At 38.9% G+C, this 54,975-nt stretch overlaps 1 protein-coding gene across 13 annotated transcripts; it reads right to left on the minus strand.

The window, feature by feature from the left end:
• Positions 1 to 4,736: 4,736 nt before the first annotated feature.
• MFSD8 (major facilitator superfamily domain containing 8) lies at positions 4,737 to 53,265 on the minus strand. 13 transcript variants are annotated; one of them, XR_008502078.2, is made up of 13 exons: positions 50,651 to 51,433; positions 44,495 to 44,586; positions 36,785 to 36,828; positions 30,772 to 31,012; positions 29,039 to 29,152; positions 26,843 to 26,987; positions 25,768 to 25,823; positions 19,938 to 20,046; positions 17,639 to 17,773; positions 8,779 to 8,882; positions 8,443 to 8,690; positions 8,038 to 8,118; positions 4,737 to 6,263 (listed from the first exon to the last, which is right to left on the minus strand). XR_008502078.2 is itself a non-coding variant. In XM_054485075.2 (12 exons), exons 2-12 carry the CDS (start codon positions 44,511 to 44,513, stop codon positions 7,550 to 7,552), a joined length of 1,422 nt encoding a protein of 473 aa, XP_054341050.1. In that variant the 5' UTR covers positions 44,514 to 44,586; positions 51,476 to 53,265; the 3' UTR covers positions 4,737 to 7,549. The 13 variants fall into 13 exon arrangements, 12 of the variants coding, with proteins under 12 accessions (XP_054341050.1, XP_063520183.1, XP_054341045.1 ...); XM_054485075.2 differs by lacking the exons at positions 8,038 to 8,118; positions 50,651 to 51,433 and adding an exon at positions 51,476 to 53,265 and having other exon boundaries at positions 4,737 to 7,756; XM_063664113.1 differs by having other exon boundaries at positions 4,737 to 8,118.
• Between the last annotated feature and the right edge of the window lie 1,710 nt (positions 53,266 to 54,975).

The raw sequence follows: 54,975 nt of genomic DNA on the forward strand, positions 1-54,975 counted from the left end.
ATTTGGTCTTCATGCCTAAAATTGTTTTTAAAATTTCTTCTTTCCTGAGCTCTCCCAGCAATATTTTCATATCTTCCTATTGTCTGTCTCATTTCTGCTTCCTTTTCTTTTGTTTTGGTTTTTTGAGACAATCTTGCTTTGTTGCCCAGGATGGAGTGCGATGGCACAATCTCAACTCACTGCAACCTCTGCCTCCCAAGTTCAAGCAATTCTCCTGCCTCAGCTTCCAGAGTAGCTGGGATTACAGGCGCGCACCACCATGCCTGGCTAATTTTTGTATTTTTATTAGAGACGGGGTTTTGCCATGTTGGCCAGGCTGGTCTCAAACTCCTGACTTCAAAGTGCTGGGATTACAGGCGTGAGCTCCCCCCACCTGGCCACATTTGTTTTCTAATTGTGATTTTCACCATTTGTCAAGTTTCCATTACCTAATCATTTATTTTAGCTCATTTAAAATGACATTCCGTTCTTATCTTTTAAAAATTCTTATTTTTCATTTGTTTTAGAGACAAGGTCTGCCTCTGTCACCCAGGCTAGAGTGCACTGGCATAATCACAGTTCATTACAGCCTTGAACCCCTGGGCTCAAGCAATTCTCCCACCTCAGCCTCCAGAGTAGTTAAGAATACAGATGTGTGTCCACAATGCCTGGCTAATTTTAAAAAAAGAAAAAAAAATTTTTGTAGAGACAGCATCTTGCCGTGTTGCTCAAGCTCACCCATCTACCCCTCTAACTTCATGAGATTCGCTTGTTTTTTTTTTAGCTGATATTTATCTTTCTGTGCTTGCCTTATTTCACCTAACATGATGACCCTCAGTTCCATCCATGTTGCTGCAAATGACAGGATTTCATTCTTTTTTAATGGTTGTATATATACATTTCCTCCCTCCCTCCCTCCCTTCCTTTCTTCCTCCCTCCCTCCCTCTCTCCCTCTCCTTTCCTTCCTTCTTTCCTTCCTCCCTCCCTCCCTCTCTCCCTCTCCTTTCCTTCCTTCTTTCCTTCCTCCCTCCCTCCCTCCCCATATTTTTTCTCTCTCTTTCTTTCCTTCCTCCCTCCCTCCCCATATTTTCTCTCTTTCTCTCTTTTCTTTTCTATTTTGACAGGGTCTTGCTGTGTCACCCAGGCTGGAGTGCAATGGCACAATCTCAGCTTACTGCAGCCTCAACCTCTCAAGCTCAAACAATCCTTTCACCTCAGCCTCCTGAGTAGGTGGGTTACAGGCATGTGCCGCCATGCCCATAAGACATCATATAATTTCTATATAAAAATTTCAGTATGTATCTTTAACGAATAAGAATTGTTTAAAAGCACAATATTATCACACACCTCTAAATTAATAATTCTTTAACATCATATAATATTTAGCCCAGCTTCAAATTTTTCCAATTGCTTCAGAAATATCTTTTTTACATTTGGTTTGTTTGAAATAGCATCCAAAAAATCTATATAATGCATTTGATTTATATGTCTCAAGTTTCTTTTCATCTGAATCCTGTCTTCTCAACCTTTCCATGTCCTTCCCCCTGCCCCCCATTTTTAAAGTAACTGGATCATTTGTCCTATAAAATATATCACCTTGGGCCTGGTGCAGTGGCTCACACCTGTAATCCCAGCACTATGGGAGGCCCAGGCAGGCGGATCACCTGAGGTCAGGAGTTCGAGACCAGCCTGACCAACATGGTGAAACCCCCATCTCCACTAAAAATACAAACAAAAATAGCTGGGCATGGTGGTGGGCACCTGTAATCCCAGCTACTTAGGAGGCTGAGGCAGGAGCACCATTTGAACCCAGGAGTCGGAGGTTGCAGTGAGCTAAGATCGCACCACTGCACTCCAGCCTGGGTGACAGAGCAAGACTCTGTCTCAAAAAATAGATATATATTATATATTATGTAATATATAATATATTACGTAATATATATTATATATTACATAATATATAGTATGTTATATATTATATATTTTATATAATATATAGTTATGTTTTATATTATAATATATATTTTATATAATATATAATATATATTTTATATAATATATACTATATTTTATATAGTATAAAAATATATATTATATATTATATATAATATTTTTTATATATATATCACCTTGTGGATCGTAATTACTTCCTGGAGGTGACATTTAACATGTTTTTTTATCCTCTATATATCCTAAAACTTGTAGTTTATATGTACAGGCTTGGTTAGATTTTGGTTCGATATTTTGGGCAGGACACTTTCACAGATAGTGCTGTGTACTTCCTGCTCTATCAAATCAAGAGGCACATAATGCTAATCCCACTTTTAATGATGTAAACAGTGCTCAGTGTGTCCAAGGGTTGTCAGCCTCAAACATCCTTAGAAAGTTCCTCATTAATCTTTCACCTAATAGTTTAAGCGTCCATTGATGAGTGTTGCTCATTATTTTATTTCACTAGAGGTTGCTAAATAGAGATTTTTCCATTATCCCCTCTGTATTTATTAGCCTGGATTCTTCTACAGAAAATAACTTTCCTTCAATATTTGTTTACCCTGATGTTTAGGTACAGGAGAGGCAGAATAGATGCTTCATTCTTTATTTTCTGGGTTTTGTTGTTGTTGTTGTTCAGACGGAGTCTCACTCTGTTGCCTAGACTGGAGTGCAGTGGTACGATCTCAACTCACTGCAACCTCTGCTTCCCGGGTTCAAGCGATTCTCCTGCCTCAGCCTCCTGAGCAGCTGGGACTACAGGCACACGCCATCACTCCCGGCTAATTTTTTGTATTTTTAGTAGAGACAGGGTTTCACCATGTTGGCCAGGCTGGTCTCGAACTCCTGACCTCAAGTGATCCTCCTGCCTCAGCCTCCCAAAGTGCTGGGATTACAGGTGTGAGCCTCAGCTATTTTCTGGTTTTCAGAATAAAGAGTGAACGCTCTAGAAGCCTCCAAATGTGACCAACAAGTTTCTTATTTTTAATATCATTTTGAACTCATGGATTTTCACAGATTTATTTAAATTAACAACAGATATTATTCTTCTTTATGCATTAATTACCCCATTTTTTGGCCTACTGGCCACTTTGAGTCCTTTGTCCTTTTGGCAAGATTTCAGTAGTCTTTGATAACTTTCTGGCTTTCTGGCACAATAAATGTCTCCAGCTCTCCTTGCCCCAGACCTGAAACTAGCCATGTCTACAAGATGCCCAGGATTCTTTTAAGAGAACATGTTACCTTAAATACCTTCTCACTTTTTATTTTTTTGAGAGAGAGTCTCACTCTGTTGCCCAGGCTGGAGTGCTGTGGTGTGATCTTGGCTCACTGCAACTTCTGCCTCCCTCTGCCTCAGCCTGCAGAGTATCTGGGATTACAGGTGCCCACCACCACGCTGGGCTAATATTTGTATTTTTAGTAGAGTCAGGGTTTCACCATGTTGGCCAGGCTGGTCTCGAACTCCTTACCTCATGTGTTCCACCTGCCTCAGCCTCCCAAAGTGCTGGGATTACTGACATGAGCCCCATGCCCAGCCACTTTTCTTAAATAAAGTCAAAAATACCTAATATGGAACAGTACCATGCTTTTTAACATTGGTATATCACAAATAAATACTTGTTAAACTTGCAGATGGTAAACTGATCCCTTCAGAGCTTGGAGGTGATTGACAGGGCCTGCATTGGCTAAAGAAGCTGGGTACAAATAGTTTCATCCATTTCCACAATGGGGCATATAATATTTCCTATGAGTGCAATGATGTGGAAACAGCTGGGAGGGGTAGTGGGGATATATTTTTAGTCAGCAAACCTTTCTTTGGTGGAATCTCCTTTTCATCCAGTTATGTCTGTTTAGACCATGTAATTGGGACGAGCTCCACAGGGTTCTTCCCCTCCTCCCTCCCACACTGCATTTCCAGAATGGATGCGTGATCTATGTCTGGGTTAGTAGAGGAGTCTATCCTCATGTGGTCAATTCAGGAATGTGTACATGAGCTAAACTTGGCTACTTCATGTTTTTTCTGGTACTACTACCCAAGCCATTTTTCTCTAGAATTGTGAGCTACAAGGATGTTGTGTGCCTAGGGCTGCCAGTGGTCCTCTTCGTACAACATGGACAGCATCTGAAAATAAAGTCAAGCAGAGACATGTAGAACCCAAAGAAAAGGGTCCTGATGACATTTGGACTCTAGCTCCAACCATGCCTACATAGAACTCTTAAACTCTTAGTTGCACAAGAAGTCTTAATACTTGGGGCCTACAAGGCCTTGCATTGTCCCTTTATAGACTGAGCTAAAATTAGGCTTCTTCTCAACCACTATACTCCACCCACCTTGGACCTATTTTTAGTTCTGTGAAAGCTCCAAGATCTTCCCACCTCCAGGGCTTTGTACACACTGCCTTCTGCCTGAAAAGTACCTGTCCCACTCTTCACCAATCCAAATTGTTCTCTTCCACCAGGTCTTAGCTTATCATTTCTTCTGGAGAAACATGCCTGACTCTCCTGTTCAGGTCAAGTTCCCTGTTAATCATATTCACCCTCATAGCTTCTATGCTTCTCTCTCATCACCCTTCCCTCAATCAAAATCATCTGTGAAATCATCTTGTGAATATCTGACTTTCTTGCTGGTACATAAGCCTCACGAAGGTCAGAGCTCTGTGTGTTTTGTTTACCGCACAATCCCCCAAATGACATTGTAATTGGCACATAGTGGGTACCCCCTCAAATATGTACTGAAAGACAACTGAATAAAGTTTTAAAGCTTAAGGTACATATGCAAAATAATCTTGTTTATTAGAAAATGAACGTTCACAATGTAAAGTAGAAATTAAATTACAAATAAGTCTTCAATAGTCAAAAATGGTGCCCAGAATTTCTTCTCAAAATAAGTTAATCTATTCTTAAACAGATGCAGATAAGTAGTTTATCCTTGTCAAAACAAAAAATTAACAGATTTCACTTTATGTAAGAGATAAGTTTTATACGAACAAGAAGAATTTTTAAATGTAAAGCTGAACAAGATAGAATGGAGATGCTTTGTGAAGTTATAAATCCCTTCAAAATATGAAAATCATCCTTTCAAGTTTAAATTTGTTTTCAAAAACATATTTTCTCTTCTTAAATAAGTACTACTGTTAACAATATATCATACCTTAAAATCTCCTGTTGTCATTTTCTCTTTATACGCAACTTGGCCTACTCAAGAAGACATCAACAGAGTGATTTTTTTTCCTCAAACTTTACCTCCTTGCTCTTTTCCCAATCCCATGTTACTTCCTTTCGCCTTCTTTTGTGCCAAGATGAGCAAGGTATAATCCTCCAAAGAAGAAAATGGTCCAAAGAAAATGCTCCCAATAAAAAGGAAAGTAAGTCATTTATGCAAGGTTATCTAAATTTTAATCAATATTATAAACCTTTGAAAGCTGGGAAACTTTTCTGTTATATTCTTGCTGGAAACAGGCTATTATGCTAAGACAAAAGCTCCAGTCAGTGGGCTTATGTTGCCCAAATATTTCTGCTAATAGGAGTCACTGGTATAGTTAAGTTACCCTACGATTAGTAATTAATTGAAACTGCAACTTTCTGGGATATTTTCCTCACTATGAAAAATCAAGTGGTTAAGACTGTGGACTTTAAGGATAGACTGTTACTTAGACAAGTAACTTTTCTGTGCCTCCATTCTTTCATCTGTAAAATTGGAATAATAATAGTATTTTCATTCCATAAGACTGCTGTAAGAATTAAATTGTATGTTACACATTACCCGGAATGTGGAAAGCACTCCACAAATTTTGCTCTTATCATTTTCATCATTACCATTATTCTTGTTATTTTTGTCATGCACACTATGCAAACCAAGGGTAGAGTTTACTCTTCAAGATTAGAAGTGGCCCAAAAAATGTAAGACAGAGAAAGCAGCTGCACAATAGCAGGTAAGAGGGATCCCAGACTTGACTAAATAGCCAGAAACCTGGCTACAGTTCTGAGAAATCTATGGAAGCAGTCTTGCTATGGGCGGCAGAGGAGAGTGAAAACAGTCTTCAAAATTTAATCGTAGAATAATTCTATCAAATTAAGCCCTTTATTAGAGCTGAAAAAATTGAGTTTAAGAGCACAGCAAGTTTAGCATAAAGTGCAGATTATACAGTTTTAAATTTTTGTTTTTATTTTATTTTTTGTAGAGACAGGGTCTCACTTTGTTTCCCAGGCTGGTCTTGAATTCCTGGCCTCAAGCAATCCTCCTGCCTTGGCCTTCCAAAGTGCTGGGATTACAGGCGTGAGACACTGCACCCAACCTATAAAGTGCAGATTATATAGTGTTTATTCTCAGATTTGAAAATATTTCTAACTTAAAGTAGAAAACATTTGGAAAAGTGTTTAGAAATATTTTTGCATTTTCTGTAACAGTGCTTATCAATACACACAGTTATCTACTAGTTCCTTTTATCAGCGCTCAACTTATGTAGAGGTAGAAGTTAAACATACAGTGTTATTTAGCCAACTTCAGGTAAACTCAGTAAATTGTTAGATTAAAGCCATTTTGCCTCAAATACTTATTAGCCTGACTAGGTTGGGGCTGTCAGGGATCATCCAAATTAAAAATCCAACTAAAATTCTGCAGCTCTAAACAGCTATGCAGACATAGATTGAAAACTGTTGTGTTCCTCCCCGCCACTACTGAGAGATGGGAAAAATTAAAGTAAATTAATTAATGTTTTACTAATTAAAGTAAATGTTGTTCTCCAGTTTAAGGGGGTTGAAAAATAGCAATAATTTTAAGAAACCATTTACTGTTTTGTATATATATACAATAACACATATCTGGATTATGTTTCTAATGCAAATTATTGGCATTTGAAAGAAAGTAGGTATCCCCATTAGGCTAATAGGCAGTGAAGTATCTTGATCTCTTAATCCTCTGTATTGCTCAAATATTAGCATTATTCATACTCATTTATTAATGTAGGGGTTACTTAGTGAAACCCTGAACTAAAATAAGGCAGAGGTGCAGTACTAGAAGAAAGACTCATAGAAGGCAAGGTAGGATGTTAGGCATGCTAAACAGAAAATATAAGTGTTATATAATTTTTATTTCATAAGTGAACTTGATAATAGAAAATGCTTTTTTTAATAAATAAAAAGTAGGTGTCTGATTAAAAATATCTCTACTTGGGTAGAGGTATTTAAAATTCTATAATTTTATTCTGCTATGGCTAATTTTTACAGAACCCTCTTTCTGGTTCCACTGTATATTATTTTAATGACACTTCTGCAGTTGGTATTAAGCATACAACTTCACATTTATTCATCATTGTCCATTCACTCATTAGTTCATGCAACCACAAAAAGGTATTATAAGAATAATATTTCATTTCTGAGGTAAGGAAATTATGATCTAGTATGTTTTTATATAACCTACTATTCACAATGACATGTAAAATTCTCTCTGTTGTTCTTGTTCTTCAAAATCTGCAGTATCTGTAGTCTGATTCTTGGAAGCTGGCTCACCGCAATTGTCTAGCAGAGCTTTAGACCAGAAAGTGCCACACAGCAAGTAGTTTCCATCACAGTCTTAACTAGTTTATTCCTGAATCCTCCCATATCTTACAGAAAGAGCAATGAGTCTTTTGTAAACCACTCCCAGGAGGGTGATGGTGAGCACTATTATTCCACACACCAGGCTGAATGCCCATCGTGGTCCCCAGTGAGCATACACTTGGCTGATGAACATAGGCCCAAGAATCCGGGCTCCACTTCCAGATGCTGTTAACCAGCCCATGTATACACCCTGTTGGGGGTGAAATGGAGGACAAGCAGATTGATATTGGGGTTTAGTTATTTAAAAGCAAAGAAATGGTATTACCAAACTACAGCAAACTTACAAGAATCGTTTCTGCATCTTTTACTTTTAAATTAAACATAAAATGCCTCCTATAAATATAGCATTTGATATTAAGTCAGATTAAGAAAAATAAAAGGAGTGTAAAGGGAAAAACTTAATGTCTGCCGAAGCCCTGGGAATAATAAAATTGATTAAAATACCTTTTAAAGCTAACATTTATTTTGTACCTGCTACATGCCAGTCACTGAGGTAGGTGCTTTACATACATCATTTGTAATGTTCACAAGTTTCGATGACAGGTGTTATGCCTGTTTGACAAAGGTAGAAGCTGCAACTCAGAAAGTTCAAGTAACTTGTTCAAGAGGTTTGAAGCCATATTTGGCTGACTCCACTTTGCCACTTTACACTCTACCACAATGCCACTCCTACAACTTCTGTATCCAAAACTATAACCCACATAACCTACCCAAGAATGAACTTTATAGAAGTTGTGGGATTTTTAAAAATTTTAAATGCTGAATATGATAAAAATCCCTCAAATCAGTCTGTGTAAAAATAGAGAATGGCAGCAAAAAATGTGAGTGCTTACAAGTATATTTTCTATAATTGCAATGTCAGGGTACCTGGCTTACCTGAGGTTTTGGTCCTAGAATTTTTGAATACAGAGTATAGGACATAAGATTGCAGGCTGGATAGCCTAATCCCATTAGCACAACTGATGTAAGGAACTGGGCCAGATGAATCACCGGGGTGTAGAGGCACCAGGCTTGTTCAATCGAGCAACCAGTTGGTCTTTCATTGTCATCCTCCATTGGAGACTTCCAAAGACCAATAATAATTTCCCCAAATGTGGTATTAGGGACTGAATTATTGTGCAAATCTGTAAAAACAAAACCATTGCAGTGCATTACTTGTTGATTTTAGATAAATAACAGAGGTTAACATTATAGAATTACGTATGGCTATACCTTCCCACTGTATTTTGGGAAGCTGATTTCCCCAAGGTAACAAGATAAAGAAGCCAACCCATACAACGATGAGTCCTCCCAGTAGAATAGCACGCTCGCCAATCCTGTTAAAGAACAGAAACTCTGTAATTTTAAAATGAAACATTATAACATAGCTTCATTACTTTCATAATTTTAAAAACTAAAAATAATATCTTGTACTTTTAGTGATATATCCATTAAAAAGAATGCTAAATATAATTTTCCACTAAAAATAACCAGGACTCCTGAAAAATGGCTGACTTAAGGTCTGGGACACAAAAAGTAGATGAGCTCAGATCTTTCACAGCAAAAAGCACAGAAGTTATCAGTGACTACTAGGTCATGAGTCTTTTTGACTCAGCCAATTTGAAGAAGCTGGCCAAAAATGTGACAATGTGAGTACCAAAACAGAATAATAATGGCAATGGATTGAAACACACAAAAAGTATTATCATCTGTGGCCTGGTGTAGTGGCTCACGCCTATAACCCCAGTACTTTGGGAGGCCAAAGCGGGAGGACTGCTTGATGCCAGAAGTTCAAAACCAGCCTGGGCAACATAGCAAGACCCCATCTCTACAAAAAATTTAAAAAATTAGCCGGGATGGTATTTAGTGCCCGTAGTTCTAGCTGCTTAGGAGGTTGAGGCAGGAGGATTACTTGAGCCCAGGAGGTCAAGGCTGCAGTGAGCTGTGATGGCACCACTGCACTCCAGACTGGGTGACAGAGCAAGACCCTGTCTCCAAAAAAAAAAAAAAAAGTGTTATAATCTATGAATTCATAATATATTAAAATAAAGTACTCTTTTGTCAGTTTTTGAGGATGTTAGGGAAACAAAAGAAAATAATCAAGCCTTTATCCTGCCTTTCCTATACAACTGTAGCTCAGGTTAACCAAATAGTTGGTGAGGGAAAGATTCTCTTTATGGTAAGTATTCTAGCAAATAAAGGAATGATAGAATTAAAATACCAGAATTTTGCAATGATTCATTAATGAATTAATGCATCTATGGAATAATCAGCGGCTACTTACATGTTAAGAAGAGATTAAAAAAACATTATATTTCTTCTGATATAAGCACATATCCCCACCTATAAAGTATTCTTGCCAAAAAATTGAACCCAAATTTCATCAAGCTTCTAGATGCAAGTACTAGTTTTTAAGAAATACAGCAATCTTGTCATCTGCAAACAGACAATTTGACTTCCTCATTTCCTAATTGAATACCCTTTATTTCTTTCTCTTGCCTGACTGCCCTGGCCAGAACTTCCAATACTATGTTGAATAGGGGAGGTGAGAGAGGGCATCCTTGTCTTGTGCCAGTTTTCAAAAGGAATGCTTCCAGTTTTTGCCCATTCAGTATGATACTGCCTGTGGGTCTGTCATAAATAGCTCTTATTATTTTGAGATACGTTCCATCAATATCAGTTTATTGAGTGTTGTTAGCATGAAGGAGTGTTGAATTTTATCAAAGGCCTTTTCTGCATCATTGAGATAATCGTGGTTTTTGTCACTGGTTCTGTTTATGAGATGGATTACATTTATTGATTTGTGTATGTTGAACCAGCCTTGCATCAGGGATGAAGCAGATTTAATCGTGGTGGATAAGCTTTTTGATGTGCTGCTGAATTCAGTTTGCCAGTATTTTATTTTTTTATTTTATTATTATTATTATTTTTTGAGATGGAGTCTCGCTCTGTCACCCAGGCTGGTATGCAGTGGCGTGAACTTGGCTCACTGCAAACTCCGCCTCCCAGGTTCATGCCATTCTCCTGCCTCAGCCTCCCAAGTAGCTGGGACTACAGGTGCCTGCCACCACGCCTGGCTAATTTTTTTGTATTTTTAGTAGAGATGGGGTTTCACTGTGTTAGCCAGGATGGTCTCGATCTCCTGACCTCGTGATCCACCCAACTTCAGCCTCACAAAGTGCTGGGATTATAGGCGTGAGCCACCGCACCTGGCCTGGGTTTGCCAGTATTTTATTGAGGATTTTCGCATCGATGTTCATCAGGGATATTGGCCTTAAATTTTCTTTTTTGTGTGTGTCTCTGCCAGGTTTTGGTATCAGGATGATGCTGGCCTCATAAAATGAGTTAGGGAGGAGTCCCTCTTCTTCTATTGTTTGGCATAGTTTCAGAAGGAATGGAGTTTCAGAAGGAATGGAAACTTTGTAACTCTGGTAGAATTTGGCTGTGAATCCATCTGGTCCTGGGCTTTTTTTGGTTGGTAGGCTATTAATTACTGCCTCAATCTCAGAACTTATTATTGGTCAATTCAGGGATTCGACTTCTTCCTGGTTTAGTCTTGGGAGGGTGTATGTGTCCAGGAATTTATCCATGTCTTCTAGATTTTCTATTTTATTTGCGTAGAGTTGTTTATAGTATTAGAGAATACTATGGTATTCTCTGACAGTAGTTTGTATTTCTGTGGGACCAGTGGTGCCCAAAATCTCCTTAAGCTGATAAGCAACCTCAGCAAAGTCTCAGGATAAAAAATCAATGTGCAAAAATCACAAGCATTCCTATACACTAATAACAGACAAACAGAGAGCCAAATCAAGAGTGAACTGCCATTCGCAATTGCTACAAAGAGAATAAAATATCTAGGAATACAACTTACAAGGGATGTGAAGGACCTCTTCAAGGAGAACTACAAACCACTGCTCAAGGACATAAGAGAGGACACAAACAAATGGAAAAATATTCCATGCTCTTGGACAGTAAGAATCAATATTGTGAAAATGGCCATATGTCCAAAGTAACTTATGGATTCAATGCTATCCCCATCAAGCTACCATTGACTTTCTTCACAGAATTAGAAAAAAACTACTTTAAATTTCATATGGAACCAAAACAGAGCCTATATAGCCAAAACAATCCTAAGCAAAAAGAACAAAGCTGGAGACATCACAATACCTGACTTCAAACTACACTACAAGGCTACAGTAACCAAAACAGCATGGTTCTTGTACCAAAACAGATATACAGACCAAAGGAACAGAATAGAGGCCTGAGAAATAACGCCACACATCCACAACCATCTGATCTTTGACAAACCTGACAAAAACAAGCAATAGGGAAAGGATTCCCTATTTAATAAATGGTGTTGGGAAAACTGGCTTGCCATAAGCAGAAAACTGAAACTGGGCCCCTTCTTTATACCTTATACAAAAATTAACTCAAGATAGATCAAAGACATAAACATAAGACCTAAAACCATAAAAACCCTAGAAGAAAACCTAGGCAATACCATTCAGGATATAGGCATGGGCAAAGACTTCATGACTAAAACACCAAAAGCAATGGCAACAAAAACCAAAATTGGTAAATGGGATCTAATTAAACTAAAGAGCTTCTGCACAGCAAAAGAAACTATCATCAGAGTGAACAAGCAACCTACAGAATGGGAGAAAATTTCTGCAATCTATCCATCTGACAAAGGGCTAATATCCATAATCTACAAGGAACTTAAACAAATTTACAAGAAAAAAACAACCCCATCAAAAAGTCGGCAAAGGATATGAACAGATGCTTCTCAAAAGAAGACATTTATGCAGCCAACAAACATGAAAAAAAGCTCATCATCACTGGTCATTAGAGAAATGTATATCAAAATCACAATGAGATACCATCTCACACCAGTTAGAGTGGCAATCATTAAAAAGTCAGGAAACAACAGATGCTGGAGAGGATGTGGAGAAATAGGAACACCTTTACACTGTTGGTGGGAGTGTAAATTAGTTCAACCATTGTGGAAGACAGTGTGGCGATTCCTCAAGGATCTAGAACCAAAAATACCATTTGACCCAGCAATCCCATTACTGGGTATATACCCAAAGGATTATAAATCATTCTACTATAAAGACACATGCACATGTATGTTTATTGCAGCACTATTCACAATAGTAAAGACTTGGAACCAACCCAAATGCCCATCAATGACAGACTGGATAAAGAAAATGTAGCACATATACACCATGGAAAACTATGCAGCCATAAAAAAGGATGAGTTCATGTCTTTTGCAGGAACATGGATGAAGCTGGAAACCATCATTCTCAGCAAACTAACACAGGAACAGAAAAACAAAAGCCACATGTTCTCACTCATAAGTGGCAGTTGAACAATGAGAATACATGGACACAGGGAGGGGAACATCACACACAGGGGCCCACTGAGGGGGTGGGGGGCTAGAGGAGGGATAGCATTAGGAGAAATACCTAATGTAGATGATGGGTTGATGGGTGCAGCAAACCACCATGGTACATTTATACCTATGTAACAAACCTGCACATTCTGCACATGTATTCCAGAACTCAAAGTATAATAAAGGCTGGGTGTGGTGGCTCACACCTGTAATCCCAGTACTTTGGGAGGCCGAGGAGGACGGATCATTTGAGGTCAGGAGATCAAGACCATCCAGGCCAACATGGTGAAACCTTGTCTCTACTAAAAATACAAAAATTAGCTGGGTGGGGTGGCACACACCTGTAATCCCAGCTACTCAGACTCGGGAAGCTGAGGCAGGAGAATGGCTTGAACCCGGGAGGTGGAGGTTGTGGTGAGCCAAGATCGCGCCATTGCACTCCCGCCTGGGCAACAAGACGAAACTCCATCTCAAAAAAAAAAAGTATAACAAAAAAAAAGAAAAATATAGCAGAAAGGAAAATGTCTTCAAAACACCAGTGATGCAATCACTAAGATCCAAAATGTGGGAAACTATAGCGCAAAAATCCTGGTTTCTTCAATTTGTAAGAGGAAAAGAGAAAAAAAACAGAGATGGGGAAGAAACTTATTGATTAAAAGAGACTTAAGAAACTTAAGAGCCTGAGTCTAGTGAACATACTGAAAAACAAATACAACAAAACAAAGCCAAAAAACACTTGAGACAGTGGAGAAAATTTGAATGTTACCTGAATATGTGATTATATTAATAAATTACTTTTTTGGATGAGATAATATCATTAACTTTAGAGACACATACTGAAATATTTATGGAAGATATGAAATGATGCCTAGGATCAGCTTCAAAATAATCCAGGTACAGGGGAAAGAGAGTGTGGAATAGCTAGAGGTAGAGATGGAACAGGATTGTCTAAGTGCTTATAATTGTTGAAGCTGGGTAATGGATATTGGAGATTCAGTATATGATGCTCTCTAGACTTTGGTATATGTTGGAAATTCTGCATAACAGTAAAACATAAAAACAAAACCAAAGTCTTCCAAAATACATGCATAAAAACTAAACAACCAACCAACCAACAAAAACCCAATGACTTCCATCGCCCTCAGAATACCAACAGGCTTCACATCTTTCTAACCTAATTTATCATTTGCCTTTTCCCTCACTCTGTTCTTGTCAAACCAGCCTTTCTGCTTGTTCCTTAAACACACAAAGCTCAGCCTTCCCGAGGAAGAGAGTTCCAGGCCATTGCATGGCTCTTTGCTGACTTCACTAAGGTCTCAGCTTAAATGTAACTTCCTCATATATACCTTCCTTGAGCAGTGTATCAAATACAACATTTCCCCACTTCCCAGCCCTGCCCTTGTCACTCCTTATTCTTTTCTCTTCTATTCTTCTTTGTAGTACTTACCACTATCTGACTTCACATTTGTGTTTGCTGGCTTTCCCCCTACTGGAATACACGTGCTTTGAGGGGATGGTATTGGACATTCTATAAGAATGTGTATCAGCAGCACTGCTCTACTTCTGTAGCAAGATGTAATGTACTTCCTATTAACTTTGAATATAAATATATGTCTATCTTATATCTTGATCCCTCTACTTGGCTCCATAAGGACAAGAATTCTCATAGTACCCCCATAGCACTGAACCTGATACACTGATTTAACATTTGTTGATTAATTTCAGAACCTTATTAAAGTACATACAGTCTCTGACTTATGAGTGTCCAACTTAGAATTGTTCAGCTTTACAACAGTAGGAAAGTGATACTCATTCAGTAGAAACCACACTTCAAATTTTGAATTTTGGTATTTTTCCAGACTAGTGATCTGTGGTATGATACTGCTTCATGATGCTGGACAGCAGCAGACAGCCACAGCTCCTAATCAGCCACATGATCACAAAGGTAAACATCCAATACTATAATCTACAGTATACTGTATTTGGCAAATTACATGAGATATCCAACACTTTATTATAAAATACGCTTTGTGTTAGATGATTTAGCCAAACTGAAAACTAATGTGAGTGTTGGAGCGTGTTTAAAGTAGGCTAAGCTAAGCTACAATGCTCCGTAGGTTAGGTGTATTAAATGTTTTTTTTGTTTCTCGCTTTTTTGAGATGGAATTTCACTCTTGTCATCGAGGCTGGAATGCAATGGCTCACTGCAACCTCCACCTCCTGGGTTCAAGCGATTCTTGTGCCTCCACCTGTGGAGCAGCTGTGATTACAGGCACTGGCCACCACACCCAGCTAAGTTTTGTATATTTAGCTATGACAGGGTTTCACCACGTTGGCCAGACTGGTCTCGAACTCCTGACCCCAAATGATCCAGCTGCCTTGGCCTCCCAAAATGCTGGGATTACAGGCATGAGCCACTGCACTGGGCCCTCAAAATGATTCTTTTAAACAGTGAATAGACATTCTCAAAAGAAGACATACAAAAGACCACTAGGTATATAAACCATCTTCGACATCACTAATCATCAGAGAAAAAAAACCACAATTAGGTATTCTCTCAACCCAATTAAAATGGCCTTAATCAAAAAGAGGGAATAATGGATGCTGGCGAGGATGTAGAGAAAGGGGAACCCTTGTATACTGTTGGTGGGAATGTAAATTAGTAAAACCACTATGGAAAACAGTACAAAAGTTCCTCAAAAAAACTTAAAATGGAACTGCCATATGAACCAGCAATCCCATTACTAGGTATATATCTAAAAGAAATGAAATCAATATATCAAAGACACATCTGCACTCCCATGTTCATTTCAACACTATTCACAATAGTCAAAATATGAAACCAACCTAAGTGCCCATCAATGGATGAATGGATAAATGTGGTGTATATATATACAAGGGAATATTATTCAGCCATTAAAACCATGAAATCCCATCATTTGGGGTAACATAGATGGAATTCATGGTCATTATGTTAAGTGAAATAAGCCAAGCACAGAAAGACAAATTATCACATGTTCTCACTCATATGGGAGCTAAAAAAGTGAATCTCAGGTCAGCAGCGGTGGTTCACGCCTGTAATCCCAGCACTTCGGGGGGCTGAGGCAGGCGGATCATGAGGTCAGGAGATCGAGACCATCCTGGCTAACATGGTGAAACCCGTCTCTACTAAAAATAAAAAAAAAAAATTAGCCAGGTGTGATGGCATGTGCCTGTAGTCCCAGCTACTTGGGAGGCTGAGGCACGAGAATCGCTGGAACCCAGGAGGTGGGGGTTGCAGTGAGCTGAAATCACGCCACTGCACTCCAGCCTGGGCAACAGAGCGAGACTCCATCCCAAAAAAAAAAAAAAAAAAAAAAAAAAGAATCTCATGAAGATAGAGTAGATCGGTGAGCCCAGGAAACACAGCAAGATCTTGTCTCTACAAAAAGTTAAAAAAAAAAAAAAAAAAAAAATAGCCAGGCATTATGGCACACGCCTGTAGTCCTAACTATTCAGAAGGCTGAGACAGGAGGATTGCTTCAGCCCAGGGGTTTGAGGCTGCCATGAGCTATGATCACTCCACTCCACTCCATCCTGGGCAACAGAGTGAGACACCATCTTTTACAAAAAGAAAAAAAAAAGAAGAAAAGAAAGAAAGAAAAGAGATTAGACTGGTAGTTACCAGAGGCCAGGAATAATAGCGGGAAGGAGGCAATAAACAATAGTTGATTAATGGGTACAAATACACAGTTAGAAGAAATAAGTTTTCAATAGCTCAGTAGGGTGACTATAGTTAGCAATAATTTAGTGTACATGTCAAAAGCTAGAAAAGAGTAATTCAAATCTTCCTAGCATAAAGAAAAGGTAAATATTTAAAGTGATGGTATCCCAATTATCTTGATTTGATCTTTATACATTATATGAATGTATCAAATTATCACACATACCCCAAACATATGTACATCTATCATGTATCAATTAAAAAACACTTTTGCTGGGCGCAGTGGCTCATGCCTGTAATCCCAACACTTTGGGAGACTGAGGCTGCAGGACTGCTTGAGCCCAGGAACGAGACTAGCCTGGGCAACATAGTGAGATATTATCTCCACAAAAAATAAAAATAAAAGAAATTAGCCAGGTGTGGTGGTCATGCCTGTAGTCCAGCTACTCAGGAGGCTGAGATGAGAGGATCACTTGAGCCCATTAGGCTGCACTGAGCCCTGATTGCACCACTGCATTCCAGTATGGGTAACAAAACGAGACCTTCTCTCAAAAAAAAAAAACTGTCGTGTGGTCTGGGAAATGACACAAATTTTATTTGCCATGATGATGATATAGAATATATATACTGTGGATAGAAGTTCTAGGATAAATTTGGTCATCTTAACCAAGATTTTCCAAACTTAACCACTGAATCTTTTTTGTTGCACAATATATATTACAATACAGTAGAACAATGGTTTATGAAATATACTTTCAGGAAAACATAATAGACAAAAGATAAATAAGAGTCAATTATATACTTTGTGAGAAATTTTGTTTTACCAAAGAAATGCTGTAGGGTATAAAAATATTATAATTTCTTAATAAATTGTAAATTTGTATGCAAAAAAAAAGCTTTAAATTATTTTCCTGGTACATCCCTTTGACTTGTTAGCTCTGTTTTTTGTTTTATTTTTTAAAAATAGACATAAAACCAAAAACACTTAACTTACTTTTTGGAAAGTAACTTAACTCCTAAGAAAATAACAACTGCTTCAACCCCAAGAGCAGCAAGTATTATGCCATTATATAACACAGCTTGTTCTTGAGTCCAGGCATACATATCCATTGTTAATGGAGTAATGATGCTAAGAAAAAAAAAAAAAATTCTTATTTTATTTAAATCACAGTAACTGTTATACTTAGAGTGAAGTGTAAGTTTTAATAATGACAGCTACACATTCAAGAATGTGCATGCCTTTTAGCAATGACAACAGACCTAAGCAAAATTTTGAACACATTTTAAGCATTTGTTGTTACATACCTAAGTTACTAAGTCTGCCTACTCATATTTTACTTCCTAATGTTTATTTTAATTATATAACTAATATACAGCCATATTACAGAAAGTCTGAAACAAAGGAAAAGGAAACAAACCACACCAATCATAATGCCTATCATTCTAACATTACTAAATAATCATGGTTATATTTTTAATTAAATTGGTCTCTTTCAATGCAATAATGTTATATTAAGTTATCAGAATATACTGGATTTTTGAATGTATATATTTTTCTCTTTACCTCTCAATGTCTCTTCCTTTACATGACTATATCCTTCCTTGCCAAGTTTCTCTCCCTACATTCGATCTCTATTAACTGACTACAAAATGCAATTTATATTTATTGTTTATTATTATTATTTTTGAGATGCCAAAGTCTCACTCTGTCACCTGGGCTGGAGTGCAGTGGCACGATCTCGGCTCACTGCAACCTCCATCTCCTGGGTTCAAGCAGTTCTCCTGCCTCAGCTTCCTGAGTAGCTGGGACTACATGCGCCCACCACCATACCCAGCTAATTTTTGTATTTTTAGTACAGACAGGGTTTCACCCTATGGCCAGGCTGGTCTTGAACTCCTGACCTCAAGTGACATACCTGCCTCAGCCTCCCAAAGTGCTGCAATTACAGGCGTGAGCCACCGCACCCAGTCTGAAATTTATTTAACATTGTTTAATTGGTATGTTACTGTTTAATGGGTATGGAGCTTCTGTTTAGGATGATGAAAACATTCTGGAAATAGCTAGTAGTCATGGTTGCACAACATTGTGAATGCACTTAATGCTACTGAACTGCATACCTTAAAAAGAGCTAACATGATAGTGCCAGGCGCGAAGGCTCACGTCTGTAATCCCAGCACTTTGGGAGGCCAAGGTGAGCAAATCACTTGAGCCCAGGAGTTCGAGATCAGCCTGGGCAACATGGGGAAATCCTGTCTCTACAAAAAATATAAACAAATTAGCTGAGCATGGTGGCGCATGCCTGTGGTCCCAGCTACTTAGGGGGCTGAGGCTGGAAGGTCACCTGAGCCCAGGAGGTCAAGGCTGCAGTGAGCCATGATCGCACCACTGCACTCCAGCTTGGGTGACAGAGTGAGACCCTGTCTCAAAACAAAACAAAAAAAGTTAACACGATAAATTTTATGTTATGTATATTTTCGCACAATAAAAAATTGCCCCTAAAATATCAGGTGAGCTGGAACTTTCATATATCTCAATAATTTTGAAAATAAAAACACAAAGCAAACCTAAAAGTACTAACATAAAAATGACACAATGTATTAACGAGTAAATAAACCAAGTTGTCAAATGATAATATCACATAATCTATGCAAGTTTAATAGATACATGTATATACATACACTCTTATACATACATAGGAAAAATGTTTGAAAAAATACAAACTAAAGTATTAGCAGTGGTTACTTTCACAGAAAGGAGTGGATATAGAAATACAGTTGTAATATTTGGGATTTGAATGTACTATTTTTATAATTTCATGGAAAGTTATTTTAAAAATAAAAGAGCCATATGATACAGGTCAATAAAGCCTGCACAAGGCAGAGATTTTGTAATATACTAGGTTTTTCTTCAAGGTCAGGTATTGAGTTAAAATTACCAGACTGAATCATACATATATATACATATATGTAGGAAATTATAGAGCTTAAGGATAATTAAATCATGGCATTAAAGTTTTATAACTGTATTTATCATAAAATTCAGATGAAAGAGGGAAAGAGTAGTGAAACAGATTCTTTTATAAGAAAATAAGATAAGGTAGTAAGATTATGGACAAATAATTAACTACATTCAAGTTAAAAGCAACAAAATGTATATACATTTTTTACATCATGGTAAGAAAAATTTGCCTTACATAAGATTTTCAATAACATCTATATGCCTAATTAACACTGCATTAAGAAATAAAGATTAAAACATAATCTGATTTAGATGAAGATGGAATAAAACTTACGTTTCAAAAAGGGCAAAGATAAATAGAGCCACAAAAAACAGAACATTGATGGCCACAACAGCAACCTGGTCAATATTTCCTTGGGGAACCTGAGCTTCATCTGTACTTGCTGTAGGGAAATAGGAGAAAAATTACATTAACTATACATCTAATTTTTCTTATGACATTAAAGTAATGTAGAAATTACATTGTAGCAAAATTTATAAATAAACATTTAAAAAAATTTTTAGGCTTCAAAGTAGTTTAATAATAAGATAATTTATTTGTTTATTTTTATTTTTTGAGACAGGGTCTCACTTTGTCACCCAGACTAGAGTGCAGTGTCATGATCACAGCTCACTGCAGCCTTGACCTCCCCAGGCTCAGGTGATCCTCCTACCTCAGACTCCCAAGAAGCTAGGGCTACAGGCATGTACTACCACGCCCAGCTAATTTTTATATTTTTTGTAGAGATGAGGTTTCACCATGCTACCCAGCCTGGGCTCGAACTCCTGAGCTCAACCAGTCCGCCCACCTTGGCCTCCCAAAGTGTTGGGATTACACGTGTGAGCCACTGTGCATGGCCGACAATAAGATAATTTATATGACAGAAATAATTTTTAAATGGCATTTAAAAGCAAGGTGAATTTTCTTCCCCAGAGATATACTTCAATCCTGTTATCTTAAGAAATACTCAGATGTATTTTGTACTTGGTATATCTCAATCCAAAAACAGGAATGTAATTTATAGAACTCTGTAACATAGTGATCTCAGACTAAATATATTTGCTTTAAATTTCAACTGCAGATTTTTTCCACCTTACTTAAATCTTAGACTTACAAGAATTTCATGAAGAACTCCAGTGGTTTATTAAATCAGTTCCCAGTTCTATGATTTACTTCAATGGATACATATTTTGAATTTCAGTGTTACATGAAATTAGTATTCATGGCCAGGAGTGGTGGCTCATACCTGTAATCCCAGCACTATGGGAGGCCAATGCAGGTGGATCACCTGAGGTCAGAGGTTTGAGACCAGCCTGACCAACATGGCAAAACCCCACCTCTACTAAAAATACAAAAAAAAAATTAGCCGGGCGTGGTGCCGCACACCTGTAATCTCAGCCACTTGAAAGGCTGAGGCACAAGAATTGCTTGAACCAGGAGACTGAGGTTGCAGTGAGCCAAGATTGAGCCACTGCACTCCAGCCTGGGTGACAGAGACTCTGTCTCGAAAAATAAATAAATGAATAAATAACAAGAAATTAGTATTCGTAAAGATCCTTATGTTATCATTACCATTTAAAAAACCCCTATCATTTATATTTCTGCAAAGAAATAATAAGAATTTCATGGTGGTTTTATAAATAAGGAAGACAAAGTAAGTGTACTGACTTCTCATCTTGAACAACGCCTTAATACACATTAAGCTATTCTTGATGTAACTGAGAATCATGTAGACATATTAATCTACTCATACATATTCATCACACTGTTTTGTAATTTATCCACTTATTCAGAATAAAATAGTTTTTTTACACAAATAAATACCAAAATAAGCCAGGTATTTTTTTTTGGCAGGGGGGTATGGAGTCTTAATCTGTTGCCAGGCTGGAGTGCAGAGACCCGATCTCTGCTCAATGTAACCCCCAACTCCCGGGTTCAAGCGATTCTCCTGTCTCAGTCTCCCGGGTAGCTGGGACTACAGCTATTTCTGTATTTTTAGTAGAGATGGGGTTTCACCCTGTTGGTCAGGATAGTCTCAATCTCTTGACCTCATGATCCGCCCGCCTCAGCCTCCCAAAGTGCTGGGATTACAGGCATGAGCCACCACGCCCAGCCTAAGCCAGGTATTAATACATAAAAAATTACAAAAACATGTTTATTTATGCTATCTTAAATTGTGTGTAGTGTCAGTTGTTGCTGGTGTGGGGGGGCTTTCCTAAGATGCAGTAAGTTTCTATGATTTTTTTCATAATGCCTGCTTTTCTATCTCAGGATTCTTGAGAAGGAGTTCCTCCTCCAACAATAAGTAGATTTGGAAATAGTCTGCTATACTTAAAGGGAATTAAGCACCTTGGACGCTCAACATAGCCTTATGACCTTCCTTTGTAATCACACAAAGAGAACTGGCCACCTTTGTCGAGAACCTTTGCCAGGGATAGGCCCTGATGGTTGTGGCTCTTGTACTATTTTGGATAGACCTCTCTAATTCTTAATCACCACCTAGAAGTCAGTCTTTACTCCTTCAAGTCAATATCAATATTGCCCCAAGTCAGACTGGAGTTTGCTTCATAATATGTGGTTAGTTTCCTATAGCCTCTACTCAGTGCTGGCTTCAGTGGGGTATCTCAGAAATGTCGCATCCTAGACTATGGGGATTGACTAGATATCCTAATTATAAATTTTTTAAAAGACTACATTAGTATATGGATTCAAATTCTATGCAATTAGAAATTATAATCCTGTTTCATAATAACCTGTTTAAACTTGAATATCTTTAAATTAAAACAATTATGGAAGTTTTTACCAGACATATTTTATGCAAACACTTATTGAAATTTAAAAATTTTATTTTCTAAAAATTATTTTGAAGTAACTAGTAATCTCATAAAAGAAAACACTACATTTCCTCTAAACTCATTCCCATTTGTACTTTAGAACAGTGCTGCCCAATAGAACTGTGACATGATGGAAATGTTCTTTATCTGTGCTAATACAGTGGCCACTAGCCACATATACCCATTATTGAGCACTTGAAATGTGGCTAGTATGATAGAGAATAATTTCTTAAATTTACTTTATTTAAATAGCCACATGTGGCTAATGGCTACTATATTGGGCAGCATAGCTCTCAATCTTTGCTGCACAAAGTGTGATTTGTAGACCAGAAGCATCACATCACATGGTAGTTTGTTATAAATGCAGATGCTCAGCATCTCACTAGGGTTGCCAGATTTAGTAAATATACAGGAGACCCAGTTAAATTTAAACTTCAGATAAACAATAAGTGTTAATATAAATATGTTCTGTGCCATATTTGAAAGTTAAGTATAAGAATGTTCCATGAAGTATTTGGATTGTATTTATACTTTTTTTGAGACAGAGCCTCACTCTGTCGCCCAGGCTGGAGTACATGGCGTGATATCGGCTCACTGCAACTTCTGCCTCCCAGGTTCAAGCGAGTCTCCTGCCTCAGCCTCCTGAGTAGCTGGGATTACAGGCGCCTGCCACCACACCCAGCTAATATTTATATTTTTAGTAGAGACAGGGTTTCACCATGTTGGCCAGGCTGGTCTTGAACTCCTGACCTCAGGTGATCCACCTGCTTTGGCCTCCCAAAGTGCTGGGATTACAGGCATGCGCCACTGAGCCCAGCTGGATTGCATTAATACTAAAACTTATTTGTTTCCAGGTGCAGTGGCTCACACCTGTAATCCTAGCACTTTGGGAGGCCCAGGCAGGCAGATCACTTGAGTCCAGGAGTTTAAGGCCAGCCTGGACAACATGGCAAGATCCTGTCTCTATTAAAGAAAAAAACAACAACGTTATTTGTTGTTTATTGAAATCCAAATTTAACTGGGTGGGACATATTTATATTAAAACATTATTCAAATTTAATTGGGCATTCTGTGTTTTATTTATTATATATATGTTATATATTTCTATATTTCTTTATTAACTCCCCTATTCTGAGAAGCAATATCCTGTGTTTTATAGGCAACCCTATTATCACCCTAAGCCTAATGAATCAGAATTTGCATCTTAACAAGGTTCCCAGGTGATTTCTAAGCACATTAAAGTAAATGAAGCACTGATGTATATCATTATCCCCTCCAAGTTCTGAAATACTGATTTTTACATATCTTCCCTTTGTGATACCTCTAACTCACCCTCTTAACTTCCTCCTTCGCTTTACCTGATAGCTCCTTGAAGTTAGCATCCTATTTTTTACCTTTGAAAAAAGGAGTTTATACGCACTGCTAGCACTTCACCTCTCATTCTTTATTTTTTATTTTGAAAGTTTTCAAACATATTCTCACATATTCATTCTTCAGATTCAACAATCTTTTGCCACACTTGAATCATCATGCCATCCTTTCTCTCACTCCCTCTTCGCTGCCATAGTGTTTTTCACTGGGTGACTCATAAATTTTTATCTCTAGCTTTTATTTCTACTGTCAAAATTACAAATGCCTGTGGGAATTTTTAGTTGTTCTAGAGTAACAGCATATGAAGCTTGATCCAAATTGAAATCATCTTCTCTTTTCATCCAACCTCCCTTCCTAAATTCTTGTTCTCTCTCATTCTTCCAGGTGATCTAGAATCAAAACCTGGCAGAAATGGTGGCTCTCTCTAATCCTTAATATTCTCTATACAAATCTCTATCTTGATTCCTCCTTCAACAACTCCTACTTATCCCTTCTCCATTCTCAGTCACTGCCCTACTTCAGGCCTAGTCAAAATACTTTTATACTGTCTTCCTGAGTCATCCACACAATGTTCTCTTAAAAAGAAAAACACAAATATTGTACCTATGAAAAGCTTAATAGAGAAATTGTTTAAATTTGTTACTGGCATTGTATTTTTTTCACATTCTGATAGTTTCTTTTACTGACTTTTCAGTAATGAAATTGTTACCAATGAGATATTACCAGTGAGCTATAACCAATCTGGATTAGCCTCTGTATGGCATCAATGTCAAACTTCTCCTAGTTCAAAAACTTACTGTAGCTCCTCACCACTCTGCTCTACTATATTTATCTTCCACTATTTCTTTTGTGAAAATTAAATAAAAGAGCTATGAAAGTACCTGGTAAAATAGTAAAATAATACTATATCTTTTCCACAACTTTATGAACTATTGAGGGCCAGGATCAGTCCTTGCATTCTTTCCCCAAGGAGGATATAATTAGTACCTAAATAACAGGTTTTTTTGGGTAAAATATAGCTACTTACTGGGTTCTCTGACTTATATGAATCAGAGAAGATCTAAAAGATGAAAAGTATATTTGTAAAGTATACCAAAACAACAAAAATAAAAAGGCAAAACCATATCTGTTCTCATACTTAAGATAATAAAGAACTGCTTTAAATAGAAAGACATATTTATTTGATAGTAAAGATATGGAAATCATTGCAAATATCTCAAAGGCTTTAGGATACTGGCTCTCTGAAAATAAGACAAAGCGATTTTTTACAATGTTTGTAACCTTGTCATTCATGACCACCAAATAACTGATACGGGTATGCCTCTTCAAAAAAAATCAATTTGCTCACGCCTGTAATCCCAGCACTTTGGGAGGCCAAGACGGGTGGATCACAAGGTCAGGAGATCGAGCCCATCCTGGCTAACATGGTGAAACCCCGTCTCTACTAAAAATACAAAAAAGTAGCCAGGCATGGCGGGTGCGCCTGTAGTCCCAGCTACTCGGGAGGCTGAGGCAGGAGGATGGCATGAACCCCAGAGGCGGACCTTGCAGTGAGCAGAGATCACGCCACTGCACTCCAGCCCGGGTGACAGAGCAAGGCTCTGTCTCAAAATAAATAAATAAAAATGACGAGTTAATGGGTGCAGCACACCAGCATGGCACATGTATACATATGTAACTAACCTGCACATTGTGCACATGTACCCTAAAACTTAAAGTATAATAATAAAATAAATTAAAAATAATAATAAATAAATAAATAAATAAATAAATTTAGGTCACTTTCAGCTTTGAAGATCTTCCCCAATCACCCACTGTGTTGTCCTCAGAAGCAAAATCGAAGTAAATACCAAACAAACAGAATCATTAGAAACACTTTGATAATGTTATATTAATTCAGCCAAATGGGTTAAAAGTACCTTCTTCAAAATTAATACTTTTACACTGTCTTCCTGAGTCATCCACACGATGTTCTCTTAAAAAGAAAAACACAAATATTGTACCTATAAAATGCTTAATAGAGAAGTTGTTTAAATTTATTATTGGCATTGTATTTTTTTCACATTCTAATGTAGTTTCTTTTATTGGTTTTTCAGTAATAAAACTGTCACCAATGAGATATAACCAATAAACTTAAGACAGAAGTTACAATTCTTATCAAATTATCATAGACAGGTAAAATGAAAAAAATCCAACTCATCCTAAAGCATACATAATCTACTTTAGTATTTGAAGTTTTACAGTGATTATAAACATTAGTAATAAATGTTTTTAGACTATTGAATAAAGCACTCTAAAAACAATAAACAAAACAATTTAAAAAAAATTTTTCAAATATATAAAAGATAAGAGATATACATTACTAGCAACTTTTATATTTAAGACTGATACAAATCCATTAATCTATTTAAAATGTTACTTCCATGCCTTTCCCCTACTTAGAAACATGTAGTTAGTAAATCAAGACCAAACCTTGAGGCCAGGCACAGCCTCACATGGCTCATGCCTGTAATCCCAGCACTTTGGGAGGCCGAGGTGGGCAGATCACTTTGAGGTCAGGAGTTCGAGATCAGCCTGGCCAACATGGTGAAACAAACATTAGCTGGATGTGGTGGCGCGCACCTGTAGCCCCAGCTATTCGAGAAGCTGAGGTATGAGAATCCTTGAATCCGGGAGATGGAGGTTGCATTGAGCCGAGATAGTGCCACTGCCCTCCAGTCTGAGCAACAGAGTAAGATCTTGTCTCAAAAAAAAAACCAAAAAACAAAAAAAAACCTTGAATCTTCAAAGATCTTCCTTTTCTGTTCTCATTTATCAGGTTATCTTTTGGTTGCCAGTATTACATGCTTTAGTACTACCTGACCAAAAAATATAAACAAACTATAGACATAAAAAACCAAATACACTTCATAAGGATAATTATCTTCCAACAATTACAAAGCTTATTAAATTTCACAATCTACAAAAATAGTTTTATCATTTCTATCTAATTACCTTAGTATAGCAAGGATCAGAATAATATTTAAAATTCCCAGGAAGGCGCTAAGCAAAACTGGTGTTGTATACATGTTTATCTGCAGTTTAATCACATCCCATGTCACACCTTTTTCTCCAATGAATGCAAAACAAGTCTGAAAAACTTATTAAGATAAAATTTTCACAGATGAATTATTATATGAGAAGCATAAGATAAAAAAATGAAAAAGACATTTACAACAGAATTGGGAACAATGTTATGGAATCATCCTTCTATATCATGCATTCTCAACAGATGCAATTGGTTCTTGATGGGGGGTCAAAAAATTTCCTCTTTTTATGTATAAAGCAGGTATGTACAGATATACCTATGGTACATAAAAGATATATGACACATCTGTGGCACTAAAATTTTACAGGGTAAAGAGAGTAGGAAAAAAATATCGAAAAAGGCTCCTTAGGGAGACAATAATGAAAAAAAGTTTGTGAAACATTGATTTACATGCATTCACAAGGAATTGTATCTTACATAACTTCTCAGTTTTTACAAAACATCTCCATAGGCAATTTAAATTATACAATTTCTTCCAAGAATTAATTATAAAGGTTTAATCAGCTTCATTATATGAATGAAAATATCATATTTTAGACCAGATATCTTAAATATTATTCTGTATATGGTATAGATACACAGATAGATAGATAGGTGTATATATATATATATTTATTGTCATTTGACCATAGTATCATATACAGGTAAAATGAAAAAAAAAAAAAAAAACTATTTCATCCAAAAGCATACATAATCCACCTTAGTATTTGAAGTTTTTTTAGTGACTTTAAACATTAGTTAGAAGTGTTTTTGACTGCTGGATAAAGCACTCTAAAGAAATATGAAGTGGCAAAATCTAATTTGGATTTGTGGCAAAAACTCAACTGGAAGAGGACTGGTTTGCTCTTCTGATTTATATTCTATATGTGGCTCTATAGTAATTCACATATAACTCTAGGGTGAGGACTAAAATATTGCACCTACTGTACTTAGAACAGTGACTAGCATACAGTAAGCACACAATAAATGTTAGTGCTTGTTGAGGGTTGATTATTGGAAAAGTCATCGAAGCTCTTCAGGCTTACATTTACTCATCTATAATGCAAAATTTTTAAATGACATAATCTTTAAAATGCTTTTAAGGTGGTAAAAAATATTTACTAAGAATGTAAGTCTATACCAGGTATTATGCTAGATACTGAGAGTAGACTGGTAAATAAAGACTCAAACCATGTCCTCTTGTACTTTACAATATAGTATTCAAGTTCAATTATTCTACATTTGTGCTTGTATTTGTTTCAGGGTACGAAACTGAAATAGTAGATTTTGGTGAACAGTGAATTAGATTCCCTTCTTTTAACCTTTTCTTTTTGGCTAAATAGAGGAACATAATGGAAACTGGGGGTGGGAGATGGGGTGTTAATGATGAAGTAAGCTGAGTTGGATTCAAACTGATAATATTCATAACTTCAATATTCAAAATATGGACCAATTATATGGTTTTTCAATATTATTCTAGGCATGAAAATGACTGATTCTTTACTCAGCAGAAAATTAATTTGCCTTGAGGAAATATTAAATCTCATTAATTTTTTTTGAGACAGAGTCTCGCGCTTGTCGCCCAAGCTGGAGTGCAATGATGTGATCTCAGGTCACTGCAACCTCTGCCTCCGAGTTCAAGCAATTCCCCTGCCTCAGCCTCCCAAGTAGCTGGGATTACAGGTGCCCGCCACCACACCTGGCTAATTTTTGTATTTTTGGTAAAGATGGGGTTTCACCATGTTGGCCAGGCTGGTCTCAAACTCCTGACCTCAGGTGATCTGCCTGCCACAGCCCCTCAAAGTGCTGAGATTACAGGTGTGGACCACTGCGCCTGGCCTCACTAATTTTTTTAACACTCAGCAAAAGGATGACTTTGGACAATTTACTTAGATTCTCTATGCACTGGCACTCTCAACTATAAAAGGGGACTAATAGCACTTAATTTAGTGGATTGGCATCAAGATAAAATGAGTCTAGCCTCATTGCTGGATTAAAAAAAAAATTAGCTTTCCTCCCTTTCCCTTCAGCTATGAGTTTTTATACTTGGGTTACACTGAATATTTAAGCCTCAAAAGTTTTCCCAATTCAAATTCAAGTAATGACACGTGAAGAACACCTACCTGGACCTAGAATAAAACCTAATGCTTGACACATGCTTATGTTTGCCATGGAACTTGTTCTTTCCTGAAGGGAAGTAGCACCAGCAGTATATGATCTAACAACTGCTACATTTCCTTAAAAACAAGACACAATAATCCAAAGTAAAAGAAAGTATCATTCAGTTTATAAAATTCAATCAAATTTGACTTTATACAGAAGACGAAATCTTGGTCAACAGTACAGTCACTGCTTCCTCTTTATGATCACACAAAGCATGTAAGGTATTTTTATTAAGCAAATGCATCAATTAATGGACCATACTAGTTTTGGTAATATGAAAACAGTTAAAGATATCAATGAGTGAAAAAATGGTATCATAAGAAAACCAAGCCGGGCACAGTGGCTCACATCTGTAATCCCAGCACTTTCAGAGGTCGAGGTAGGTGGATCATTTTGAGGTCAGGAGTTCAAGACCAGCCTGGCCAACATGGTGAAACCCCGTCTCTACTAAAAATTCAAAAATTATCCACCTGTAGTCCCAACTACTCAGGAGGCTGAGGCAGAAGAACTGCTTGAACCCAGGAGGCTGAGGTTGCAATGAGCCAAGATCACGCCACTGCACTGCAGCCTGGGCAACAAAGTGAGACTTCATCTCAAAAAAAAAAAAAAGAGAATATCAAACTTACTTAATACTAAAAAAAGCACTGAGTGAATGGCATACCATTGATTACTACAACTGTTTTTAAAAGAAAAGTATTATAGTATTACAAACTCTGTATGCATAGACACGTAATATAAGAAACAGAAAAAAATGCATTAACAATTTTACTGAAAATTTTCATTGAGTACATTACATTCAAGAGACTCTGTTAGGGGGCATAGGATGTTTTTAAAGTATCATAAATTCTTTCTAATTGCAAAAAGTTTAGGTTGGGAGTGGTGGCTCATGCCTGTAATCCCAGCACTTTGGGAGGCTGAGGCGAGTGGATCATGAGGTCAGGAGTTCAAGACCAGCCTGGCCAAGATGGTGAAACCGCGTCTCTACTAAAAATACAAAAATTAGCCAGGGGCAGTGGCAGGCGCCTGTAATCCCAGCTACTCAGAAGGCTGAGGCAGGAGAATTGCTTGAACCCAGGCAGGTAGAGGATGCAGTGAGCCGAGACTGCGCCACTGCATTCCAGTCTGGGTGACAGAGTGAGACTCTGTTTCAAAAAAAAAAAAAAAAAAAATTTATTATCTGGTTAGTGAGAAAGGATAGAAACAGTACAATACTATAAGCAAGGGCTAGAGACATGTCAGAGAAGAAAAAAATCTCTTAAGGGGCAGGGTAGCCCAAGAGGGCTTTGTGGAAAATGTGGAGCTTGAATTGGATCTATTTTTATTTTGGGGTTTTTTTTTTTTTTTCAGATGGAGGTCTCCTTATGTTTCTCAGGCTGGCCTCAAACTCCTGGGCTCAAGAGATTCTGCTACCTCAGTCTCCTGAGTAGTTGGTATTATAGGCACGTGCCACCACACCTGGTTTAAACTGAATCTTGAAGAATGAAGAATGATGGGAACAGAAGAGAAACTATAGGTAATGAGAACATCGTGAGCAAAGGCAAAATGATAGGAAAAATATTTGTTTACAATGAGAGACATGTATGTTGAACTGTGAAATATGAGTTTAAAAGGGGATGAGACCAGGTGAAAGTGAGCCATAAATGTCAGAATGAATGTGAATTTGACACAACCAAACATATACATACAAACTTACCTGCTCCAATTCCCAACAATCCACGAGCAACCAGCATGTAGTATTTATTATGAGAAGCTGGGATGTGGAGATATGCATAGAGGCAGTTGGCTGCCACGGAAATCAAGATGGAGACAATAAGAGGCTCTTTTCTTGGTCTATAATTAGACCATAAACCAAATACAGGTGAAGCTACCATTTGGCCAAGACTATATGAAGCAATAACCCAGCCCAAAAAACTGGTATCAGCTGTCGGATCAATCTGCAGAAAAAGGTACAGTGCTTTAAGAATTGTTATCCAAGAAAAGTTTAAAACTAAATACATTTGTCATACCATGTAAAATTTCCTATTAAAAAATAAAAACAATCTAACGTATAAGTTTTATAACATTCTTACTTACAGTAAGGGATTCAAACTTCTGACAATACAATTAAATGTGCTAACAATAGACTGTACACAAGGGAAAAATGCTTGGGAGGCTCATTTTTAAGAATGACTGGAAATTTTTGGTTCATATAAACCTTGGTAAGAAGATAATCACACACACTATATATGCATACAGCAATAACATCATGAAAAATAATACAAGCTATTCCTTAATTCTTGTAAATAGAATTCTTTAGACTTATGCTACCCTATACATTAAACAGCCATTAGCGCTGTAAATCATTTTTTTTAAAAAAACTAGGCACGAGTCAAATGCATAAAGAAGATAATAAAAACACAAAAGATGATAGACAATTATCTCAATAAACCTGTTATAAATTCTTCCATTCTATATAGACCACTCAGTATTCTACGACTTTAAAAGGGTTTACATATCATGATGAACTTGAGGTGAGAACCAAATGACTACAACTCAGAAAATAAAATACTTTCAGAAAAATAGAAAATGTTAGCTTAGAAAAGACACTATTGTTTATTTTTATTTTTATTTATTTTTTTGAGACAGGGTCTCTCACTCTGACACCCAGGCTGGAGTGCAGTGGTGCGATCACGGCTCAGTGCAGCCTCGACCTTTGAGGCCCAATGATCCTCCTGCCTCAGCCTCTTGAGTAGCTAGGACTACAGATACGCACCACCATGCCCAGCTATTTTTTTTATTTTTGTAGAGACAGGGTCTCCCTATGTTGCCCAGGCTGGTCTTGAACTTCCCGCCTCCAACTTGCAAAGCAATCCTCCTGCTGCGGGAGGGAGGAATTCTCCCACCTTGGCCTCCCAAAATATTGGGATTAGTGGCATGAGCCACCGCACCCAGCCAGATTACTTTTTTTCATATATGGTAGGCTAAGCCAGGTGAAGTGGCCCATGCCTGTAATCTCAGCTACTCAGCAGTCTAGAGCAGAAGGATCCCTTGAGCCCAGGAGTTGGAGGCTGTAACACACTATGATTGTACCTGTGAAAAGCCACTGCACTCCATTCTGGGCAACATAGGAAGATTCCATCTCTAATCTTCCTATTTAATGGCTTTTATTAAATTTTAGGAAATAAATTTAAACAAATATAGATAGGTGGTAGAACAATTTAATAAGGAAAACTATGACCTTTTGTTCCCTAAAGATATTTATTTATTTATTTACTTTTGAGATGGAGTTTTGCTCTTGTTGCCCAGGCTGGGGTGCAATGGTGCGATCTCAGGTCACTACAACCTCTACCTCCCAGGTTCAAGCGATTCTCCTGCCTCAGCCTCCCAAGTAGCTGAGATTACAGGCATGTGCCACCACGTGGGCCCAGCTAATTTTTGTATTTTTTTTAGTAGTGACGCCGTTTCACCATGTTGGCCAGGCTGGTCTCTTAACTCCTGACCTCAGGTGAGCTGCCTGCCTTGGCCTCCCAAAGTGCTGGGATTGTAGGTGTGAGCCACCGTGCCTGGTAATTCCCTAAAGATATTTAAACTGAAAATATTTAGGCGCGTTTTTCTTTATGGAAAAAAATAATATGCAAAAGTATAATGATATATAATATTTAAAGTTCTAGCCGTTAAAATATCTTTCATTTTAGGTACTCTGGTTTTCATTTTCTCCTTGTATTACCTTTAGTTTGATTTGTCATCTCTATTAAAATAGAAAATAATAGTTTCTTGTCATATAAAATTTTAATTTTCAAAAAAGCAATGAAAACTCGATTTTACTGTTAAATGTGTAGTGGTTTGAAAGCAAAACTTTTTTTTTTTTGAGACAGGATCTGGCTCTGTTACCCAGGCCAGAATACAGTGGCATAATCTTGGCTCACTGTAACCTCAAACTCCTTTGCTCAAGAAATCCTCCCACCTCAGGCTCCCAAGCAGCTGGGACTACATGGAGTAGCACCACCATACCCAGCTAACTTTTTAAATTTTTTTGTAGAGACGAGGTCTTATATTGTTACCCAGGCTGGTCTTGAACTCCTGGGCTCAAGCAATCCTCCCAACTTGGCCTCCCAAAGCGCTGGCATTACAGGCACGTGAGTCACAGCACTGGGCCTGATAGCAAGACTCTTTAAAGAGTTTTCAAAATATCCGGACAAAAGAGAGTACTTTTCAAAACTCAACATAGTATGCTGAGTAGACCTAATCACTACTAATTTAGTCAAAATTTTGAGAATTTTGACTAAAAAGACTAAACGCCAAGAAATTAAGAATTTTGATACATGAAAATATCTTTTTAGTAGAGAAGACGTTGTTCCAGAATTGTGCCAATTCCAATGACTACCAGCATGGGAAAAATTGTTAGTGTAATGGGTAATAATTTCATGTAATACTATTTTCAAAATAGCAATGAAAATATGGCACTAAACCAGTAAAAAGTAAAATTTGTGTTTATTTTCTTCTTATATTCCTTTAAAAATGTATTTTAGGAGAGCATTTTCAAAAAGTAGAAATTCGTAAAAACTGGGCCGGGCATGGTGGCTCACACTTGTAATGCCAGCACTTTGAGAGGCTGAGGTGGTGGGTCACCCAAGGTCAGGAGTTTGAGACCAGCCTGGTCAACATAGTGAAACCTTGTCTCTACTAAAAATACAAAAATTAGCTGGGCGTAGTGGTGCACGACTGCAATCCCAGCTACTTGGGAGGCTGAGGCAGGAGAATCACTTGAACCTTGGAGGTGGAGGCTGCAGTGAGCCACGATTGCATCACTGACCTCGAGCCTGGGTGACAGAGCGAGACTCCATTTACAAAAAAAAAAAATTTTAAAAAAAACCAATCCTAACATCTAGACAATCTAGTAGGGAAGTAAACTCTCTGTAAACACAGTGTTAGGACACTCCATATTAAGGGCTAATGATAAAGGGAAACGGGAGTATACAGGAAAACCTTCTGACCCAAACTGTTGTGAGGGACAGTGAGAGAAGGCTTTCCAGGCCAGGTGTGGTGGCTCACATCCGTAATCCCAGCAATTTGGGAGGCTGAGGCAGGATCACCTGAGGTCAGGCGTTCGAGATCAGCCTGGCCAACATGCTGAAAACCCACCTCTACTAAAAATACAAAAATTAGCCAGGCATGGTGGCGGGTGCCTGTAATCCCAGCTACTTTGAAGGCTGAGGCATGAGAATCACTTGAACCCAGGAGGTGGAAATCCCAGCACTTTGGGAGGCTGAGGTGGGTGGACCACCTGAGGTCAGGTAGAGATCAGCCTGGCCAACATGGTGAAACCCCGTCTCTACTAAAAATACAAAAATTAGCCGGGTGTGGTAGCTGGCATCTGTAGTCCCAGCTACTTGGGAGACTGAGGCAGGAGAATTGCTTGAACCCTTAAGGCAGAGATTGCAGCGCACCAAGATCACGCCACTGCATGCCAGCCTGGGCAACAGAGCAAGACTCCATTGCAAAAAAAAAAAAAAAAAAGAGAGAGAGAGAGAAGGCTTTCCAGAGGAGGTGACACTGGAGCAAAACCTTGAAGAGTGAATAAAAGACAGTGAGGAAGGAGAAAGGGGAGAGCAAAAGAAAGATGGAGAGAGGAAAAGCATTCCAGTGAAAAGGGAGACAAATGTGTAAAGACCTGAGGAGCCTGGGTTCGTCCAAGTACCATGGATTTATCTAATAAATTGTTGGCTATACATCTAATATGGGACAAAGTTCAGAATCTACAATAAAACACACACGTACATGCGAACACACACACACACACACACACACACACACATATACACTCTCTCTCCAACCTCTTAGAAAAACCAACAAGGGATAAACTGATAAGGAAGAATACACAAAAGAACTTAAGAATAAGTTGTTAGAGTTATGAGGAAAACCAGGATAGAGAAATGTCACAGAAGCTAAGAGGTGGTGCTATGGTTTGAATGCGTCCCCCAAATTTCATGTTTTGGAAATTAATATTTAAATTAATATTATTAAAATATTGAAAGGTAGGACCCTTAAGAGGTGACTGTGTTACATTAGGTAGCTAGTTGGGTATGAACAGGGTAGGAGAGGTCTCTCCTGCCCCTCACATGGGGAGTGTCGAAAGACCGTTAGGTGATGGTCAGGCGGTTGTTAACTCTCTTTAAAGTAATCATTGGTCACAGCTAGTGCTAGGAAAAGGCAGCCTCCTAATAAATACAAAACACCTGGTGATTAGCAGCTTCCTGATACGATCTCAGGGGGTGGGGTGAGTGGGGAGAAGTAATGCAAGACCCCAAAATTATGCCAGTGTATAAAATCCCAAGTCAAAAGGTCAAACCGCACACTTGTCTTTCAAGTTGCCCACTTGGCCCTCTTCCAAGGGTACTTTCCTTCTTTTCCTTCCTTTCATTCTTGCTCTAAAGCTTTTTAATAAATTTTCACTCCTGTGCTACAACTTGCCTCAGTTTCTCCTTCTGCCTTACGTCCTTTACTTGAATTATTTCTTTCAGGAGGCAAGAATTGAGGTTGCTGCAGACCTGTACAGATACAGATCTGCCAACTAACAATTGGATCATGAGGGCTGTGCCCTCATGAATGAATCCATTCATGTATTAATGGGTTATCATGGAGTGGAACTGGTGGCTTTATAAGAGAAGAAAGAGAGACCTGAGCTAGCATGCTCAGCCCCTTCATCGTGTGATGCCCTACACTGTCTTGGGACTCTTCAGAGAGTCCCCACCAGCAAGAAGACCCTCACCAGATGTGGTCTCTCAAACTTGGACTTCTCAGCCTCTGTAACGGTAAGAAATAAATTCCTTTTTTAAAACAAATTATCTAGTTTAGGGTATTCTGTTACAAGCAACAGAAAACAGACTAATACAGGTGGTTTCAGGAAGTAAGGAGAGGACAACAATGTCAAATCCTATCTAGGCATCACCTAAAGTAAGGACTGAAAAGTATTTTGTGATCAACAATTAAGTAATTGGAAACCTTACAAGAGCAGTTTCAGGACAGCAGAAAAGTTAATCAGATAGTAGTAGGTTAAGGAGTAGGTTAGGAAACACAGAGGAACTCTTTAAGAACCTTTACTAAAACATTGTTATAGATGAATTATGTAACCAACTTATATACTGATTTTTAGTTAAGTTCCTTCCTGGAGATTTAAGATAGAACTGACAGGACCTGATGATCAACTGATGTTAAGCTACCTAACAAACTTACATATTCATGTCATCCCCTCTTCCCCTTCTAGTAATAACAGCATCAAAAAATACGTATGTTCTAGTCTTTACAATGTTACCTGATAGCCCAAATTAATTTTATGGGAAAAGCGTTAAATTATTCCACAAAAATATCATTTACACACTTTAGGAATTCAGACTATTACTAGTTTCCTTTTTATTAGGGAAGAGATAATGATGGAATATGAATGTGGCTTCTGAGTAGGTGACCATACATCTACCTTTGCCTGGGACTATCTGGGTATGATCCTATTTTTCCTTATATAGCACTCTCTTCCCTTCAAAAGTGTTCTGGCTTGCACAATAAAGCATATGGTCACCTTACTTATAAGCCTCTTTTAAGGAACTATTATCTCATTATTCTTGTAAAGATTAAACCATAGAATACCAAAGAGACTCTTTAGAAAATGCTTAACTACGTTAGAGTTACTACTACTGTAGCTATAAGGGAAAAATAGATTGAAATGTACAAACCTTTTGGAGATATGGCCATATGGACAGTATCACTATAGAAAACCCTGTGAAGAAGCAAACTAGGTTATTTATACTTATAATAATTTAATCATTATTACAGATACAATTTTCTGAACTGTGGCATGGATTTTAAAATATTCTGAACCTAAAATTTATGCATACAAATGCCTAATTTATCAGGCAATGAGATTTTAATTATCAGAAGGAAAATAAATACTAAAAGAACATACAATTACAGTCCCTCATCATAATTAATAACAAATACAAAAAAGCAGAGGATCTATTTCTCCATATTCATGTGCTTTTACTGTAAATGGAAATAACCAAAAGCTTTGTTAAGTTTGTATAGCAGAAATGAATGGAGGAAAGGTATTTTGTTAGACAGGAAGTGCTAGGCTTCTATCCTGTGTTGTTTGAAAGAGATAATTGACTGAAGGGAAGAGCAGGAATAAGGAAAATGATCATCTATGGGGGGGCTATAGAAAACCAGAATACTTCAAGATGGCCATACCTTAAAAGAAAATTCACTATTTCTGCTAGCCTTTACTACATGAAAACTATAATGATTAACTCCAACACTATTGGTCAATTTTAAATGTTAGGCAAATGTGGCCAGCAGTGACTCACGCCTGTAATCCCAGCACTTTGGGAGGCTGAGGCAGGCAGATTACCTAAGGTCAGGAGTTTGAGACCAGCCTGGCCAACATGGTGAAACCCTGTCTCTACTAAAAATATAAAACTTAGCTGGGCATGGTGGCACATGCCTGTAATCCCAGCTACTTAGGAGGCTGAGGTAGAAGAATTGCTTGAACCCAGGAGGCGGAGTAGGTTGCAGTGAGCCAACATCACACCACCGCACTCCAGCATGGGTGACAGAGCTTGACTCCATCTCAAAAAAAATTAAAAATGAAAAACGAAAAAATAAATGTTAGGCAAATCAATTAAGAAATTCTATAAAGCTTGTTCTTCAAAATGGCTTTACTGAGGCTGGGCACAGTGGCTCACGCCTGTAATCCCAGAACTCTGGAAGGCCGAGGTGGGTGAATCACTTGAGGCCAGGAGTTTGAGACCAGCCTGGCCAGCATGGAGAAACCCCGTCTCTACAAAAAAAAAAAATACAAAAATTAGCTGAGCATGGTAGCGCATGCCTGTAATCCCAGCTACTCAGGAGGCCGAGGCAGGAGAATTGCTTGAACACAGAGGCAGAGGTTGTAGTGAGCCAAGACTGCACCACTGCACTCCAGTCTGGGTGAGAGTGAGACTCTGTCTCAAAAAAAAAGGGAAAAAAAGAAAAAATAAATTAAAAAAATAGCTGTTGAGATATAATTCCCATATCATACAATTATGCATTTAAAGTATATAATTCAATGGGTTTTAATATAATCACAATGGTTTTTAATATAATCACAGATATGTGCAACCATCATTACAGTCAATTTTATTTTATTTTATTTATTTTTTGAGACGGAGTTTCTTGTCACCCAGGCTGGAGTGCAGTGACCCCATCTCGGCTCACTGCAACCTCCGACTCCCGGATTCAAGCGATCCTCCTGCCTCAGCCTCTCGAGTAGCTGGGATTACAGGCTCCTGCCACCACACCAGGCTAATTTTTGTACTTTAGTAGAGATGAGGTTTCACCATGTTGACCAGGCTGGTCTCAAACTCCTGACCTCAGGTGATCTGCCTGCCTTGCCTCCCAAAGTGTTGGGATTACAGGCATTAGCCACTGCACCCAGCCATTACTGTCAATTTTAGAACACATTTGTCACCTCAAAAAGAAACTCTATACCCTTCCGCTATCACCCTGTTTCATCCCCTCTCCTGCCAGCTGTAAACAACCACTAATGTACTTTGTTTGTACTCTATAGATTTTTATCTGTATTTTCACACAAATAGAATAATATAATACATGGTCTTTTGTCTTGTCTTCTTTCACTTAGTATTTTTTTTTTTTTTTTGAGACAGAAGCTCGCTATGTCACCAGGCTGGAGTGCAGTGGCACGATCTTGGCTTACTGCAATCTCCGCCTCCCGGGTTCAAGAGATTCTCCCACCTCAGCCTCCCGAGTAGCTGGGATTACAGGCACGTGCCACCACACCCAGCTAATTTTTTGTATTTTTAGTAGAGATGGGGTTTCACCATGTTGGCCAGGATGGTCTCAATCTCCTGACCTTGCAATCCACCTGCCTCGGCCTCCCAAAATGCTGGGATTACAGGTGTGAGCCACCGCGCCTGGCCTTAGCATTATATTTTCAAGATTCATCCATGGTGTACATGTACATTCCTTATATAAACCCTATTTTAAAACATAATTTAATTATTAGCTTCATTTCAGGCTGGGCACGGTGGCTCATGCCTGTAATCCCAGCACTTTGGGAGGCCTAGGTGGGCGGATCATGAGGTCAGGATATCGAGCCCATCCTGGCTAACACAGTGAAACCCTGTCTCTACTAAAAATACAAAAAATTATCCGGGTGTAGCGGCGTGCATTGTAGTCCCAGCTACTCGGGAGGTTGAGGCAGGAGAATGGCGTGAACCCGGGAGGCGGAGCTCGCAGTGAGCAGAGGTTGCGCTACTGCACTCCAGCCTGGGTGACAGAGCAAGACTCTGTCTCAAAAAAAATAAATAAATAAAAATAAATAAATATTAGCTTCATTTTAAAGTATTTTGAATTGACATAGTTACTCTGATCAGTAAAGGACTGAAAGCACCAATTAATCTTTTAAATCAAGGCTACAATTTTGGAGTACAGAAATTTGTAAACAAAATGTTTAACATGCCAATTAAAATCTAAAGTTGGCCGGGCGCGGTGGATCATGCCTGTAATCCAAGCACTTTGGGAGACTGCGGCAGACAGATCACTTGAAGTCAGGAGTTCAAGACCAGCAATGGCAACATGGTGAAACCCCGTCTCTACTAAAAATACAAAAATTAGCTGGGCGTGGTGGCAGACGCCTGTAGTCTCAGCTATTCAGAAGGGTGAGGCAGGAGAATCACTTGAATCCGGGAGGCAGAGGTTGAAGTGAGCCGAGATCGTGCTACTGCACTTCAGCCTGGAAGACAGAGTGAGACTCCACCTCAAAAAAAAAAACAAAAAAAAAAACTAAAGTTAAAATAATTTTCTTTTTTGCTGTCGAATTTGAAATTGTTTCTTATAATTTTAGATAATTGAGTACTAAAAACTAGAAGTGTTTAAAATGGAAAAATAAATCAATTGCAGGCATTGCTACCAAAACAGTATCCATTGGCCCCTTCCACCTTCTTGATGGAACCCCAGTTCTATTCAGGTATCCATACTTCCTCAACAAAGCCTCATGGTCTAAGAGAAACTCTCTCCATGTTCGATTCCAGAGGGTACATTCTGATTAGTCTAAAAAATTCAATTGGAGTAATCCCATTATCTTAGTTGATGTTGGTTTAGAAATTTACAGGTCACACCTGTAATCCTAGCACTTTGGGAGGCTGAGGCGGGCGGATCACCTGAGGTCGGGAGTTCAAGACCAGCCTGACCAACATGGAGAAACTCCATCTCTACTAAAAATACAAAATTAGCTGGGCGTGGTGGCGCATGCCTGTAATCCCAGCTACTTGGGAGGCTGAGGCAGGAGAATCGCTTGAACACAGGAGGCTGAGGTTGCAGTGAGCCAAGATCGTGCCACTGCACTCCAGCTCAAAAAAAAAAAAAAAAAAAAGGAATAAATTACATTACCGTTTAAGCCAACCAATTCAGCACTTTTTCTGATATTTGCACAAGGCATTCTTTTTTTTTTTTTTTTTTTTTTTTTTTTTTTTTTTGAGACAGAACCTCGCTCTGTGGCCCAGGCTGGAGTGCAGTGGTGTGATCTTGGCTCAGTGCAACCTCTGCCTCCTGGGTTCAAGTGTATTTTTAGTAGAGATGGGGTTTCACCATATTGGCCAGGCTGGTCTCAAACTCCTGACCTCGTGATCCGCCCGCCTCAGCCTTGCAAAGTGCTGGGATTACAGGTGTGAGCCACCTTGCCTGGCCCTGCACAAGTCATTCTAACTGATACACAATGCAAGGTGAAAGTGTATTATAAAGAATTGCTGAAAATATCCTTTATCATTCACTTTTCTTTTTACCCAGTACTGAATCATGCACAAGTTTGGAAAGTGAGAGAAAACAGGATGATTGGAGTAAATAGAAAATATATGGAAATATATATAGAAAATGTATGGAAAGCAATTTAGTAAAATGACCTTCCTTAATTCCTCTCAGGGGAAAGAGACCACTTGTAATATTAGTGCCTACAGATTTAGAGGGTCTCAACTTGGAAAAAAATTAATTTCCTAAAACAGTCCTTTAAAAACTATCACAATATTGATCATTCCTATACATTCTCATCCTATCCTTTTAACATGGTTATAGATGTTTAATATTTTGAAAAGTTTTCCTCATGAAGTTTTACTTTTTAGTAACTACATATTCAGAAATAATGTGAATAGGTTAAAATACATCAAGCAATACAAGTTAAGATTCTTGTATTTTACTTTTTGTATGTTTTATCAATATAAAAATAAGTTGAGGTTCAGAGGCAACAAAAGATAAAAACAGCCGGGTTTGGGGCTCATGCCTGTAATCCCAGCACTTTGGGAGGCCAAGGCAGGTGGACTACCTGAGGTCATGAGTTTAAGATCAGCCTGGCAAAAATGGCAAAACCCCGTCTCTACGAAAAATACAAAAATTAGCCAGGTGTGGTGGCACACACCTGCAGTCCCAGCTACCAGGGAGGCTGAGGCACAAGCATAGCTTGAACCTGAAAGGGGGAGGTTGCAGTGAGCCGAGATCGTGCCATTGCACTCCAACTTGGGCAACAAAGCAAGACTCTGTCTCAAAAAGAAAAAAACAGAGAAGGTGGACTACATCAATATTTAACACTTCTGTGAATCACAGGATACATTTAGCACACTGAATAGAAGAGTCCTGGAATGGGAGAAAATATTTACAAATCATATATTGGATAAGGGGCTAACATCCAGAGTATATAAAGAATTCCTACAACTCAACAACAAAAAATCCAACTAATAAATGGGCAATGGTCTTGAACAAACACTTCTGCAAAGAAGATATACAAATAGAAAGCACAAGAAACATGTTCAACATCACTAATCATTAAGGAGATGCAAATCAAAACAACAAGATACCATCTCATCCACTAGGATGACTACTATCCAAAAGAAAGTTAATGTTGGCAAGGATGTGAAAAAATTGGAACCCTGACTGTTGGTGAGAATGTAAATAAAATGGTGCGGCTGCTATGGAAAACAGTTATCGCAATTTTTCAAAAAATTAAAAAAAAGAAAATTATAATATGATCCAGCAATTTCACTTCTGGATATATACCCAAAAGGACTGAAAGCAGGATCTTGAAGAGATATTTGCACACCCATATTGACAGCAGCACTATTCACAACAGCCAAGAGGTGGAAGCAACCCAAATGTCCATCGACAGACAAATGGCTAAACAAAATGTGGTACGCCACGCTAGGCTGTATAGCACTTTGGGAGGCTGAGGCGGGTGGATCACGAGGTCAGGAGTTCAAGACCAGCCTGGCCAAGATGGTGAAACCCCGTCTCTACTAAAAATACAAAAATTAGCCGGGCATGGTGGTAGGTGACTGTAATCCCAGCTACCTGGGAGGCTGAGGCAGAGAATTGCTTGAACCCGGGAGGCGGAAGTTTCAGTGAGCCAAGATCACGCCACTGCACTCCAGCTTGGACGACAGAGTGAGACTTTGTCTCAAAAAAAAAAATGTGGTATATACTGAAGGCAATCAGAGTATGCTACCCCAAAAATCTGCTGTTTTGCCATATTAATTATTTCAGACTGAAGGCAACCGAGAAACAGCAGATGCAGGAAGGGTTCTCTGCTCTCCCCCTTTCTGCCTGAATGCAGAGAATAGATTGAATTTTGTTTTGTTGTTAATTCTTTGAGGCACAATTGAGATTCTGTTACCTACAATCTGTCTTGGAACATTAAGACACAGGTATAATTAAGACTGTATATTTAAACTTAAGAATTTTTGCAGTGGCCAGGCGGGGTGGCTCACGCCTGTCATCCCAGCACTTTGGGAGGCCGAGGCGGGCAGATCATGAGGTCACGAGATCGAGACCATCCTGGCTAACACCGTGAAACCCCATCTCTACTAAAGATACAAAAAAATTAGCTGGGCGTGATAGCGTGCGCCTGTAGTCCCAGCTACTCGGGAGGCTAAGACACAAGAATTGCTCGAACCCAGGAGGCGGAGGTTGCAGTGAGCCGAGATCACACCACTGCACTCCAGCCTGGGCGACTCCACTTCAACAAATGAATAAATAATAATAAATAATAAAATTTTTTTAAAAAGAAATTTTGCACATCTTCAAGAATTAGCAAAACAAATAATTCACTGATGGCTATAAAGATGAAATACTTTTGGCCAGGTGCGGTGGCTCACGCCTGTAATCCCAGCACTTTGGGAGGCTAAGTCTGGCAGATCACGAGGTCAGGAGATCAAGACCATCCTGGCTAACACAGTGAAACTCCGTCTCTACTAAAAATATAAAACAATTAGCGTGGTGGTGGGTGTCTGTAGTCCCAGCTACTCGGGAGGCTGAGGCAGGAGAATCACACGAACCTGGGAGGCGGAGCTTGCAGTGAGCCGAGATCGCGCCACTGCACTCCAGCCTGGGCGACAGAGCGAAACTCCGTCTCAAAAAAAAAAAAAAAAGAAAAAAAAAGATGAAATACTTTTAACTGGGCGCAGTGGCTCACCCTGTAATCGCAGCACTTTGGGAGGCCAAGGTGGGCAGATCACCTGAGGTTGGGAGTTCCAGACCAGCCTGACCAACATGGAGACATCCCATCTCTACTAAAAATACAAAATTAGCCAGGGGTGGTGGCACATGCCTGTAATCCCAGCTACTTGGCAGGCTGGGGCAGGAGAATTGCTTGAATCTGGGAGGTGGAGGTTGCAGTGAGCTGAGATCGTGCCATTGCACTCCAGCCTGGGCAACAAGAGTGAAACTCCGTCTCAAAAAAAAAAAAAAAAGATGAAATACTTTTGTGAGTACATGACAGTGTTAGGGACTCTTAGTAGTTGTCTAGTTTCATTTGTATGTACATTCCTTAATGTTTTTTCTTTTCATTAAAAAATATTAACATCAAATAAATTTGTATACTTTTTTAACTGTTAGTCTTTCTTTTGTCAGCTTAATTCACAAGCCTTAGGCACATAAGAGAATAGAGGAAAAATTTCTCCTACCCTACAATACATATAATGGACTATATAGCCTTTAAATAAAAGGAAATAATCACACAAACCAACTTGAGGACACTGAATGAAATAATCTCATCACAAGAAAAAAATACTATATAATTCCATTTATATGCACTATCTAGAATAGTCAAATTTCAAGAAACAAAGTAGAATGATGGTTGCTACGGCTTGGGGGATGGGAAAATAGGGAGCTGTTTAATGGGTACAGAGTTTCTCTTTTGCAAGATGAAAATGTTCTAGGGATTGGTTGCACAACAATGTGGATATACTTAAGGCTATTGAACTTAGATATGGTAGCACGGTAAATTTTATGTTACATATTTTTTAGCACAATAAAGATAATTTCAGAGGCAACAAAAGTAAATGAAGTAAATGAAGTTAAAATATGACATCTGATCTGAATTGTTAAAATTACGTATTTCTAATACTTACCTACACTGCTGAGAAACATAGTAAGATATAAAATCCTAATAGATCTCCATCGGCTCTTATAATGCTCTTCAGTCTCTAAAATGTCCCATTCTCTAGGTGTAAAGAAGAAAAAAGTAGTATAAATTTATCTCATTACATGTGGATCTTAAGTGTCAACAATTTTATTCTCTACTAAAGTTATGAAAATGATGTGATAGAGGTAGAATTTACTAATATTGATTCTGCTACACTAATTTATCTATGAATAAGCATTATTTTTTTTAATTTCCATGGATTGTATATATGCATTATTGTATACAGAAAATGGGAAACAGTATAGTTTTAAAAGAGGAAACTTTTTGCAAGGCAATTATTTTGCTACCGTTGACACGCACAGATTTATTAATCAAGAGTGTTGCAATTTGTAAAAATGAATAAACTACATCAAGATAAATCAAATAAACTAGCTACAACTAGATCCCCCGTAGCTACGAAGTACTAAAAAATAATAATTGTCATCATTATAACATGCTCTACTTGATGACAGCAAATTAAATTGCTGCAGGAAGCTGTTTTGGCTTCCTACTTCAGAAAATAGGAATGATAACAGGAAGGTTTAACGTAACCTAAGACATTTTCAGCCCTGGGACCTCCTAAATGGGTTACCAGATAAATTTTACCAGCAGACCAAAGAGAGACCATGACCCCCCAGACTTACATGATCTTTTGGATAAGCATCTGATCTGGACCAAGGGCATGTATACTAAGTAGACATCTTACCTCCATTAGGTGACACATAAGTCTACATACTCATTACCTTTTCACACACACAATAGAAAGAGTTAACAAGTTCACCTTAATGTGAGCATTATCTTTTCAAATAATCAAGCCATGCAGAACAGACAAAATGCCTTCTTATGTTCCAAGATTAATTTCTTTAAAATAAGCCTTAGAACTGTCAAATTAGTCTTCAAAAAAGAAACTTTTTTTTTCAAACGTGATATGGTTGGGAGTGGTAAAGAGGAAAGGAAGAAGAGAAACAATGTTTTTTAGATGTATTATATGCCAAACATATTAGTTCCTAATATATTTAAGGTGTTTAACACTATATATGTCATTCCATATAAACAAACCTCTTTTGAGTCAAACGAGAGTAGATAAGAAAAAAATAAAAATAATGTAGCTTACCTGAGAAAAATACCAGAACCCCAGATGCCCATACTTTGAAATCAATATACTAGAATTTGAATAAAAAATCAGATATATCTAAATTAGGGAATCAAGAAGTAAATTATTTGATTCTAAAAAAACTAATAAAATTGTTTGAGTGACTGATAGAGCTCAGTCAAAATCTTTCTTCTTTTAATGACAAACGACAATTATTAAATATTGAAAGGATAAAATTAGGAAATAATAATGTAATGGCCACTTTCTATGTTATAATGGAAGGATCATCAATGGATGCTAAAACAACTGATTGAAAGATTGTTAAGGAGAGGATAGTCAAAGGCCCTCAAATGTCACCCCAGTGTCTGCTTACTAATTACAAAATGGAACATGAATGTTTATAATTGAAAGATATAGCAGTTGCCCTCTTAACAAGTGGTCATGTTTGGCATTCCCAGTAGTGGGATGTCCTGGCATCCTGTACCTTTTGATGTAATGTAGTGGGGTGTTCTCAACATAACCCATGTGATATTCTTGCCAGAAATGTTTGACCAGGATCTATTTTGAAATAAACAGTCCATAAATCCAGAATATTAGATGTTCTGCAGAAAACCTGACCTATACTCTTCAAAGATTTTAATGGTGACAAGAAAGAGATAGGTCAAAGGAGAGTTTTAGGTTAGGGGAGTCTAAAAAGACATAACAACGAATGCATAAACATTGATTATCTCCTGCATATGGCTCCTGGTTTTTTTTATTTTTGTTTTTTCAAAGAATATAAGGTATATTTTTGGAATAATTGGAAAAACTTGAGTAATAACTATATACTGCATGATATTCTTGAATTAATATTGTATTTCTAGTTGTAACAGTGATAGAGTTGCGTAAAAGAATTTCTTTGTTCTTGGGAGGTGCAAGCTGCAATTAAGTACTTGGGACAAAGTACCACAATGTCTGCAACCTACTTTTGAGTAGTCTGGCAAAAGAGGTGCGTGTGGGTGTGCATGTACCTGCCGAAAGATTTCGGCAGTGTGGAAAAGGCTAACAGTTAGTGACAGGATATACAGGTGTTCATGATTTTTTCATCTTTTCTATAGATTTAACATTTTTCAAAATAAAAAGATTTACTTTTTCCTTTTTTAATTAAAAAAGTATAACTTCAATGAAAAAAATTATCTTTCTACCTTGTTGGAGACAGTAGAAACATAGGAGAATGCAACTGTCCTTCAATCAAGTGACCATATTTATTACATTTTCTTAGCTTTGATGATTCAGACAAATGTGTCACATACCTGAGATTGAATTTCCAGAGGCTTCTTTCTCGTATGACCGGGTACAAAAAGGAATGCTGCATTTCCAAGATGATTTGCTTAACTTTTAAAATTCCTTTCTATAATCACTGCTGCAGTCTAGCATTAGTTCCCCATTTGAGATTTTCCTTCCAGTAAAACTGTAGTGCTACAGTTTTATCCTGTTCAACATTTCTATTTCAAACTGAAATACTCCAAATGATAGCATGCTTGTCAAACTTGTGACTTAAAAACTAAAAGGAATACACAATATAGTGGAGTGAACTGATTAGCAAAATAAGTTAGATAAAATTTAACAATGGCCAGGCGCAGTAGCTCACGCCTGTAATCCCAGCACTTTGGGAGGCCGAAGCGGGCAGACTGCTTGAGGTCAGGAGTTCAAGATCAGCCTGACCAACATGGTGAAACCCTGTCTCTACTAAAAATACAAAAATTAGCCGGGCGTGGTGGTGGATGCCTGTAGCCCCTGCTACTTATGAGGCTGAGGCAGGAGAATCACTTGAACCTGGGAGGCAGAGGTTGCAGTGAGCAGAGATTGTGCCACTGCACTCCAGCCTGGGCAACAGACAGTCTGTCTTTAAAAAAATAAAAAATAAAAAAGAGAGAGAGAGGAAAGAAGTGTGTGCTCAGTGACAGAACAATGTAGTGGTATAACAGTTACAGAAATAAACTGAAAATATTCTATAAAGATATGCCCTATAAGGATAGATGCCCTAATAATACAAATTTTAGAGACTAGGCTAAGGTTGCAAAAAAAATTTGAAATCATTTGTAACTTGGATCATTAACATGTGAGCTACAAACGGTTTTTACAGATGAATATGTTATCAGTTTGATGACAGAAAACATCAACTCTGAACTGCAATTAAGGAAAATGTCATCCCCTCCCCCACCAAATTCTATCCCTTTCATTAACAAACCTATATTATACTTATTATTATATTTTAAATGTCATCACTAAAAAATTTTGTGGAATTTGTTTTCTGGTTATCTAAACACCTATATAATATCCTTGATTTTTCCCCTTGCCCTAAAAAAGCCTAAAATATTTACAAACTGGGACTTTACAGGAAATGTTTTCCAACCCCTGTTGCCTTAAATAAAGCTCCATAGAGGGGGTCAGTGGGGAGCACTGAGGATTCAAGAGGCCAGCTCCACCAGACCAGCAAATTACAATCAACCTTGTTAGTGAGGAAAAGTTGGTGGTGACCTAGATGTGTTTGTGCAATATATTCAAAGTGAACAAACAGGTCCTGCCAACTAGTTGTACATAGGTTCACTTTACTAGGGAATATACTTGTGTTTTTAAAGACATATACTTATTGAATTATTTTCAAAATACTCCCTTTTTGTTTTTAAAATGCTAAATCTAGAACCTCAATCAGAGGTATTGATTATTGGCGGGAACACCTAAATCTGGACAGATCCTAATGAGCATCAATCACTTTGATGAAGTCAAAGCTAAGAGTATGAAAACAAATTCTCTTTTGTACAAGGTGACAGAATGTACCAGAAGACCACATTTAAACGTAACTCAGGGATCCTGCAATTATCTGGAAAATAGCTAAAAACCAGGACGAAGCAAAAAGAATTCTGAGGCCGGGCGCGGTGGCTCACGCCTGTAATCCCAGCACTTTGGGAGGCCAAGGCGGGCGGATCACGAGGTCAGGAGATCGAGACCATCTTGGCTAACACGGTGAAACCCCGTCTCTACTAAAAATACAAAAAAAATTAGCCCTGCTTGGTGGCAGGTGCCTGCAGTCCCAGCTACTCTACTCGGGAGGCTGAGGCAGAAGAATGGCGTGAACCCGGGAGGAGGAGCTTGCAGTGAGCGGAGATCGCGCCACTGCACTCCAGCCTGGGTGACAGAGCGAGACTCCATCTCAAAAAAAAAAAAAAAAGAATTCTGAGAAAACCAAATGTCACAAAGTCCATGCACTCAAGCTTATGCACTTAACTAATAGGAAAGACATTTACCTCTCAGTCAGAACTACCAGGTTGTAATGACGCACAGTTATATTAAGCATAGATCCAGGGTTATCAAAGCTATCACAAACAAGAAGCCCCAAATTAAAAGCTGGTGGAAAGAGTATGGTGACAACAACAACAACAACAACAAAACAACTGTTGCTGCCAGATTTCAAAAACATGATGCAGAACAGTCTGCCAGGAAAACAGTCTGTCAGAAAAACTAAAAGCAGACGTAAGTACTTAAAAAGTATAGCAGCGGGCCTCAGAGCCTATTGAGACTTTTGGGACTGCTTCTATACCAGCACTTTGGGAGGCTGAGGTGGGTGGATTACTTGAGGTCAGGAGTTCCAGATCAGCCTGGCCACATGGTGAAACCCCGTCTTTACCAAAAATACAAAAATTAGCCGGGTCTGGTGGCCCGCGCCTGTAATCCCAGCTACTCCGGAAGCCGAGGCAGGAGAATCGCTTGAACCTGGGAGGCACAGGTGGCAGTGAGCCAAAATCGCACCACTGCACTACAGACTAGGCCACAGAGCAAGACCCGGTCTCAAAAAAAAAGTATAGCAGTGTAGAATAAATTGGTATAGAAGCAAACAGTCCCAACTGTCTCAATAGGCTCTGAGGACATCACTCTATTAAAATTCATATCAGCATCGATATTCATTTTAATGATCTCAAGATAAAATCAAGTAAAGATAAAACTGCATTCCAGGCTCACCACTGCACTCTAGACTAGGCCACAGAGCAAGACCCCGTCTCAAAAAAAAAGTATAGCAGTGTAGAATAAATTGGTATAGAAGCAAACAGTCCCAAATGTCTCAATAGGCTCTGAGGACATCACTCTATTAAAATTCATATCAGCATCGATACTCATTTTAATGATCAAGATAAAATCAGGTAAAGATAAAACTGCATTCCATAAACTCTGTTTAGTAAATCGAGGACCAGAGCAATACATTTGCCAAAGGGTTTTGAGTTAGAGTGCTCACAAAAGGTTTGGTGCTTACGCGGAACAAATAAGTAAAAATTAACACGGTCATAGACAGCTGAAGTTTAACTGAATTTATTAATTTACTTGAGGTAATTATTATGTATATTTCAAATAAAATACTAATTCCGTTTTCCTAAAGGTAAAAATACATTGGGTATACATTCCTGAGTCATTGCCCATAAACTAGGATCAAAACAACCAGAATTATAAGGATCAAAATACTAACGTTATTCCTTCAATGCCTTAAAATTAGTCTTTCTTGGTGCATTTGGCATAGGACAAAGGCGAGCTCATTTTAGACAGATTTGTTAAAGTATCAAGAGGTTGTCAGGCAATTAGGCAGCAGGTCATTACTAACACCGATACCTTCAAGTATCGATTAAAACCATCATTTTGGAACTGTGAAATGTGGGAAGTGATCAGCTACAAAGGGCCAAATATGGAATGCAGAAGATACAGAATGTGGTGGCTTGGCTGCTGCAACAGGCAAAGCAGCAGCCTGGGTTTCTCCAGCCCCGTCACTCGAACCCACGGGCTCATCACCGCACGGTGCGGCCAGACGCCCTTTCTCCTACCTTGGGAGCGAATCTTCTCGGCTCACACAACCCGGCCACCGGCTCCCACCGCGCTGGAACCCCTCTGGCAGCGAGGGTTTGTCCCAGTGCGGGTGAAGCCCGGAAAGGAGCCAGTCCCACCAGCGCAGGAGGCTGAGGGGTCCCTCCACCAGGATCCGCTCACCTGCTTCCAGGTGTGTCGCCTAAGAGCGGCTCCTGTTCACTTTCGTTGTGCAGGCCCGCCATAGTTACAATCCCCACAAGGCGTCTTGCGCCCAACTCTCGCGATACCTGCTTTCTCCCATCCCGGGTGGCGTGAAACTGGCAAAACAAGCCTGCAAGTGCGCGTGCGCACCTGACGGTCAGACGTGGGCGGAACGCCCCGAGGTCAAAGACGGGGTCACGCGGAAGGCCGGGCAGCGCAGGACGAAAGGAGGCTGTGTCCTCAGCCTCTTCCCTCGGCAAGCGCTTCACATCCTGACCGGGACAGAGAGCCCAGGAGAGCTCGGGGCGTGTCCAAACTGTCGCGCCGCCCCGCCCCGGGCTTGTCTTCCTCCCTCCGCTTCTCCTTCCGCTGTATCTAGCATTTCGGTTCCTGGAAAGATTACCGGAGCTGCGGCTGGGGCTCGGACCAAAGTTGAGTCCTCGAAAGGGAGCCTGGAGAGCGGCGGTGCTGGGAGGCCCGGCCAGTTCGATCGCAGGCTTCCGCCTGGCGGCCAGTAAGTAGCCGGCCCGGTTAAGTAGTAGGTGCGCTAAGAGCTCCCCGTGCCTCTTAGCGCGCCGTGTACGTGCCTGGAGGCAGGTACCGGGGACGCGGAGCTGGGCGGGAGACTCGTGGGTCAGGGACGCGGGGTGAGGCTGGGGGCGAGAGACAAGGCTGGAGTCCGCGGCGCGCTCCGGAGGGCTGAGGTAATGGGGGCGAGCGGGCGGGCAGTCCCTTCCCCCCGTGAAAGGTAGAGGTGGCCTCCAGCTCTCTTCTCTAGCTTGGCTAAATGCAAAGGCGCCTTACCTGGAGGGCTTGTCAGAGCCAGGATTGAAGGTGGAATCTGCTGCTTGTAACCTGCAGGTCCCCGGATGCGTACCCCAACGGCGCCTGCGCCTACGGGGGCCTCAGCCTTGCAAAATGTCACTCAGCAGAGCCTGCTGCTGAAACGTGGGAGTTGAAAAAGGCACAGCACCTGCCTAGCAATGACCAGCTCCTTTCGTCACAAGGAAGATGACATTTTTAGAAAACATGTCATGGGTTTTCACTAGATCTCCATGTTTATTTCCTGGTGGTTATGTATTAACATCTTATCTCTATTATTAGGCTTGTAGGCTAGCTGGTGTCAGTAGTCATTCTGTGTCTCATAAATTACCGTTTTATTAGCGCCAGATACATTGTCATGTAATTTCATTTGATCACAAGTATCCTATGAGATAGGTGAAGCAGACACATTTCTATTTTACTGAAAATTAAGATCCAGACAAGTTAACCCAGAGTCACTCCGTGTGGAAGTGGCAAAGTTGGAAACCAAACTTAATTTTTTAAAATTAATATTTATGAGCATTTACCCTATGCTAGGTCCTATACTAGTTACACAGTCGTGTATGGTATATGCCATCACTTCTGATCTTTGTGTCATTTGTGACCTTGTGTGTATCAGCCAGGCACAGTTCACTGGTGAACACCTAAACTTGAAACGTGCGGTCCGGGTGCGATGGCTCATGCCTGTAATCCCAGCACCTTGGGAGGCCAAGGCGGGCGAATCACGAGGTCAGGAGATCGAGACCATCCTGGCTAACACGGTGAAACACCGTCTCTACTAAAAATACAAAAAAAAAAAAAAAAAAAAAAAAATTAGCCGGGCGTGGTGGCGGGCGCCTGTAGTCCCAGCTACTCGGGAGGCTGAGGCAGGAGAATCCCTTGAACCCGGGAGGCGGAGGCTGCAGTGAGCCGAGATTGCGCCACTGCACTCCAGCCTGGGCAACAGAGTAAGATTCTGTCTCAAAAAAAAAAAAAAAACTTGAAACGTGCTATTCAGAAATATCTTCTAAATCAAGACCTAATATTTTGTACTTGGATTCAGTCTTGCAGATTCATTTGTAACAGCTCACAAAAACAAGTCAGATTTGTATTATTGGTTCCAAAAAGATACATAGGTAGAAAAGTTAGTATTTTCTTGCCATAATGTCGCTTTACTATATTGTCTTTTTTAATTCCTGGGGGCTAGCCATGTATGGCACATATATAGTGGACAAGGGGATTTTTAACCAGTATAGCAGTAAGCAGAATGGTTCCTAGATAAATATATGTTGGATGAATGCGCATTGAATTACCTCATCTTATCCTTACAACAATCCTCTGAGGTGGGAATTGTCTCATGTGTACAAGGAAATGGAAGGCAGGGAGATTAAGTAACTTGCCTAGGATCATACAACTAACAAGCAACAGAGCTAGAATTCAAGAAACGCAGGACTCCTGATCCTAAGCCTGTGCTCTTTACCACCAGGCTTCTTATGGGAAAAAATGGCAAAGCGTCAAGAAGAATCTTTCCTCATATCTCATAAAAATATATAATAGATATTCAGTTTTTATCTAAGTGAAATAATTGGTTATCATGTAACAGGGCAGATATTACTTTCTGTTTATAGGTTAAGGTGGCTTACTCAAGGTCACACAGCTAGTGGAGGAATCCCAGTCCTCTGACACTGCTCTTTTCCATTGGTGCCTCCAAGTGATGACTTCAGACCACAAAAGCACATGGAATGAGTACATATACAGCTGGTGAAATCTAAGTAAGCTTAGTGTATTGTACCAGTAGGAAAAAAAAAAAAGAAAAAAATGTTTCTTAGGAACACACACATAGCATCCAAAGTAAACATTTAAACATATATATAATATATGTAATTTTTTTAATAAAGCCCATGGAAAAGAGGAGCTAAACTTGAAGAGATTAGATTATTTCCCGAATGTTTCACACAAGAATATGAGACAGTCCATTTGGTGGATTTCCTTAGGTGACTGCCCAGGATAGTTACCCATACCCCTTTCAAGCAAACAAACAGCCGGGCGCGGTGGCTCACGCTGGTAATCCCAGCACTTTGGGAGGCCGAGGCGGGCGGATCACGAGGTCAGGAGATCGAGACCATGGTGAAACCTCGTCTCTACTAAAAATACAAAAAAGTAGCCGGGCGTGGTGGCGGGCGCCTGTAGTCCCAGCTACTCCGAGAGGCTGAGGCAGGAGAATAGCGTGAACGCGGGAGGCGGAGCTTGTAGTGAGCCGAGATTGCACCACTGCACTCCAGCCTGGGCGACAGAGCGAGACTCTGTCTCAAAAAACAAACAAACATCCTATTTTCTTACTCTTGTTCAGTGTAAGAGTAAAAGGAATTATATTTGTTGAATTATATTTGTGAAGCTAGGGAAGTAGATTTTAACAGTGGATATCTGAGTTATCTAAACCCTTTCTTAGCTACTTAAACTTGTATAGACATTATTTAGAAGTGAAGTTACAAGATAAAATTTGAAGTCTCTTTTTTAGGTAAGGGAATAAGTTCTTGTACATGGTGATATTTTTTAAATTTTCATTTATGCCTTTGAGATATATATCACCAGTGTAAGGATAAAAGTCCAGAAAAAATTAGTATTGCATTGTTAAATGCTTAGGTACCAGAATGACAGGAAATAAAAGCACTAGATAGCATAATAAATGATGAGTGTCACTTTAGCAATAGAACTCATTTCTAGGAAAGACTTTTTAGTTCTTGGCACTGTACTAGAACTTCTATTTTTGTTTCCCTTTGCTTTTCCCTTTCACATTGATAATTGTGTCATTTTAGCTTGATATATACTTCAAAAATGGGTTCTATTTCTGCAGAAGCTCATTGTTGTCTGTCTAGCCTGAAGTAGGGACTTTTAAGTATCTGGCATGGCTCCAGATGGTGCCTCATTTTGGTAATTTGGAGTTATGTTCACCCTGGGCTTGGATTTTTATCTGTTCATGGTGGCACTGGATACCCTGGACCCAGCCAACCCTGTCTAGAAAGATTTACATGTTTAGAGAGTTCCACAAAAACTGTCTTTTGTGTTGTTCTTGGAGCTGAAATGGGATTTAAGAAGATTTGTATGACCCCAAACCCCAGAACCAAATTTATACTAACCTATATGTGTGTTTGATTTACTTTCTTTTCCTCATTTATTAGTTGTTTATTAGTAGGTAAATACAGTAAGGAATATGCTGTAAGTTTGGAGTGCTGACTTTTGTGGCCTATTATGCAGGGAATTAAAGGGATTTGGGAAGGTTTTCTTTTTTTCTTTTTTCTTTTTTTTTTTTTTTGAGATGGACTTTTGTTCTCGTCTCCCAGGCTGGAGTGCAGTGGTGCGATATCAGCTCACTGCAACCTCCGCCTCCTGGGATCAAGGGATTCTCCTGCCTCAACATCCCAAGTAGCTGGGATTACAGGTGCCCACCACCACACCTGGCTAATTTTGTGTTTTTAGTAGAGACGGGGTTTCTCCATGTTGGT

This window comes from Pongo pygmaeus, chromosome 3, assembly GCF_028885625.2.
Source record: "Pongo pygmaeus isolate AG05252 chromosome 3, NHGRI_mPonPyg2-v2.0_pri, whole genome shotgun sequence".
NCBI lineage: Eukaryota > Metazoa > Chordata > Mammalia > Primates > Hominidae > Pongo > Pongo pygmaeus.

What these genes read in the sequence shown, in the direction of transcription:
- MFSD8 (XM_054485070.2), bottom strand. Translation starts at nt 50,712, where the DNA reads ATGGCGGGCCTGCACAACGAAAGTGAACAGGAGCCGCTCTTAGGCGAC. An exon ending in GGCGACACACCTGGAAGCAG is followed by an intron (nt 44,587 to 50,650) that starts GTGAGCGGATCC and finishes CTTTACACCTAG; the next exon opens with AGAATGGGACATTTTAGAGA. An exon ending in TATGGCCATATCTCCAAAAG is followed by an intron (nt 31,013 to 36,784) that starts GTTTGTACATTT and finishes CTTTTTCTGCAG; the next exon opens with ATTGATCCGACAGCTGATAC.